Below are 71740 nucleotides of genomic sequence, written 5' to 3' on the forward strand. Positions count from 1 at the left end.
CCCATAAACATGGCAGCCAATGAATGCTTAGAACTTCACAGTGGCTTTGACTGGAAATGTTAAGGATGCTTGACAAGCAGTTGTCATTGGATGGACCAGTTTACTGCATGAATTTATGATTATCTGTCTGAATGACTCCCTCAAGTTTGGTTAAACAATGCAATCAATCCATAGATTTTGGCTGTGTGAAAGTAGGTACGCTTTGGCAAAATGGCACAATCACTGCTGTAATGACGTAAGCCTTGTCGAGTGGTTTGTCCATAGGGTGATGCAGTAATGATTTCCTTCTTTGATAGATTGCCGCCACTTGATTGAATGGTGCCTCTCGTTAACACCAGAGAAGCGACCTTCCTTGGAGCAGATTCTGGCTCATCCCTGGATCCTCACCTTCTTGGAGCCAAGCGGGCGCAAAGTGCAGCAACCCACCACCCACAAAGGTGGTACTAGCCTCCGGACAGAATAGGGGCAGCCTGTCATACAAGGAGCAAAAGCACCGTGGCTTCTCGTGCACCAAAGGACTAATCTAATCACTGTTTCTTATTCCTGCTGAGTAGCTGAGCGGGAAATTGCCGGGGGGGGCAATTTCTGAAATCCCAATGGTGTGGCAGTAATCCTGCCCAACTGACTAGACAATGGGGCTGTCACATGGCCCTTACACAAGACAACAGAGACCAAGGGGTAATGTTTTGTTTACACAAGGACTCTGCCTGGCCCTGTCCGCTGGCAAGGGGGCAGAGACTGGCACCAGGCAAGCAGTTTCAAGGCTTTTTCTTATATGATTTGTACGACTCAGGACCCCCCACCTCCTTGGGGCAGCAGGATTGACTTTATTTTTATGTAACGTGGATATATGCCTATGTCTCTGCAGGTCGCAACTTATTTATTTAGCATGATATTCCATTGGGGGAGCCTCATTTTTATGCTGATGCTAAGCGTTTACCTGCTATCATTTTGAGTGTAAAAATTTTTTTTTCCCCTCTCCGGTACAGCCCCAAACTGACTTGATAACCTCTCCCCACTTTACCCCATGTATCCATTCCTATTCAGCCATTCCAGGTCTGAAGCCAAGTTCTAGAGCTCGACTTCTCCACTATTGCCCTAATTTATATGGGGAAGGAAATAAAAAGTAAAGACCTAATCTCATTCAAAAGTGTACAAAAGTTCATCCATAAATAAGGGCAAGGTCGGGGTAGGTGGGTATTAATTGAACCTCTGAGAAAAACCTGGCTCCGATCCTCTTCTCTTCTCACAAGAACCTCAAATTTTGTTCACATTCAAGCCAAGCTTTCATTCCAAAGAAAACCTTTTCCAAAGATGCCGGCAGAATCGTGCAGTTCTAATAGTTTTTAAGAATCCTGAGTTTCTTGTTTGAAGTTCCTGATAGGATTCTTGCCTCTTCTCATAGATTTTTAATCTCGGAGACTTTGGATATGAATGTGAATGGCCCAGGTTGTTCCTCATTCCATCTCTTCAGTTTTAGGCATCCCATGTGGTAGCTTGCAAGTGCTACTGAGATTTTGGTTAATATAGGGAAAGTCTGGTGCTCTGGATGTTTTCTTAGCTTTGGCAAATATCTTTTCATCTTGATTTTTCTGGGCCTCCATTCTCCCGCCCATCCCCTTTCTTTTTTGTTTGCCTTAGAAACTGAGGGGTCAAAGGGGGACTTTTATGTTTACCCTTAATCATATTAATAAATTAGGCCAAAGTACTCTTAATATTTGAGTAAGAACTTGTGTTTTGAAAAAAGAGCAGCAATAGCCTTTTTTTTCCTAGAAAACTTTGGGTTACATGAGATTATCAGTGATTCCCCATCTTTTATATGGAGGTCAAAGCCTTTTCTTAGCCAAATCTATTTCACTATTTGTTCTGAATTCTGGTCTTTCCACTTAGTGAGAAGGGGAGGACACTGAATCCCCAAGCAGTTAACACTGACAGTAGATATTTGAGGTGAAGATTCAAGTTGAATTTTCACGCAGATTTATTAGTCATGGTCATCTAAACAGGACTCAACAAACTTTGGCCAGCATTGGTCGTCAGTCAAAAGAGTGCTTGCCACAAACTTGCTTATCCTGAATGAAGCAGGCGAGATGATGAGCCTGCATGATATCCTAATGTTGAAAATCCAAACTTACTAAAAAAAACATGAATATTTTGCTCTAGCTCTCATCTGGGAAGGTAAACAAGACTCCATTTTTAATCCGAATCTTAAAAGATATCTGGAAAACAGAGGTTCATAGTGACCTTAAAATAGACTCTCTGCTTCCGTAGATCATGGAGAGAGAACAAAAGTCTCCCCTTGATCTTTTCCTGACCATGCTAAAATATGAGCATGTGGTTCTCTGTATCTGCACAAAGCTGAGCAGTCTTAAATTTCTGTTTCTTTAACACAAATATTGTGCCTCTTAATAACTAAATGGGAGCTGGATCAGATGATAACGCAAGAAAGGGAAGGGTTGCAAAACTGGAGATCCATTCTGGGATATTGCCAGCAACAGTTTCTAAACCTGCTGCCGCTAGCAATTATTACTAAATAATATTTATACGCCAGTTCAGGTTGTTACTTTATATTTGTGGACTTGTGTGTTTTGTTACTACTGCCTCTCATGTACATTTATGCAAGCACATAAGATAGTGCCTCGCCCTTTTGGGCCCCAGTATCTACAAAGCCCGATCTGGGTTTAAATAAACTTTTATAAGAAAAAGAGTTGTTTCTCTTGTGTGCAGGTGTATTTTGGGGGAAATATCCATTGAGTGTCAGTGTGTGTAACTGACCTGGGTTTGAGATAAATAGATCTCCTCTTTGCTGATTCAGTGCTTAGTTCCAGAACTTTAATATTTGTAAAACCTTCTATCCTAAATTTAAATAAGCTTGAGAGCAAAGAATAGCTACAGAGGTCTGCTATAGCACATACTTTACATCCTTTGTATGTAAACATCCTTTGAAGAATGTTCAAAGTAGATTTAAAATATAAATGACAATGCATTTTTAAAATCTACAAAAATAGCAAAATATGCAGAGAAAATTGCTTAACTGTTAGTGAGATTACATAGTAGCTAATGGTTGGCAAGATAGATGCCCATCAAAGATCCTTAAGATAAAATTTATTTTTTGTCATTCAAAGCAGTTTGGATGGGAATATGCATTGGATCTATATAATAATAATAGTAAAGTTGGACGGGACCTTGGAGATCATCTAGTCCAACCCCCTGCCCAGGCAGGAAACCCTATACCATTTCAGACAAATGGCTGTCCAGTCTCTTCTTAAAAACCTCCAGTGTTGGAGCATTCACCGCTTCTGGAGGCAGGTTGTTCCATTGGTTAATTGTTCTAACTGTCAGGAAGTTTCTCCTTAGTTCTAGATTGCTTCTCTCCTTGATTAGTATATTGTACTAAATCTTGGCTTATCAAATAAATCAGCTGGATTTATCCAAATCTTAAGCCACAGATGCTAAATTTCCTCAGGCCCACCTGGTGGGGTTTTTTTGTTTTTTGTTTAGCAGATTGCAAGGTTTCTTTTGCCAAATTTCTTTAGTAATTTAGTTGGATGTTTGGGTCTACAAGATGTATGATGCCTTGTGAATTACCGGATTTGTTGCTATCAATTTGCCTTTTTAATTTGTGTATATTTATTTGTATACTGCCTTTATTATTTTTACAAATAACTCAAGGCAATGAACATATCCAGCACATCTTCCTCCTCCTATTTTTCCCACAACAATCCTGTGAGGTGGGTTGGGCTGACAGAATGACTGGTCCAAGGTTACCCACTGGCTCTCATGGCTAAAACAGGACTAGAACTATGGTCTCCCCCTTTGTAGCCCGGTGCCTTAACCGCTAGACCAGGGGTAGGCAACTTGGCTCTTTCATGACTCGTGGACTTCAACTCCCAGAATTCCTGAGCCAGCCATGCTGAGGGGAAAGGGAGAGGTTTCCAAGCTGAGCCATGCTCAGGAATTCTGGGAGTTGAAGTTCACGAATCATAAAAGAGCCAAGGTTGCCTACCCCTGCGCTAGACCAAACAGGCTCCTTTATCCAGTAGTCAAAATCTGACTATCAGTTTTCCCTCAATCATGCAAAATATCCATTTGTATATAGTCTGTAGGTTTGGTTTCTGCAAAACCCATTTTTAGACATGCTAATGCTATCTATGATTTATGCAGTTTCCATTAGTTTCCATATCTGCCAACGTTAAAAAGTAGCTATCTTTCTTACTTGCAGATATCTTAAAAGGTAATTAAATCTCTCAATGCATGTTCCTAACATTTATGTTCTGATCCACAAGATTGTTCACACGTCTTCAGGAAGTGTGCAGAAGGCATTTCCTTTTCATTTGTAGTAACATACCTATCTCCCAGGGTGTGAATCCAAATTTAATTGAATGCCTTATGACACAAGGGAAGCAACAGGAGAGATTGGCTACCTTGCCAAGTTGTGAGACTGATTCAACCTGTTTTTAGGAGTTCATGATTGCCCACAGATTTGTGAACCACAGGGAGTTGCCTTTAAAACTGTCCCTGAGCAACGTTTGATAGAAGCAAGGATTAGATCAAAAATCCAGACCAAAGTTGCAGATGTCACTATCTTGTTAAGAGATGGGTAAGTGGAGCGTCATTCGTGTCATGCTCTCAGCGTGAGAAGTTCTAGTTCTCCTAAGCACGTGGGTGTTGTCTGGGGCAAATAAAGCTTGAGGTTTCTCAGTCAGGTCCTGACAAGATTAAAGCAGCTCAGCATCCTATTAAAAGAGGTGTGTTCTTAATGCTGGAGTATAAATGATTCTGCTGGAACAACTGCTTTGAGAAATGCAGAAACTGTTGGAGTGAGTGTTACTCAGGTAAGTCAATGGGCTTTGGCAAATCAGGTGGGCTGTGAGTAGGTCACCAATGCCTCTTTCATTAGAGAAGCATAATATAGTAGCTGGGATAGGGCTGATTAATACAGTGGTTAATTCTATCTAACCATTTTCAAGCAAAAACAGTTTAATTTGTAGAAAAGTAAACGTCCTGGGAAAGAGAGATTGCCACAATAATTTAGTCTTTAGTATGATACTTCTCCACTGATCAAAAAATTACTGTAATGAGCTGGAGAAACGGTTGTTCAAATCACAGATCAGAGAAGGAAGCATGCTATAACCGTATGAGTCCAACTTAAATGGCAAATATAAGAATGAAATTGATAGGGACAGATGACATCTGGAATCAAAAATGGCGGCTGAAGTACTAATGATCTGAGATACACAGAGGGCATTAAATGCAAGTGAAAAAGAAAAGATCGTTATGAAAAGTCAATGGAAAACTACAGCTAAATATTAAGACAAAGATAATGTCAACCAGCATGTTTCATAAACTTACAAGCAATAGCAAAAAACGGAAAGTAGTAGATGGCTTTGTTTTGGGGGCTCAACAATAGCTCAAGATGAACAGGATTGTGAAAAGGTAAAGAGAAACATAGGCAAGACCATGAAGGATATAGACATTTCAGGTACAATCAATTGTAGACAACTGAAACCCACATACTGTGGTTTATGAGCTAGAGAAAAAAAATTACCTTGGCAAATTGAGGCCATGGAAAAAGACAACAGCGAGACAAGATCAAAAGAATTACAAGAAGTCTATGGTAGAGTTGCAAGCTGAGTACATGGACCTAATATAGAGACAGATCAAGATGGTCCATGTATTCAGGTTGAGTCAAGCCCAACTCAGTGACGCCTAATTGGTTTATCAAGATGTCTTGAACTACTACTACAACCACTTTCCATGTTGGTTTGAGTTAATGAAGGTTGAAATCCAAAGCATCTGGGAGGCACAATGTTCACTATTTGTGATTTGCATGCATTACAATAGTAATCTTGATTTATGCTTCGAAGGTAAGTCAATAGTATTCTCTTCATTTTGCAGATTTTATGAGAGAGAACTTAAGTTCATGTCTCAGACGCACCCTCTGCCACGAGAAGGATATTTGGGATTTGAATTAGGAACTTCCAGCTTGTTATAATCTTAATATATCCTACATCAGTTTGCAGTGCACACCTATTGTTGTATTTTAAAAATTTGTGTGTTCCTTTGCATGTATGAGTCTTCTTCAATTTGGTACCCTACAGATGTATTGGGATTGCAGCTCAGTATTCCAATTCAGCATGCCAGTAGTTAAGAAATCTTGGAATTGCTCAATATTTTGGCAGTTTAGGGAGTTGACTTTTTACATCCGGAATATATAGACAAGATATGACAGACAGATATGTCAGAGATCTGCAGTCAGGTGCCAGATAGAAAAAACGAACGAGATCTACAGCTTAATATCACAGATTCCTCACTACTTAATATGTTTGAGACTTACTCATTTTATTTTCCAGTGGACCATAAACAATATTTTAAATACTGTCATGGAGCTGGAGAAATATCTGGTGATGTTTAACCTTGAGAAGGCTGATAGCACAGTTCAAATGCTTGAACAGATATCATAGAGAGGAAGAAGAGATGCTCTCTACCACTCAGAGTGCAAAAATACTGGGATTTAAGTTAAAGGAACAGATATTCCACTTAGACATTAAAAAGAACTTCCCAGTGTAACAATAGTTCCCAGACAGAAATGGTATGTCTAGTCAGAGATGCTTTAATTCTGAGTAAAGATTTGAAGTTAGTGATCTAAATAACCTCTTAGGATCCTTTGATTCTATGGCAGTGGTTCTCAACCTGTGGGTCGGGACCCCATTTGGGGTCGATCGACCATTTCATGGGGGTCGCCAAGCAAGGCTGTCCGCCATTTTTTTTGTCCGCCATTTTTTTCCCCCTTTTCCGGCGGGTGCCTTACCTTCCTTGGGCTGGGCCAGCTGGTGGTCAGCCTGCTCCGTCTCTGCCACTTGCCAGCTACGCCTCAGCCGGTGCAGGGGGCGGAACCACGCATGCACGATGCTCCCGGGCAGGGAAAGTCCTCGACTTACGACCGGTTGGGTAGTCCTCGACTTACGACCGGTTTAGTCCTCGACTTACGACCGGTTGGGGTCGCGGCATTAAAAAGGTTGAGAACCACTGTTCTATGGGGTGATTTGAAGTTGTTGAATATGGGCACAAATCAGAGGACAGATGGAATATTTATTTTTATCAGTTTGATTTGGCTGGGGAATACCAGGAGTTGAAGCCCACAAGTCTTAAAGTTGCCAAGGTTGGATGTCTGTGAAGATTCTCAGTCATCCAGGTCATAGTTGTTTCAAAGGTACCTTTTTTTTCTTCAAAAGGCCCCTGGACTGTTTTTTCCTTGAGGGAGACAAAAATGTTTCGCTTCTCATCCAAGAAGCTTGATTACAGGTAGTCCTCAACTTATGACCACAACTGAGCCTAAAATTTCTAAGTGAGAAATTTGTTGAGTTTTGCCCCATTTTACGACTTTTCTTGCCACGGTTGTTAAGTGAACCATTGCAGTTGTTAAATTAGTAACATGGTTGTTAAGTGAATCTGGCTTCCCCATTGACTTTGCTGGACAGGAGGTCGCAAAAGGGGATCATGTGACTCCAAGTCACTGCAAATGTCATAAATATGAGTCAGTTGTCAAACATCTGAATGGAAATCACGTGACCATGGGGATGCTGCAACGGTCATATGTGTGAAAAATGGTCATAAGTCATTTTTTTTCAGTGCCATTATAACTTTGAACCGGTCACTAAGCAAACTGTTGTAAGTCGAGGGCTACCTGTAGTTGTGATGCTGGGGGATGGAAGGATAGGTAGTTATACAGTCCAGTTGACTTTTGAAGAAGAAAAAAAACACCTTTGCCAAGGTTGGACACCCCCGCTTTAAACTGTGCCCTGCATATAGAATTACTAAACCTAAGCTGCTAAAATCCAGATAACCACTATATGGCTGCAAAGTATTAGAGTTTTCTGTGTATCTTTGCTCCCATCTAATGCTTTTCTGGATTTTATCACTCCAGAACTGTAAGCATGACTTTCCAGAACAAGCATCATGTCATCCCTCTAGCATGATTGAGTCAGCAGCCTGGCTTTATTGAAGTCAATTAAATTGCAGTTATTAGAGTAAGGATGGCTTTTGAGATCAATAGCTGAATGACGGGTTCTGCGCATTAATCTTGTGATAATTAAGATTATTATTCGATGATCAGTTTAATACTATTAGCTTCAGTCATCATCATGCTTTTGTTGCATTTCCAGTCAAAGTGGGTAGTACCAAGACAGCCAGCCAATTTGGATAACCCAATTGGCATGCTGGAAACTCAGGTTGAGTGAGGAACCTGTTGTTCATGCAGAGAAACGGTTATATAATTGTTCATGAACTTGTTCAGATTCCAGTCTATCATATCAGAGCCAATTAGAAGTTGCCAAAAGCAAAGACTACGAGTGCAATAAACATGCTTTGAAGTGCAAGCCAATTTCATGACTACCCTCCTACTGAATTTTATGTGGATCTGCTTTGTCTGTATTTTCTATGGCCATACGGATGAATTCTGAAATCAACTCATTTGATCTGAGAGTCAATGTAGTATGATAATTATACCACTAGAGTAGCGAGTGGTTGCAATGTTGAAAGAAGGAAACACGGGTTCAAATCCACTTTTGGACTAGAAACTCCCAGGTGATTTTAGATGACTTGCTCTATCTGAGCACAATCTCCCTTGTCGTTAAATAGCTTCAATAGCATTTAAGCATTTTCTTCCAAGTCTAGCAGACATGTTGTTAACAATATTCTATCCCTTCCCTGAAATATCCTCATGTTCACTCTCACCATTTGCTACAATCTACAATCGTGCCATGGTGGGCTGCAAATGTGTGCCTGAGTGTAATAGAGGGGGGGGAGAGGATGGGAGAGACTGACTGTAATTCATCCTATTTCTCATTACCTAAAATGGCTACAACCTCCTCTTGTTCAGAGCTTACCAAGGAATTAAGAGTAACCAGTACAGGCAATTAGAAAGTTTAGCTGCTCCTGGTGATACTGTAGTGTTTTAGCTTCAGCAGATGTGAGGCACTGGAAGCTTGGATGGTGGGGAAGGAGTAGGCCCGTCTCTAGGAGCCCAAGGGCACACTGTTTACAAGTATATGACACTACAGCAGAACTCTGTGTTTCAGGCCTCCAAGCGTTGCAACACAGGGCAAACGGGTTTACATCTGTCAAGCAGATTAAATCACCTTCACCGTCTTATGAAATTAGAGGAGGACTGCTACTCCGAAGGAACCTTGTGGGCTAAAGGGGAGGGAGAGAGGACAGAGACAGCCTCTCCCAACATGATTTAACCTGATATCTCAAGAAACCTGCCAGGAATAGTACCTGGCTATCCCCCATCACTCCTGTCTCTCATTTATGTATAAACAGCCCCCAAAGGGGAATGAACGTGGCAGTTCAGGTCAAAGAAATACATGTTGGGACAGGTACAGCCCGTACAATATCTGCCGAGGGGATCCGTGGCTTTTCAGCATTCTCTTTCAATACAGGTAGTCCTCGAACTACAACTGATCAGTTTACAACCATTTGAAGTTACCACGAACCCCCAAAAGATACTTACAATCCGGTTCCAATCTTCCAATGGCCAGACTCCCTTCCCCCCCCCCCCCCACAAATCACTTGATTACGTTACAGAGACTCAGCCAACAGCCCGCAATTATGGTCATTTGTAGCATCCTGCGATCACATGACCGCGATTACAATGTTTTTGTTGAAAATCAGCATTTACTTCCAATTTTGCCCCATATAGAGAACAATGGGTTTGCTTAATGACTGCAGCATTCACTTAATGATGTATATACCCATGTAAGGTCGTAATATGGGAGATCTGCATCACAACATATAACCATAAGGGCAAGCTCCAATACGTGTCATAAGTCAAGGACTTTGTATAAACATTTGTACTTTCTGAAAGTCCACAATTTCTTAACTGTTTGCAGACTTTTCTGGGAAACTGCTGTGGATCGTAAAGATTATTTCCGTCTCAAGAGGTTAAACTGCATGCCACATTAAAGCAAACACAAAAGCAGTTGCCTCTCTCTTTGAATTAATTTCAAGATCACGGGGGTTATTAGCACCAGGGAGGCAGTGGCTTTCCATAACTCTATATACAATGCAATGTGGTTTAGCTGTTCCTGCACCTTGAAACTCCTAACCCTGTCTACTTAGCGGCAAAGAGAAAAACAATGAAGGGAAGGATAAAAATAAACACAATAAAGGGTGGATACCAGCAAACACAATTGGGCTTCATTCTTGCAGTTAAGGATGAGTACTGAGGCATTAAGCCAGGAGTGAATAAGCTTTGGACTCCAGACTGCTTGCAGCCCTGGACCTAATTTGAATGACCCTTGACCTAATTTCGAAACCCTCGGTTAACATTCAGATCAGAGTATTAGGAATGAGTGGTCTGCCACTGTTTTTTCAGCCCACATGGCAGGAAGAGAAGAAAACTAAGAAATGGGGTAGGGGGTCATCCTCTCCGCTTTTCACTTTGGTCCCATCTGTTAAATGCAAGCCCCCCCCAACAGATTTTCCCTTGAGAAAATGTTTCCTTTACCCAGAAAATGTCTCCCCATCCTTAAGCCACAGGTTCCACAAAAATAGAAATTTGGACGATGTGAAAAAGAGAGAGAGGTGATTATCCACACAGACACATACCAAATATTTTGCTTTATGTAGATTGTTTACAGCAGAACCGAGGAATTAACTTTCTGAATTCTTTCTAGCAAACAGACTGGGATAAAGCAAACTTTGGATTCCTCTGGCCTTGGAAAGAGCACTAGGAAGAAGCCTCTATGTTTTCCCAAGAGCTCAGCATGAATAGAATTGTCGTGTACGACAAGCCCAATTTTGAGGGCCTCAGCAAAGAATTCACCTGTGATGTCCCTGACCTGCATGAATTAGATTTTGGGGATTGTATCTCCTCCTTGAAGGTGAGAGGGCAGCCCTGGGTGGCCTACAAGCTCTCTAAGTTTGAAGAGGACGGCGTTGTTTTTGAGGAAGGGGATTATACTGAGATTGACAACAACAACAGGATTTCATCCTTCCGGCTAGTTCACCAAGATCTCTCTGACCCCCAAATTACACTGTATGAACATCCTAACTATGAAGGTCAAAGCAAGGTGGTGAAGGAGGAGACCAACCTCACTTACGGTTACTTTAACGACCGTGTCTCCTCCCACGTGGTGCAGAGGGGCGTCTGGCTGCTCTACAAAAATCCAAACCGTGGTGGATGGTATCACATTGCCTGGCCAGGGGAACGCATTCATGACTATAAAACCGAGATCAACTTTGATGATAGCGTATCTCATTTGCAGCCCCTGAAACCGGGCCGCCCAATCATTAACGCCAAGCTGCTGTGGGATCAAAAGAAAGTGGAAGCTGAGCAGGATGTTCTGATTGATGAGATTGTGGGAACCAACTGCACCGAATACGAACAAGCGTTCACCACCAACTCCACTCGAGAATATACTGCCACGGTATTCCAGAGCTTCCATTTCAGCAACACCACTTGCCTAAGAGTCGGCTTTGCTTTCCAGGTGACCTTGGATTGTTCCAATATATTTATAGTGGAGAAAGGGAAAAGTGAGTCCACCACCACTGCTGAGAAGGTAGAGGTCCTCCTGCCTGCCAAAATCCCTCCATGCACTGAACTTTCCATACAGGTGATCAAGAAGGAGACCACCACCTCAGTGCCGGTAGAGCTCACCATCAGTCAGAATGGCAAAGAAAAAAAGGAGAATGCTGAATACCGCTGTGTTTCAGGCCGTACCATTAGCACCAGGTATACCATGAAGCCTGTCCCAGCAGCACCAGGCACTTCCCAAACTAAGCCAAAAGACGCATGACAGGGAAGGAATACGACTATGTTAATTCTCAGACGTGGATAGATCTAAGAGAACATTTTCAAGCACAGCCTAGGCCAGGGATGAGCAAAAGAGCTTAAGTTGTTTCTGATTAAACTCTTTTCAGATTGATGGTCTTGTGGTTGCATGTACTTCCATACTGAGAAGGAAGAGAAAAACAACAGTCTGCTTTCTCCTAGATGTGGTGATGGTTTCTCTCTTTAAATAATTAGGTTACAGGGATATAATTAGGTTTAGAACTAATAGTTTAATGCGGATGACAATTTATATAGAAAAAACATGAACCCTCTCTCGAAGATATATGAACTACCTGGAAAATCGAGAATGGATGTAATAATTTTTCCTCAGTTTGAACAGTTCCTGCTATTCTTAGTATTGAACATCATAAAACAGCAGAATTAAAAGCTCTACAAAGTTATCTGTATTTATCAGTAAGGGGAGGAAGCAGTGGTTTGTTTTATTTATCTGATGAAATTGAATTTTAAAGGAATAAACAGTTCTTTATTAGCTTACATAAGCCTCCATTCAAAAACATTTTTTTTACTTTACTGGTCCAGCTTTATTTCTCATTAAAGGTATCCCTCTGATCTCAGATGTCTTACTTCACTGTGTCTAATCAGATTTTATTTGCTTATTTCAAGCGCTGTATATCTACTACATAACCATTTCTAAACTGAAGTATACATTAAACAAGCTAGTTCACAGCCACATTTAAGACACACATAAGACCCCTGGTCATAAAACCAGACAAACTGTTAAAACCTATTTGATGGCACATACCGTAATCATTCAATTGGCAGGGCCACATGCAGCCAGTCAAACCTGTAAGAACCCTTCCAAAAATTGCTGCCCAATTACATTTTGTCAGAGAACATAAAGAGGAATAATTCAATTATATGTATTTATTTCATTCAGTTTCAATTTTAATCATACTTCTTCTTGGGTAATCCCAGCCCAACCACAGGGTGCCTTTCAAAGGCCAAATGAGGCTTTATGACCTTGGGAGGTCTTCCACTGTTCCTGACAAGAACCCCAACATTGTGTGTACACATTGTGAGTACATTGTGTGATTTTGCTTGGCAGCCTAGTGAGGTCAAGTGCACACATAGGAATTCTTGCTTTTGTGGGCAACCTGATGGCCCCTTCCCTGGATAGCCTCTTGGCTTTTCTTAACTTTTATCTAGCACAGGGGGTCTTCAAACTTGGGCCTTTTACGACTTGTGGACTTCAACTCCCAGAATTCCTCAGCCAGGCACGCTGGCTGAGGAATTCTGGGAGTTGAAGTCCACAAGTCATAAAAGGGCCAGGTTTGAAGACCCCCTGGTCTAGTATCTTGCTAATGTAAAGTGTGACCTTTTTTGGATTGCCATCAATTGCATCGCACCAATTTCTATTAAACTGCAGAGCTATCATTGGAGCAGAGAAGCCTTTGCTCTTCAGAATCCTCTTCCTTGTAGCTCTTGAGTTATCCATTAAATAAGCAGGGAGGGGGGAATAGGAAATGGTGGCTCCAAATGTTTGGTTCCTCTCTGCTCTTTGGACCCGCTTTGACTCACCACTGGGTGACTCAGAGCTATTGGTCACTGATTCCCTAGACTTGTCAGAGTTGGAACCTTTTACCCAGTTAAATGTTCTGGAACAGCCCTTTGATCCCAAGAGGGTATGTAATTAAAATTTCTGTGGTGAGGTGGGCACTAGGACTTTTGTCCTAAGCCAAGCTGATGTTTACTACGTGAGGGGAAGAAGCACTAAGGTCTTCTGAATTAACTAGAAAGAATGCGCAAATATGTACCTGCAGAGAAATGGATGAAGCCACCTATATCAATTTTAATCAGAGGATGGGGATGAGGAAAATAGCATGCCAAAAGCAATGCTAATGGAAGACACTTTCTGTTCAGGTTCAGGTGCATCTGGAGAAGATAATTTTAAAAAAAGCCAAGATGGTGGGCTGAAATATGAAGTAACAGTCACTATGTTGTCTTTTTGATCCTCTCTCCAGATATCTAAATTCTTGCCCCCCAAAAAACATTATGAAGGGTTGTTTCCATCAGTGTAAACAAGAAAGTCCAGTTGCCTCATGAAAAAGCATCTTTGGGACAACTATGACCTGGATGGTTGAGAATCTCCATAGACTTCCATCTGTGTAGTCATAATTAACCTAAATTATTCTTTCATCTGATACCTGTTAGATCTGTTGAACCAACTCCTGGTCCTTACCTAGTGCAAAAACTGGCTATGCTAAGTAGGGATTTGGGGAGTTTGTAGGTAACACATCTCCAATATGTGAAAGATCACTTAGACGGTAAAACTCTTGGATGGTGGGCAGAAGGGCTGAGAAAGGAAAAGCAAAGCACTAAGTTCTGGATGGAACGGGACAACTTGCTGCAACCAAGTCGCTATGGCCAACTCTCATCCTTTCTTTAATGATTCTGTTCCACCATTTATTTGATATTAGTATAACTTTTGTCCCTCAGTGAGTTGTCCTGCAGTGAGTTGTCCAGCAGTAAATTGATCATGGCAAATTGGCCGTGGCAAGTTGGCTGTGGCGAGTTGGTCATGGTGAGTAGGCCGTGGCGAGTTGTCATAGACCCGATCTGGAAGAGGGAAGGCCAGATCTAATGGTCTACTCATCTGCTTTAATATAAGAAAGGCTAGGCCAGGGGTAGGGAACCTTGGCTCTTTTATGACTTGTGGATTTCAACTCCCAGAATTCCTGAGTCAGCTTGGCTGGTTCAGGAATTCTGGGTATTGAAGTCAACAAGTCATAAAAGAGCCAAGGTTCCCGACCCCTGGGCTAGGCAATCTGTGGCCTCAGGGTGTCATGACAGCAGTACTTGGAACAACCACTAGCTATGATTGTTGAAAGCGAATCACCTAGTTCAGTGGTGGCGAACCTATGGCACGGGTGCGAGGCGGCACTCAGAGCCCTTTCTGTGGGCATGCGTGCCGACGCCCCAGTCCTAGGCCTTCAGATGGGTTTTATAAAACCTTTTCGCTTTAGGCCTCCGCCACCGTGTGCAAAAAAAAAAAAGGTTCAATCAGTCAATTTCAACTTCTCGCGGGAAAAAAAAATCTTGCAAAGTTGGAATTTTTAGTCCCACCCAGTCTGCCGTTACCACCGCAGCCATGCCCACCCAATAGACACGCCCAGCCAATGGGTCACACCCAGCCAATGGGCCACACCCACCCGGCACCCGACGATGCATAAGTGGTTTTAGGTTGCAGTTTGGACACTCGGTCTCTAAAAGGTTCACCATCACTGACCTAGTTTACTGATATTTTAAAGTGGGAAACCCATGAAAATGATACTGCAAGCATTGAAACAGCTTATCTCTCAGTTCAACCCATCTTACAGGGATGTTCTTATGGGGAAAACAGGAGGAGGGGAGCTGTGTTGGATATGTTTGTTACCTTGAGTTGTTCGTAAAAAATAAAGGCAGGATACAAATGAATAGCATAGTTAAAAAACAAAGACCACATACAGTTAATCCTCAGTTTATGACAATAATGGAGTTTGCCCATCATGGCCATAAGTCATGACGGTTGTAAAGCAGATTTTTTACAACTGTAAAAAAAAAAAGACTTTATGACCTTTTTTGTGGTGGTCATTAAGCGAAGACAGCAGTCATAAAGTGAACCAATTCTTTGCTTTGGGCCTTTTTTTAAAAAGTTGGAAGTAAATGTCTAAGCAGCCGGTCGTAAGTTGAGGACTGCCTGTAATACAAACTAAAATGTAGCCATTCTCCACTTTGTGATCTGCAGCTTCACCCTCCCAAACAAATGATGGATACTTCTTAACCATCAAAAGATTCTCATCCTTCCCATCCTTCATGGTTTTTAGAAGATAGAGACAATTTTAATTCCTTAGCTAAGTTTTATTAGCATACATATTGGTGGAGAAGGGCCAATTTGTTATTACAGTTGTGTTTTTTTTTAAATCATCTTGATGGTTTCCTATTGTCTTGTTTATCATTCAAACCCACTATCGTTCACCTGAGATATCAAACTTACAAAAATAAATGTAAATATAGAAAAATGAATAACACAAATAGGGAACTGCGGTCCTAAAGGCTGCATCCAAGGCTGTTGCATTTTCAGTGTTCAACCTGAGGCATTTCCTCATTGATCACTTTCCAATCCGGCAATTCATGTTTTTAATAATAATAATAATAATAATAATAATAATAATAATAATAATAATAATAAGAATAAGAATAATAATAATAATAATAATAATAATAATAATAATAATAATAATAATAATAATAATAATAATAATAATAATAATAATAATAAAGTTGGAAGGGACTTTGGAGGTCATCGAGTCCAACCCCCTGCTCAGACAGGAAACCCTATACCATTTCAGACAAATGGCTGTCCAGTCTCTTCTTAAAAACTTCCAGTGTTGGAGCATTCACCGCTTCTGGAGGCAGGTTGTTCCACTGGTTAATTGTTCTAACTGTCAAGCGTGGGAAAATCAGAAGTCCAAGCAGTTCAAATGAACGTGAAGGTTTATGGCATGCTTATGTTCTCTACAAGAACCTGAATTAATAATGATAATAATAAAGTTGGAGCATTCACCACTTCTGGAGGCAGGTTGTTCCACTGGTTAATTGTTCTAACTGTCAGAAAGTTTCTCCTTAGTTCTAGGTTGCTTCTCTCCTTGATTAGTTTCCACCCGTTGCTTCTTGTCCTGCCCTCAGACGCTTTGGAGAATAGCTTGACTCCCTCTTCTTTGTGGCAGCCCCTGAGATATTGGAACACTGCTATCATGTCCCCCCTCGTCCTTCTCTTTGTTAAACTAGACATACCCAATTCCAGCAACTGTTCCTCATATGTTTTAGCCTTTAGTCCCCTAATCATCTTTGTTGCTCTTCTCTGTACTCTTTCTAGAGTCTCAGCATCTTTTTTACATGGTGGTGACCAAAACTGGATGCAGTATTCCAAGTGTGGCCTTACCAAGGCATTGTAAAGTGGTATTAATACTTCACGTGATCTTGATTCTATCCCTCTGTTAATGCAGCCCAGCACTGAGTTGGCTTTTTTGGCAGCTGCAGCACACTGCTGGCTCATATTTAAGTGATTGTCCACTAGGATTCCGAGATCCCGTGAATAAATTGATGTTGGGGGACGATGTTATGTAAGCGGCCCTTTCTAGCCATCCGTTCTGTATTTTCCAGGGAACAGGACAGAATTCCATGCAAATATTAACCAGGTGTGACTTTGCTGCAGTCAGAATTCTGCACTACCAAGGTTGCAAGCTGCTGCCATCTGCTGAAGCAACACAGGGAGAAGAATTTCACAAAAATGACAGCCTGGGGAGGGGGGAAAGGCCACTGCCCTCCTCCCCATTTGTGATCTCATGGAGATTATCTGTTTGCAAACCAATTAGGCGTGCAAAAAAAGCTTGCCAGACCTTGTGAAGAGGTCAAATCCACCCTTTACCTAATACTAAGGTTCAGTCTGAAAACCAAGCTAAGAAAATAAACAAAAAGAGGGTTAGGTGGCAGGGAGGGAGCAGAACTCTAAAAATAACTAACCCCAACCAAGAGGATGAGCCAGACATCTACCGGGGATCGTTAAATCCTTGATTAAATTGCAAGATATTGCTCTGTGTCACAAAGCTCACAGAGAGGCTGTTTGATGTTTGCATTAATAATTTAAAATCAGCAAAAAAAAAAAAAAAAAAGCAACAGCTATCACGCCACAGCAAAGCCTGCCAGCGAAGCGCCATCCAGTATTTAAACGTTGCAGATTTCAATCTTTTCCTTATTTATTTTAAATTATTCACTGTCGTTGCAGGGGTGTTTAAGATAATGGTAGCCTTGAATCAATTACATACACCAGACACGTCAAACACAAGGCCCGGGGGCCGGATGCGGCCCGCGAAGTGGTTTCATGTGGCCCGTGAAGCCATCCTGGAAACAGTGAGGGAATGGCCCCCGCTGCCTTGGCCCTGGCCCAGGCCAGCCGGGAGCCAATGTACAATTTTGTGGTGGCCATCTATGCTGAAACGCATTCAGTCTTAGCTCCACAAGGCCGTCTGGAAACAGCGAGGAACCAGCCCCTGCTGTGTCGGCCCCGCCCCCTGGGTGCATGCTGGGGAGGTGTCACCCTTTTGGAGGAATGAAGAAATGGACCATGTCTTGGCACTTGCCCCGGTCCCACCCCCTTCTGCCAGAGACCCTCAGATCTGTCCCACTCCTGCCCAGGCCCCCACAGGCACCCTTGACGCGAACGATGTAGAGCTGGCCATGCCCACCCAGTAGGCCACACCCACTCCATCCACGCCCACACAGTAGGCTGCACCCACCCTGGCCACACACACACCGCCCCCCCCCCCCAGGGCAACTGCAATGCTGATGCGGCCCTCAATGAAATTGAGTTTGACACCCCTGACATACACTGTTTGCCATTGCCTTTTTTTTTCCCAGAAAGTTTTTTTTTTCAACTTCCCAGTCTAGCTTATATCCCTGGGATTTCTTAGTGGCGTCCAGAACTAGTACCAGATCAGTACAAACCAATCTCACCAGGCTTAGGTTATCCTCCTGGGATGTTTTCCACATGTGCTCAGTCTTGGATGACCTCCTTTTTTCATATGCACATTTATGCAAAGAGTGTTTAATTCACTTTAAGCCTAGGAGAGCTATTAGGCAATTTGATGTCTTTTCATGGGAAGTAATTGCTCAGACATAACGTTCAACTCCAGGTGGTAGATGCTAGTGCTTCCCTGTCTGGCATGATGTGTATAGGATTAACTGTGTACTTCTTTTTATGCAAATGTTATGGTTTTATTTAAAAAAAACATTATTGCTTCCTTTGAAGGTGGTGTACAGTATCCTAGTTAGAGGGATGTACAACATAGGAAACCTCTATTCTTAAGTTTAGCTGCAGCATCATATTGAATGATAGCTTGTTCAAAGTTTTGTGCAAATCAGAAACTAGGAACTAGAAAAAAAAACTTCAGCAACATGAATAATCTAGAGCAGTGATGGCGAACCTTTTAGAAACCGAGTGCCCAAACCGCAACCCAAAACCCACTTATTTATCGTAAAGTGCCAGGGCCGCATCAGGATTGTGGTGCCCTCAGGGGGGTGGGTGGGCGTGGCTGTGGTGGTCACGGCAGACTGAGTGGGCATGGCCGAGGTGGGCGTGATCACCTTGATGTTGCTTGTGGGGGGGAAGCCTGTAGGGGCTGGGCAGGATTGGGGGAGATCCAAGGGGTCTCTGGTGGATGGGGTGGTGGGTAGGAGGCTCGTCCTGCGGGGTGAGGCAGGGGGTAGGAAGGGGTGCCATTGCTGCGGGGCAAGGCGAGGCAGTGGCGGCTGCTGCCTGACACCATCAGCCCCCGCACACAGAGGCCAGCGAGCACATGGGAGCATGGTCTACCACCTCTGCTTCGCCTCCTTTGTGCTGGGTGGGGCTGCCACTCCGGGCGCCAGCAGCAGCCTAATGGACCTGCGCAAGCTGGCAGTGGTGGCAGCAGGTGTGCCCACAGAGAGGGCTCTGAGTGCCGCCTCTGGCACGCATGCCATAGGTTCACCATCACTGATCTAGAGTCTAAAAACACTCAGAAACAATTGCCAACACAGAGCAATCCAATCACAGGACTGATTATCGATACCATAATCATTATAGTAGCAATAATTATATCATTAAAATATGATATTGAATATTGGGCTGAACAGCAGTTTTTGTATCCAAACTTAAATGCAATCATTTGTAGTCTTCTGCAATCCAGCAAATTTCCAGGTTTTAACTAGGTCATATTTGTTTATGAACTATTTAGGCAATGCCCATTATGGTCTGTTCAGGTCAATATGTTCTGTTCAGTCCTTTGCTTTAGGCATTCAATTATTATAATTAGCACTCTTATAAAAGGTCATAAAGATAAAACATGATTAATTTGTTATTTTAAAACCCCACCCATTAACTTCAATTAACTTCCAAAGACACTAAAGAAAAATCAAATTGCATACCATAACAAGGCCCAACTGCAGTAGCAATACTGGAAGCAAACAGAAGCCCCTATACTAATGTTTTAGAATTCAGTGAAAATAATAGAAGTGATAAATAGCTTTTGCTTTTTAAGACTGATTATCAACAGTAAAGGATACATACCAGATACTTACCAGAGACTAGTGATGGTAAAGTAGAAATGAAAGGCATAGAAAAGATACTCAAATGCCAGGATGTGTCAATACCTACAAAGATCAGAATGATGTAGGGCAGTGGTTCTCAACCTTTTTAATGCCGTGACCCCAACCAGTCGTAAGTCGAGGACTAAACCGGTCGTACGTCGAGGACTAAACCGGTCGTAAGTCGAGGACTAAACTGGCCGTAAGTCGAGGACTACCCAACCGGTCGTAAGTCAAGGACTTTCCCTGCCCAGGAGCGCCACGCATGCGTGGTTCCGCCCCCTGCGCCGGCCGAGGCGTAGCTGGCAAGCGGCAGAGACGGAGCAGGCCGACCACCAGCTGGCCCAGCCCAAGGGAGGTAAGGCACCCGCCGGAAAAGGGAAAAAAAATGGCCGACAAAAAAAAAAAGGCGGACAAAAAAAATGGCGGACAGCCTTGCTTGGCGACCCCCGTGAAATGGTCGATGGACCCCAAATGGGGTCCCAACCCACAGGTTGAGAACCACTGATGTAGGGGGTCTTCAAACTTGGCTCTTTTATGACTTGTGGACTTCAACTCCCAGAATTCCTCAGCCAGCATGTCTGGCTGAGGAATTCTGGGAGTTGAAGTCCATAAGTCATAACAAGGTCAAGTTTGAAGATCCCTGATGTAGGCAATAGTTTCCCATATAACATTCCATGGGCTGGGTTCAACATGGACTGGACAAAGTGGAAAGAAAAAGAATGAGAGAATATCCATCACCAAGGTGGATGGACTCAATTACAGCAGTGACAAGCACACTCTCAGAAGGGCTGAAGGACCAAGTTTGAGACAGATCATCCGGGAGAAATGCTATCATGTGATTGCCAAGAGTTGACAACAACTTGATGACACATGATTAAATAATACTTCCTGATCAGCTCTATATCATGCCTTGGTGTTTTTAAATCAGTGTCTCTCAATTCCGGCACAACTAAGTGTGAAACCTTAGCATTGCCAATGTTAAGAAACATTAAAAGAATCTGTCCCCATCAAAAACAACTTCATCAGATATGTAGTTCTCCTTCAGAAAAATGTAGATTTTCAATTTGCCTCTTTTGCCTCAAAAGCTATTTTGCTGATAAAGAGTTTCTCAAAATATCCTGGGTTTAAATCAGATATTAGGCAATGAGAGATAAACACAGTTGGCTTTGAATGCCTTTGCAGAAAAAGGTACCAGAATATATAGATATGTATTTATATATGTCAGTGTTCGTGCAAGATGAATTATAAAATTACTCCAGTAGGCCTCTGTGCAAATAACCTAACCTGAATTACTTGTTAATTGGACAATTTGTTTTGCTTTCTGAGCATCTAATTCATTAGCCATATCTCTGAACTACTAAATGGGGTGAACTGTCTATATGACAGCTAACTGTGAGATGTGCAGTATTTGCAATATTGATTGACACAGATGGGACCTCCTGTCAATGCATATACATGTGGATGTATATCGTAAGTGTTCCATAGTTGTTCTTATTACAATCTATATATTTTGGAGTATAATAGTACAGGCAGTCCTTTATTTACAATAGTTCAAAGTTACAACTTATCAAATTTGTAGATGACTCTAAGCTGGCAGAAATAGCCAACACCCCAGAAGTCAAGCTCAGGATCTCAAAAGATCTTGACAGATTTGAACAATGGGCCATATCCAACAACATGAAATTTAATGTGGAGAAAAGCAAGGTTTTACACCTAGGCAGGAAAAACCAAAGGTACAAGTATAGATTAGGCGAAACTTGGCTCAAAAATAGTAACTATGAGAGGGACCTTGAAGTCCTAATAAGCGGACAGTCACTTAAACATGAGCCAGCAGTGTGCGGCAGCAGCCAAAAAAAGCTAACACAATTCTTGGTTATATAAACAGAAGCATAGAATTAAAATCACATGAAGTAGTAGTACTACTTTATAAATCCTTAATAAGAAGACCATACATGGAACACTGCATCCAGTTTTGGTCACCACATTACAAAAAAGATGTTGAGACTTATGGAAAAAGTGCAAAGAAGAGCAACTAAGATGATTAAGGGCCTGGAGACAAAAAATATATGAAGAACGGTTGCAGGGATTGGGTATGGCCAGTCTAGAGCAGGGCTTTTCAACCTTTTCACCCATTATACCACTTTTAGGATATGAGAACATCCGAGTACCACTAGTCGCCTAGCAAGGTGTCAAAAACTTGATGACCCCCCCAAAAGGAAAAAAGCGATAAAGTACAGGTAGTCCTCGACTTACAACAGTTTGCTTAGTGACTGTTCGAAGTTACAATGGCACTGAAAAAAGTGCCCCCCAAGCCACAGCCAAGCAAGACACCTGCCTGCCCCCCCCCACGGCGCTCTTCCTCTTGTCTGAGGTTTTCATTGTTGTGAGCATTTCTGTTGAGGATTGGCAACGGGGATGGGGTGGGGGGTGTTTGGTTTTTATTCCCCCCATCTGCTGGGTGGTTGCAGCAGGTTTTGGTCACTTCACATGACCCTGGGACACTGTGACCGTCATAAATATGAATCAGTTGCCAAGCATCTGAACGTAAATCACAAGACCCTGGAGATGCTGCAACATTCCAGCTGATTGGCGCTTCTTCTGGGCTCAGCTGCTTTCCAGCTGGAGCCTGGCGCTGATCCTGGCACTTCCACTGAGCCTTGACAGCCCCGAAGAAGCGCCGATCAGCTGGAAAGCGGCACTGATCCTGGCGCTTCCGCTGAGCCCTGACAGCCCTGCAGCTCCAGCCATCTCTCACTCAGGCTTGTGCAGTGCTGCCACTGGTTCACTCATTTCCCTTCCCCTGCTACCACTTTTCTAGGATGGTCGCGTACCACCTGCCAGGTGCCAATGTACCACAGGTGGTACCCGTACCACTGGTTGAAAAACCCTGGTCTAGAGAAAAGAAGGACTGGGGTGACATGATAGCAGAATTCCAGTATTTGAGAGGCTGCCACAACATATTTTCCAAAGTACCAGAAGGCAAGACAAGAAACAATGGATGGAAACTAATCAAGGAGAAAAGCAATTTGGAATTAAGGAGAAATTTCCTAATAGTGAAGACAAATAACCAGTGAAACAGCTTGCCTTCAGAAGTTGTAGGTGCTCCATCACTGGAGGTTTTTAAGAAACATGTTTGAAATGGTATAGGGCAGGGGTGTCAAACTGCTGGCCCGCGGGCTGGTTTCATCATACTGAAGCCGCGCCCACCCCATTGCCGGCAATGGCAAAACCGGCCCGATACAATGCGCAATGTCACATGACGTCGCGAGTTTGACACTCCTGGTATAGGGTCTCCTGCTTGAGCAGGGGGTTGGACTCCAAGGTTCCTTCCAGCTCTATTCTGATTGACTGAAAAAAGTCACTTATGAGTTATGACCATTTTTTATATTTACAATATTTGCAGGATCTCCATAGTCACGTAATCAAAATTCAGCCGCTTGGCAACTGACTCATATTTATGATGATTACAGTGCCTTGGGGCCATATGATCAGCTTCTGCGACCTTCTTACCAGCAAAGTATATGGTGAAACCAGACTCACTTAACAACCTTGTTATTAAGTTAACAACTGCAGTGATTCGCTTAACAACTGTGGCAAGAAAGGTCGTAAAATGGGGCAAAACTAGCTTAACAAATGTTTCACTTAGCAACAGAAATTTTGGATTCAATTGTGGTCGTAAGTTGTGGACCACCTGTACTGCACCACATATTTCAGTAGAATTAGGCTTATTCATCACTTACTCCAAGATTACTCAGAATTTTATATAATAGCTTAGCTGTGTATCCTTCTTGATCCGAAAATTGCAAAATTAATCACATCTTAATTTAAATGCTTTATCTGATTTCACAAAGTTTAGTAAATGTTTTATTGTTTCTATACTTCCTATAGTACATAATACAGGTAGTCCTCAACTTATGACCATAATTGGGATCAGACTTCTCATTGCTAGGCAAAGCGGCTCTTAAGTGAGTCACATCCAATTTTATGACCTATTTGCTATAGTTGTTAAGTGAATTACTGCAGTTGTTAAGTGAATCAAGGGGTGACTAAGCAAATTCTGCTTCCCCCATTGATTTTGTCAGAAGCCCAGCTGGGAAGGTTGTAAATGGCAATTATGGGATCCCAGGCTGCTGCAATCATTGTAAATATGTACCAATTGTCAAGTGCCTGAATTTTGACCATGTGACTGTGGGGATGCTGCAATTGTCATAAGTATGAGGACTGGTCATCACTTTTTCAGTGCCATTATAACTCCAAATAGACACTGAACAAAGAGTTGTAAGTTAAGGACTATCTATAATGCATGATTGGCCCACATTATTTTCTCTTTGGTTTATGATTTAACTGTGAACTCTCGCTGGCCTATTTGGAAGAAAGCCTCATTGCATTCAACATTTACTTCCAGGAAAGTATGCGGGTTACAGCACTCTTTCTTCATCATGTCTTTTTTGACAACCCACTTAAGTTTTGTGGCCCCACCCGGATTAGTGTTTTGACCTTGCAACAAAATTAGCTTTACTGAATCATTGGTGAGCTGCATTCAGCCTAGAAGCTTACAAATTAAATCCTAAGAAAAACAATTTTACTAGTGGAGCTTATATACTATATTTTGATAAGAATATATGTATACTTCACATCCTGCTTACAAAGGTGATCTATAAGGATTTTTTTGTATAAACAGCCCAAATCTCCTGCCATTCCTTTTCTTTTTCCCAAACAAAAAGTTAAACCAAGCCTTGTACTTTTCCAGGAGATCCTTCAGGTCAAAATAGGGCAGTTCATAAATGGAAAAACTTTCTGAATAGTGTGTGTTGGATCACACTATTATGTCTATGGAGATTCTCTTGTCATCCAAGTCATGGTTATCCCAAAGGTGCTTTTTCCCAAGGAAACTGGACTTTCTTTTTTCTCTTTGAAGACGTTTCACTTCTCATCTAAGAAGCTTCTTCAGCTCTGACTGGATGGTGGGAAATGGAAGGATTTATATTCCTTCCAGACAGCTGGTCATTTGCCTTCTTTTAGAGCAGGGGTCTTTAAACTTGGCCGTTTTATGACTTGTGGACTTCAACTCCCAGAATTCCTCAGCCAGGCACGCTATATATCTTCTCTGATGCAACCTGCTGCAACTCTAGTCCAAGGGTAGGCAACCTTGGCTCTTTTATGACTCGTGGACTTCAACTCCCAGAATTCCTGAGCCAGCATGGCTGGCTCAGGAATTCTGGGAGTTGAAGTCCACGAGTCATAAAAGAGCCAAGGTTGCCTACCCCTGCTCTAGTCCTACCTCCTGTCAGGTTTGCTTCTTTCCGATTTGTCGGAGAATCCGGGAAGGCGTGCATCTATGAAAGTGTTTCTCATTGGTCAGGAGGAGGATCGCAGATTCTGATTGGTTTTTCATTTTATCGCTGCGCTCACTCGCGTGGATGGCTAGCGCGGAGAAGCCCGTGCCCTATTGCGGGCGGAAGTAGGCGTGATGGCCGGGGCAGACGGCAGCATGGCGGCTGATGAATCGGACCCGCTGCGGCTCTTCGTTAGCATCGGGCTAACCGAGAGCAAGGCTCGCGAGACTCTTCGGAACGAGGCGCTCACCGCGTTGCTCCGCGAGGCAGTCGTACAGGTCTCAGTAGTTGCCCTCTTTTCGTCTGTAGCCCCTTTACGGTTTCCCCATCTTGCCACGTTTTCTGCACCCCTTCCGGTAGTGACCCTGCCCTTTAAGAAGAAATTAAAAGGGCGAAAGCTTTCTTCGTCCTTTTATTTCCAACTTATGTTTCCCTCCCCCCAAAAAAGCTGTTTCTGCTCATCAGAAAACCACTTTTTCTTTAAAACGAGTGAAACTCTGTCCCGTGTTCTCAACCACTTTTGTGTTATTAATTCACTTCCAAGTATTTGCCTCTTTCTTACGCAGCGTTTCAATTGATCCTAACGAGCAATTCATAGTTGGGTTTATGTAATGTATTAAGCTAGCTGATGGCTTGTTTGTGGGACTAATGTATTGGTAATTTTATTTGTTTTATATAACCACCCTTCTCGCATAAGTGACACCGGCTGGTTTACAATAGAATATTTTAAAAACAATAACTTGTATAATATACAATTAAAAAAACCAGCAACTTAATATGGGAATCTAGCCAACTGTGGTTTATACGATGAGTGAGCAAAATATAGCTTAGCGTAAATATAGCTGCATATTGTGTGAACACAGCTACTGGGCAGCAAGGACAGATTTAATCCAAACTGCTAAAATAAAAAGATGTGTTGATTTTAAGCAAAATGTATTGCATTGACTTTTAGGAGACTTTAAAAGGAGTATATAGTTCCCAGATATGGCTTCTGCTTTTACGTTATGTAATTTTAGAGAGACGTTTGTCAAATTTGAATCAGTAGTTTATTTCAATGGGCTTTATACCCATGCATAGGTTTGTATGAACAGCAGTTCTTGGAAATCTGTGCCTCACTTTTCCTAATATATTTTGCTGTCCATTTCTATCTGGTTATGTGTAGATTCTGCTCAGTTTATTTATTCTTTCAGTGAATGCTGAAACTAGTTATACCTGTAATTTAAACAATCCTAAAATCTGTCAGTGGGCTGGATTAGACTTAGTCATGTTGAGATCAATGGAACAGGTTAATCATGCTGCCTTAAACCTAAAATTATTCAAATGGGCCATTTATAAATATAATTAAGTTCCCAATCTATGTCCAACACTTGCCATATGTTGAGTAAGGAATTGGTTTTTTGGTCCTACCGTCATTCTAGGAATGCCAGTGGTTAATGGGGGTGATTCTTAGGGTGCTACAATAAAAGATGCTCAGATATAAGATCTTCTGGAATCTTCATAGAGATAGATCAGTGCCTCTTGTAGGCTGCTTGCAAATTTAGTTTGAGTCCTGTCTTCTGTTCTATTATAAATACAAATAGTAAAGATTTAAAAGAATATATATTTTTTTTGCTGTTAGGTAAAGCTTCAGTTTGTGATAATGTCTGAAAGAATGCTAACAATGTGTCTGATTCATATTGAAGATGTTCCCCGAATAGCCATTTCAGTGCCAACATTAGCTGAGTTTAAACATATCAAAGTAATGTGGTCCAGGTTTCAGCACTGCTATCATAAAAAGTCTATAGAAATGTCTCTGGGATATTAAAGCTCATATCTTAGTGCATTATCTCCCAAACCATTTTTCTGCACTGGAATTTCCTTCCTTTATGTACCTCTCTAGAAGTGAAAGTGTAACAGTACAGAGTCTGCCTGAATATAAACAGCAAATGAAAAAGAAACCAGGCTATTGTTTTTCAATATATGTTTTGCTTTTTTTTTTTTTGAAGAGGATGAAGTCATTGGGTGGGACAGATTTAACACGTATTATTCTATTGTTAAAAAAGAGGCCATTATACATTATAATTCCTCCAAATCATGTGATTAGCCCAGCTTAATAATAGACAAATTTAAAAGTTGTTTTATAGATCTAAAGAATAAAAACTGAATTGACTGAGGTTCTTGTAGACACAAAAATAATAATAATAATCAGTTTAACTATTGTGCCGTTATTTACATTCATACATGCAAATACAACAGCTAAAATGAACTACAAGTACTACTCAACTTACCACCAATTACTTAGCAACTATTCAAAGTTCCAATGGACCTTCCCCCAAAGATACTTACGACTGGTTTTGAAGTTCTGACAGCAGTCTTGTCTCCTCCCTCCTGACCCCCCCGCCATGGTCACATAGTGACATATTGGGCACTCAACAGCCTGCATTTATGGCCATTTGTAGCCTCCCATGGTCACATGACTGATTTACAACGTTTTGCCGAAAACTGGCATTTACTTCTGGTTTTCTGCAAAATGCCGCATAGATCTTAGCGTTTGCTTTACAACCACCCCAAAACAGGTTGTAAAATTGACCCACTTTATGACCATCACAACTTACAACTATAATGGGCGGACTCCCTTATGGTTGTAAGTCGAGGATTACCTGTATAGATGCTAATCATTAGACTGTTGGATTGGAACAATTCTGTAATGTTCGTTGTCTAGTTGGAAAGATCAGAGTGGAAAATCTGTCTGGATTTACCTGGTAGCAACATGTCTTTCTGTTGTGTGAGAGAGAAGCTAGAAAAAGAGAAAATTGAGAAAAGCTCAATTTTTAAGAGACTTATCGCCTCTTCCTAATATATATTCTTGCTGTTATCCTGACTTTCAGTTTCCCCCTTTGACTCCTCTTACTCTTTAGGCACAAGGAATTCTGGGTCCAGTGATTGACAAGACAGTCGGCACCCTGTTGTACAATGTGGCTTCCCGGCTTAAGGACCCAAAGCGCCTTGGTGACCTTGTTGACTACATTGCTACCAAAAAGATCATCACAGATCTGCAGCTCAATGGTACTTGAGAATTTCACAGGCTTTGGAGCCAAGAGTCCCTCTGTTTTTTATGATCACTGATGATTGGATCTGGCCCCAAAGGCCTTATTGCATGTCCTCTTACACCACGATGGACTGGATGAAATCTGTGATCAGAGCTTGAGAAAGAGGAAGCTTTTCCCCTACAGGAACCTTCCTGCTCAAGGCTGTCTCCATGTCAAGAGAGGCATCTTGGGTGGGTGGAGTATACCAAGGTTGACAATTACTCCTTGCCATTTTAAATTCTTAAACATTATATGGGATGTATGAGTTGGCAATGATAATGAAAGAGCATTTGTTGAGCAAGAACGTTTGGCCCATGCCTTTGACAAGAATAACATATTTCAGAGACCACAGAAGGAAACAGCATATAAAGAATCACCCAGATAAAAATTACAGGAGGGCCCAAGTGTTGTGAGTTTTCATGGCAAGTGGTTAGAGAGCACTCCACAGTTCAGCCCCATCAGTTCAGTTCAGCTTTATCTTGAAATCTGGAACATGCCATGGGTTCTGCTCTGAAAGCCTTACAGGAGCCTGGCCTATTTGTTTTTGAAATTTCCCTCTGTCATCACTCTGATTTATTTTTATCTTCCCATTCTTCACAGTGTATCAAATGGTGTTCAGTGTTTCTCACCTTTGGCAGTTTGAAGATGTGTTGAACTTCCAGAAATCTCTAGCCAGCATAGCTGGCTAAGGAATTCTGGGAGTTGAAGTTCACACATAGCAACAACAACAACAACAACAACAACAACAACAACAACAACAACAACAACAACAACAATAATAATAATAATAATAATAATAATAATAATAATAATAATAATAATAAAAAGTTGGGAGGTACCTTGGAAGTCATCTAATCCAACCCCCTGCCCAGGCAGGAAACCCTATATCATTTCAGACAAATGGCTATCCAATCTCTTCTGAAAGACTTCCAGTATTACAGCATTCACAGCTTCTGAAGGCAGGTTGTTCCACTGATTAATTGTTCTAACTGTCAGGAAGTTTCTCCTTAGTTCTAGATTGCTTCTCTCTTTGGTTAGTTTCCATCCATTGCTTCTTGTCCTGCCTTCAGGTGCTTTGGAGAATGGCTTGACTCCCTCTTCTTTGTGGCAGCCCCTGATATATTGGAACAATGCTATCATGTCCCCCCTCATCCTTCTCTTCATTAAACTAGACATACCCAATTCCAGCAACCGTTCCTTTTATGTTTTAGCCTCCAGTCCCCTAATCATCTTTATTGCTCTTCTCTGTACTCTTTCTAGAGTCTCAACATCTTTTTTACATCGTGGTGACCAAATTGGATGCAGTATTCCAAGTGTGGCATTACCAAGGCATTGATTCTATCCCTCTGTTAATGCAGCCTAGCACTGTGTTGGCTTTTTTTTGGCAGCTGCACCACATTGCTGGCTCATATTTAAATGATTGTCCACTAGGACTCCGAGATCCCTCTCACAGTTGCTACTATTGAGCAAGGTACCTCCTAAACTATACCTGTGCATTTGGTTTTTCTTGCCTAAATGTAGAACCTTACTTTTTTCACCATCTTCATACTGCCAAGAGTGAGAAATACTGGTGTAGATTAAGCCTCCTCCAATTGGTGAAGGAGCTAGAATGTAAGGGAATGACAATTCCAGGCTCACCAACTATATTTATTATAGCTGAATGAAGATTTGAATCGAAATCATCCAGATCCTGGTCAAACAGGCTACCCACTGCCGCATACCGCCCTTTCTAACCCATTTGTATTTTTATACCTGCAGCTGCTCTGGAATACCTTAAAAGTCACCCTGTGGATCCCATTAATACAGCAGACTTTGACAGAGAGTGTGGCGTTGGCGTGGTCATCACACCAGAACAGATTGAAGAGGCAGTAAGTTTCAGCCCCATATGGAAGCCAAAAGTAAAACCATCTCCAGGTGAATTATTCCTAACAAGGCCATTCCTAACAAACCCTGTATGCCATATGCTCCTGACGTAGTAAGAGACAAATAAGCCAAGGCTCCTGGCTTAAGGTACAGATAGTCCTCGATTTACAACCATTCATTTAGTGGCTGTTCAGAATTACAGTGGCACTGAAAAAAGTGACTTACATCCTGTCCTTGCACATATGGCTGTCACAGCATCCCCATGGGCACACGATCAAAATGTGGACACTTGGCATCTGGCATATATTTACAACAGCATCCCAGGGTCACATGATCTTCATTTGCAACCTTCCCAGCTGGCTTTTGATGAGCAAAGTCAGCGAGGGAAGCCAGCTTCACTTAAGGACTGTGTGATTCACTTAACAACTGCCTTGTTTAGTAACGGAAATTCTGATCCCAATTCTACTTGTTAGTTGAGGACTACCTGTAATGATAAACAGATCATGGGTGGACACTAGAAAAAGCAGCTTAATAGGCATGCTGTTTTCATGCTATGCTAGAATTCTGGCTTGCAAGTAATATTGTAAATAGATCCATTTAATATTTCCTTTTCAATGGCCTTGAAAGGGAGATGATCACTGCCTCCTGTAGTCGGCAACGACTAGCGGAGTAAAATCCACAGTGAGTCCTTTGCGTAGAACACCTAGCCATTTTAGCTCCTTAAAAATGACCACATTACATATGATGGTTGTCTATGTACAGTTCCCTACGTAGCTCATGGCTTCGTGTTGCCATCTTTTAAATTGATGACAATGAATATGCAATACCATTAGGGAATTTTATAGAACAAAGAATGGTGAATTTTGTCTCTTTCTCTTTTACAGACACAGTTTTGCACCCATCTGCTAAAAATCTTGCATTTCTCTAGATAAGAGTGCTTAGCAGCTTATATTCATCCTTGTCTGGAAGTCATTTCGAATCCTTCCTTCCTTTTGTTAAATCAGAACTTTTTCTTCCTCTCTTTATGTCTAGGTGGAAGCTGCCATCTGCAAACACAGAACTTGGCTCCTTTCAGAGCGTTATCATTTTAATACGGGGGTTCTGATGGGTGAGTGGAATGTGGCATGTTCCAAGGAGTTCACATTCATTGCAGCGGTGGGATCTCTCCTTAATGTTGGAGGCACTATTCTTGTCCCTGTCATGTGCCCTTTTCAAACTCGGCTCTTTTCTCCTTGTTTCCTGCCTCTGAAAATGTCACCAGCAAATTCAGTGGAGGAATAAATGTGAATACATGAGCATAACAAGAGCTCTGACTTCTCCAGTGTTCTGTTTCATACAGTAAAGTGGAATGGAGAAAGTAAATCAGTTTTCCTGGGAGCTTTTGCCTATAATCCATACAACTTTAAAAAATGTAAATGCTTTTTAAAAAACCAGATACACACCAATGTTTGCACAATTATATCATTCTTGCATGAAATGAGATGTACTTCAGATGAAGGGGTATAAGGGATGTTTGGAGTTCATAGTGTTTTGAAATTGGTAAGACTTGTGCTTGAAACCATCTGTTCCAACCATTTGAGCTTGAAATTGATGTGTTTTGAATTTGAAACAGTTATTTCAAGGTCAAAGGAGTTGCTTCAAGGCCAGAGCACTGTTGGGATGATCTTCAACTGAAGAGGGGGTTTCAGAGTCAAAATATTTTGCTACTCCTGATCCTGACTCACTGAAATCAAGACTCACTGAAATCTTGAAAACCTTGTGAGATTTTCGTTTGTTTTTAAATAAAAACGGGTACCCAGTACCTGAAAAATCTGATGAAGCAATAAGGTAGTCCTCGACTTACAACCACAATTGAACCCATTGTTTCTGTTGCTAAATGAGACATTTGTTTTGCCCCATTTTATGACGTTTCTTGCCACAATTGTTAAGTGAACCACTGCAGTTGCTAAGTAGCACAGTTGTAAAGTGAATCTGGCTTCCCCATTGATTTTGTTTGTCAGAAGGTCACAAAAGGTGATCACATTACCCCAGGACACACTGCAACCATCATAAATACTAGTCAGTTGCCAAACGTCTGAATTTTGATCACATAACCGTGGGGATGCTGCAATGGTTGTAAGTGTGAAAAACGGTCAGAAGTCACTTTTTTCAGTGCCATTGTAACTGTGAATGGTCACGAAATGAAGTGTTGTAGGTCGAGAACTATCTGTAATTCTTTTGTGCTGCTTTTTCCAAGAAATTAGTGGCACACTGTCTCCAGTGATGGAGGTAGTATAAATTCACACATTTCAGGCACTCGTGTCAGAGCTTGTCCCACATCATATCCTTACCTACCCCATCATAGTAAGAGTCCCAGATAGCTGTCTGTCTTAAGTACCAGTTTTGAAAATAAAAAAAAAGGCCTCGGCAGCCCTTATGTACTTTTATTCTCTTGCAGGTGAGGCACGGAGCAAGTTGAAATGGGCAGATGGCAAAATAATTAAAAATGAAGTGGACCTACAGGTATATAGTTGGGCCTACCATTTTGGATCGTGTACTTGAACGTGTCACATGGAAAAATATACATACGAGAATTGACGAAAAATGAAGGATATGCATTTAAACTATTATAATTTTTTCCCAAATGGGAGCTGCTCTTACAGATCATTTTGATTGCCCTTTCCGGGAACCTTTTCCTTTGATGACCTGGGATAGATGCTAAAAGGCCGCTGTGCTATTAGTCATGTCTGCGATTTGAGCCACAGCATCATCCTTTAGCATGAATTCAACTTTAGAAAGATAGTTGCAATATTATCCTGAATCTTGTAGTATCTACAGGCTACTAAGGTAGCTAGGACATTTGTTGTGTAATTTTGGCTTGATACCAACAGGGATGGATACCTTATAATGGGACAAAGGTTTCAGTTCGGCCAAGTGGACTGTTTTTTGTTTTGGGAGCAGATTTTAGTGATGGAACTGGGAATGTTTCACCTGCCAAAGGCCCACCACTATTATTCCCATCCTTTTAACTCCATCCCCCATAAAGCAAGGAAAAGCCAAAAGGATTCTGTTGAAATTTGGACACTTCGCTACTACATTTTTGGCAATACCGTTTCACTGTGTTTTTCAGGAGGTTGGTGGATTTTAAGGATGGGAGTAATCACAGGGAGTCTGCGTTCCACCTTTGTTTTTCAAATTGAAAGTGCCTCTCTAAAATTTGGTCACATTGTCCCCAGATTTCCACAGTGTAATCTCTGACTGCATATTGCCTGCCTCTTGTGTAAGAAGAACCCTACCTTGAGGCCACTGAAAATAGGGGTTTTGTCTGTTGGCTGAAGGAATGAAGTTAAATTTGATATAAGCCATCCAGTTCCTTTCCCCGTTTTAAACATTATTTTTGTCTTTCTCCTGCAGGTTCTAAACTTATTAGGCCCAAAGACAGAAGCTGACCTGGAAAAGAAATCCAAGGTAGTTTAGCTGGCTGTTTCCTGCCCCCCAGCACACATTTATTGGCGAGCTCACATTTATTGTGATCCACGAACATTTGTCATCTTGGGATGAGGGGTTGGAGAGGGGGACAATTTGCCACAGATGGTCACAGAGCTTTTTAGATGGTCGTTCCTAAGGAGGCAGGAACAGTTACTAGAGAGGGATGGTATGATGCTCTCTGACCCTGCTCTTTATTGAGGTACATTTATTATTTAGGTATTAATAAATATACCTAATAAAAATATTATTAATTTATCATTTAGGTCACCCAATCCAAAGACTCCAGGCAGCATACAGAGTCAGAACTGCGTTAAAAATTATGTAAAACCACATAGGCAAATATAGCACATGGGAGAAAAAAATATCCATAAATACCAGTCATCCATCCTTCACCAATTGAGATCACAAATTACCCTGGCCTTTGGGCATATTTGAAAAGCCGGGCTTTTAGAGCTTTTCCAAAGGTTAGTAAGGTTCTGGGGCCAGGCGATCCTGTGCTGGCATATGCATAAATGCCTTGGGATGATCATCCCCCTTAATTAAAGTGCTTAGGGATGGATCTAAAGCAGGGGTAGTCAACCTTGGCTCTTTTATGACTTGTGGACTTCAACTCCCAGAATTCCTGAGCCAGCAGGAATTCTGGGAGTTGAAGTCCACGAGTTGAAGTCCACGAGTCATAAAAGAGCCAAGGTTGACTACCCCTGAAAGGGCCAGTGAAACTTCTCTCTGGCAAAGCTAAATGCTTAAAAAGCCTATTTGTTGCTGGAGCCTGTCAGAATGCCCTCCTCCCCTTAGCTGGAAATGTAGCTGTCTTTCCTTTCCCCTGTTTGTTTCCTGCCAGGAGGCAGGAAAGTTTTCCCAGCATCCTCTCCTTATTCCAGGAGAAAACTTTAGCTGCTAGATTTCTGCCTGTGGTGGTCCTGTTAGGAACTTGTCTTCTGTTAATTATTGAGGCCAGATTGGATGACACCCAGTGGTTATTTCTTTTTTTTTTTTCATTGAAAACTTTTTATTAATTTTTCAACTAACCCCCCCCCCCAAAGTCTTAATACAAATATGGTATACATTAATGAAAAAATCATATTAAATACAGACATAAAAATTTCAGAGCAGCTCGGCAGCCCCCCCCCTGCGTCCACCCTCTCTTTCACCCTTCCTACCTACTTCCCTCCTCCCCTCCTATCCTCCTACCTACACCTCTCTCCTCTTTTTCAACCACCCCACACATCCCACCTCCTTCCTTTCCTCATCCTTCGAATGCAGTTTGGGGGTACTGGCTGAGCACCTCCTTTTCATAAAACTTTACATTATTTCTCTACAACATTTTAATACACCAACTTTTACATATCTCTACCCTCCTTCATCCCCCCTCCCCCCCCCAGACTTCCCAGAACTGAATACAGGGTTAAACACATATCATCCCAAGTCTAAATATTACTACCCAAATATAAAGCAATCAAGTATAAACATACTTTAACTCTAAAAACAAATAAACAAATATCCACTTAACATAACCATAAAATATATACAATAACTATATAATGAATAATAATATAATTACATAAATTATAATAAATAAATAAAAATAATATAAAGTCTATCAAAGGCTATATAATATTTATTCACCTCATACTTTCTCTGAATATAATCTATCCCATCTTCTCCAAACCAAAATAAATTTTTCTTGAGATTGATCTTTCAAGTATGCGGAAATCTTAGCCATTTCTGCAAAGTACGACACCTTCATTCTCCAATCATCCATAGTAGGTAATGCATTCTTCTTCCAGTTTTGAGCAACTAATAACCTTGCTGCCGTTATACAATGCAACATCAAAATCATTTCTTTAGAATTTAAATCTTCCATAATACCCAAAAGAAATAATTGCGGTGACCCAGTGGTTATTTCTTGTTTGTCTTCTCAGGCCCCGAAGGCCCGTAATACTGAGCCAGAAAAGGGGAAATCAGTGGTGGTGGAAAATGGTAAGGCCTTTGTTGACTGGCTGCTTTGCTTTGTACGCATCTGGCTATCGACTGCAATTAAGTTCTGGAATGCCCCGTATCCATGGTGGACCCTCTCTGGCCCTTGTAGCCACAGGACTTCGCAACCTTTCAACGTCCACCTGCCCTGTCAGTAAAGGACATAGAGAATTAGCAGGGTAGACATTAACAGTGCTTGCTTTTCTTTTTTTTTTTTAATTCTGCCTTGGAAAATTATTTTTGCCAGTTAAGAAATCTTCAGCTTCTGCTAAGGTCAGGTCTGCCCTCTAGTGCAGTCTTGGAGAACAAGGGTCTCCCAATTAACCATTGAGAATCTCTTCCAATTTGGAGTTCTCCGCAACTATCTGGTACTCAGCCTTCCAAAATTCCCAGGCATCCGGGAACACAACTGGTGGGGAATTCTGAGACTTTTCATCCAACATCTGTGGAGGAAACTGAGCCACAGCCAATATCTGAGGCTGTGCAGCTGTGCACAACACAAGATTATTTGTGTCTTCTGTAATGTTGAGGGAGCTGTAGGTAACTTACTCAAAGATTTCCTTAGGAAAAGCTGCCACTCATGGTTATGTACATTTTTGGTATGCAAGAGGTTCTAGATTCAGCCTTTTTTCCTATTTCTAGGAAGATTAGGAAGGGGTGCAGTCTGAAAGCCTGCAGAATTGCTTCCACTTTGAACAGTACCAGCTAGTTAGATTATTGCCATAGCTTTTATAGCTTCCCATGCAGTGAGATCCATTCTATTTGAGCCTGAAGAAGATTCACCTTTTATTAACAACTAGCTGTACCCGGCCACACGTTGCTGTGGCTCAGTCTGGTTAAATGGAAAAGAAAGAAAAGAGAAAGCGCACGTTTGTAATATGTTTAATTTCACAATGCTAGCGTGTGTTGCTTTTACGTCCAACAGATGGCGCTGTTTTTCAAAAACATGTTTTTACCTGTCACAGGTGTGACATCTATATAATAGTAGGCATAAGGTATATAAAAACACGCGCGTATTCAAATGCAAAGTTGTGTCAAAATTTCAAAGCAATCGGTGAAGAGCTTTCGGAGATTTAAGATTTTGAACAAACGAACATTTACATTTTTATATAGATTTAATGCCTTGTATGTCTTCTAAATTCCAATGTAAAACATTAGTACATAATACGTGGCTTACTGTTGATCTACTGTTGGTTGCATTGTAACTGTTGGCCATTTTGGCAGAGGCTGCCTAGCGTTTGGGTTCCTGCAAATTGAGACTATATCCAGATTATGACTTTCATGTCTCCCATTCCTACCAGAAGTTACATCTTTAGTTCTGGCAGCTTCTTCCTGTGATGAATGTTTCGCAATATTTAATATGGCTTCTTCTTCTGTTACTCCTATTCATACTAACTGTATTTCATAGTGGTAGACGGCCCTTCATATTACAAGTAAAACACGAGTAAGAAGAAGTCCTGATTCAGGCTAGATATAGAAAAAAATAGAAAGGCAACCAGGAAAGAAGGCCACTATTAAAGGTAGTGGACGGGGGAGAATAACTATAATGATAGTGGCTGTTATAGATGGGAATGCTTCGGAATGCCTGATACTTAACTCTCTGGCTTTTATGCCAGAGTTGCTTTGGGTAATGAGATGTGCGGCATATAAATTTAATAAATAAATAAACAATATCCAAACCATTGCTCTTTAGGGGAACCACACCAAGAGACAAAATCACTCCTGGAGCAGCTGAGAGGGGAAGCACTCAAATTCCACAAGCCAGGTAAGCTGCCTTGGAGTTCTTGCAATCTACTTTTTGGATAAATTACAGATCAGAGAAACTCTGATGGCTTAAATGTTAGCATTCAGCACACATGATAGGCAACCAGAAGGTCACAGTCAGCTTCCAGCATTTCAGTTGTGGCTCACAAGAATTGTTTGCCAACAAAGTGCATGTTCGGTCCCATTTACACGGAGTTGGGAGATTTAAATTCACAGTGCTGATGCCTTAAAGCAGTGATGGCAAACCTTTTAGAGACTGAGTGCCCAAAAACCGCCCTGGCCCACCCCCACTCCATTCTGCCCTGCCCCCTGCCCCACCTCTGCTCCGTCCCCTGCCCCGCCTGCCCACAGGGCCACCCACCACCTCCACAGCCCGCCGCAGATTGCCCAGGGCGGCCCTGCAGTGCCATGTTGGCCATGCCCCAATGCATTATCTGCACACGACGGGGCGCGAGGGTGGAGTCTTGTCCCGGCTGCCATGTGCTTGGTAGCGTTGCTCCGTGCGGGCCATGCCCGGGGACAACTCTCCGGGGGGGCTGCTGGGGAGGAGGGGGGCGGGGGGAGGCGGGGCTGGGGCGAGGGCTCTGAGTGCCGCTTCTGGCATGTGTGCCATAGGTTCGCCACCACTGCCTTAAAGGCATTAATACTCCCCCTTAAAATCATCCAAACCCTGATGACACCAAGCCCCTTTTCCCTGTTTGGGGACCAATTTAACGACTAGGGCTTACGGCACTATTGCTACTGCATACTCATTAACATACACCCCTTTGAAATAAGATTTTTTTTTAAAGAGCTCTGCCTGTACATTTTGATGATGTCATAAGTTGGGCATAAAACCACTCGGCCGTAGGATGGAAAAGATTGCTCAACCGTCAGATATTGATGCTATTTTGTATGCTGAGTTCACTCCTGCTGCTACTAAATGGCCTCTTGTAACACAGGGCTCCATCTGACAGGATGCGGATAAATCTGACTTAAGAAACCCTGATGTAGTGGGTTGTGAGAATAACCTTGGGAGACAGGAGGAAAAGCCACAGACTAGACAACACTCTGATAGGAGGAATCTGATTCCAGAGGAGGGATGGGGTGGGGAAAGTCTCAAAAGGTTATAATAATAATAATAAAGTTGGAAGGGACCTTGGAAGTCATCTAGTTCAACCCCCTGCTCAGGCAGGAAACCCTATATCATTTCAGACAAATGGCTGTCCAGTTATCTGAAAGTAAAGGCAATACAATAAAAGTAGTATTGGTATTTATGGTTTTGGTTTCCTGCCTGGACTATCTTGAAGAGTTGGCCTCTAGTCACTGTCAAGCCCTTGATTATAGCAGTCAGCCAAACATTTGAGTGGATTAAATATGGACATTGGATAGGTAGTTTAGTAGAAAATTGTCCCAGCTGTATTTATTTGGGCACAGTTGCATTTATTGCAAAGAAATCCTGCGTTCACTGACCATGTTTTACTTTTCTGAGTCGAGGTGTGTTCTCTGCCTTTCCAGGTGAGAACTATAAAACTGAAGGCTACATCATCACACCTAACACCATGGATCTGTTGAAGAAGCATTTAGAGATCACAGGTGGACAGGTGAGTGATGGGCAGACCGAGATCCTCTAAACTGGAGAGGCCGATTTCGTGCAGTCACTGACCTGCGTAACTTAAACTCACAGTCTAAAAATGAAAGCTTAAAAAAGGAGCTGAAAGTTTTAACCTTTGTTAAGTCTAAGTGCTAAAAAGTAAAACCATATTAAAATGTCAATTAAACAGCTCCATTGCAGATAATGAATTATATATTAATAAACCGTATTTAAAGGAAGAGTCCTGGATTTAAGATGAATCCCATTCCCATAAGATAATTAGACAGAAAAAAACTAAAAGGAATAAGCATACTGTACTTCTCAAATTGAGCTTTTGGGAGAAAGGGGGGGGGGACAACACCTTTCCATTTGTCAGCATGGAGGGAAAGCAACTGGATTGATTGTCAGCTTTGGAGGGGAAAAATGCTTGTGAAACAGTGTTCCTTCAAATATTATGGCTCCAAATTAATGAAGATTCCCCAACTAAGTCAGTTTGGGATCGTGGTTAAGACATCAGGTGGGAAACTGAGTTCTAGTCCCAGCTTAGGCACAAAGCCAACTGGGAAACCTTGAGCCAATCATTCACTCTCAGCCCTAAGAAGAGGACAAGTGCAAACCACTTCCAAAAAAACCTTGCCAAGAAAACTTTAGGGAGTTGTCCAGGAAGGTGCCAGGAATAAAAAAAAACAACTGGTTAGAAGGAGTGCACAAAAACCTACGCACACATTTAAAATAAATTGGGAAGAGCTGTAAAGTGTAGTGCCAATAATTTATTAAAGTGGGATTCATGTTCACTGAACCCTCTAGAACATATGTAACTGATGAATATGATTTTTCTGTTATGCTGTCACCTGTAGAACGAATCAGTATAAGGTGCTTGGAACAGTTCAGTTGTACTGCATTACTGGTGATCTTTAGCCTAAAGAGATGCTGTAGTTATAAATAAATTTGGCATGGTGAGCAGGCATGGGATCTGTTGAAGAGAATCTTTGTTGACATGATCTAAATGTGTTTGCCTAGGTCCGTACACGATTCCCTCCTGAACCCAATGGCATTCTGCACATCGGTCATGCCAAAGCCATCAATTTCAATTTTGGCTATGCCAAGGTGAGATACTTGAACCTCATTGCACACTCTGATTTGGTGGTGGGTTTGAATATTATTATTGTTGTTGTTGTTGTTGTTGTTGTCCAGCTTCTATGCTTCAAACCTGTTTTCTTCCTAAAACATAATATTTTCTCAAGATATACATCTCGAGTGGCTCCGATCAGTAGTGCTTTATATGTCAGTGCTGATTAATGGATGCTTCTGTTAAATGTCTATGGAGCTTCTCAGTCATCCAGGTCATAGTTGTCACAAAGATGGTTTATCAAAAGGCAACTGGACTTTCTTGTTTTTCTTTGAAGACGTTTCACTTCTCTTTCTAGCAGCTTCTTCAGCTCACTGGATGGTGGGGAATGGAAGGATTTAAATTTATATTCCACCATTTCTCTATCCAGTTTTGGTCACCACGATGTAAAAAAGATGTTGAGGCTCTAGAAAGAGTACAGAGAAGAGCAACAAAGATGATTAGGGGACTGGAGGCTAAAACATATAAGGAAAGGCTGCTGGAATTGGGTATGTCTAGTTTAATGAAGAGAAGGACGAGGGGGGACATGATAGCAGTGTTCCAATATCTCAGGGGCTGCCACAAAGAAGAGGGAGTCAAGCTATTCTCCAAAGCGCCTGAAGGCAGGACAAGAAGCAACGGATGGAAACTAATCAAGGAGAGAAGCAACCTAGGACTAAGGAGAAACTTCCTGACAGTTAGAACAATTAACCAGTGGAACAACCTGCCTCCAGAAGTGGTGAATGCTCCAACACTGAAAGTCTTTAAGAAGAGACTGGACAGCCATTTGTCCGAAATGGTATAGGGTTACCTGCCTGAGCAGGGGGTTGGACTAGATGACCTCCAAGGTCAATAATAATAATAATAATAATAATAATAATAATAATAATAATAATTATTATTATTATTATTATTATTATTATTATTATTATTATTATTATTATTATTATTATTATTATTTATGTTTTTTGCTACTTTGACCCCATATTTTATGGCAATTTTATTGTTTGGTGATTTTTATTGAAGTATTGTTTTTCTGATGGTGCTCTAATCTTGCTGTCATTTGGGAAGAAAAACAAGTTTTTTTGATGAACCAGGGGACTGGTTGACTGTGCTGTTTAATTCCTACACTCCCCCAACCAGGCAAACGGTGGAATTTGCTTCCTGCGTTACGATGACACAAACCCCGAAAAAGAAGAGGAGAAGTATTTTACGGGCATCCTAGACATAGTGGAGTGGCTAGGTATGGAAACTCAGGGCAAGGGAGGTAGAGATGCTCAGCGGGAGGAAAGGATGTGTTTACTGGATCGGCCTAAGGTTGAAATGGCAAGGAAACCTCTTGGCTTTTCCACAGGCTGAGGAAAGCTGCCATGTTTTACACCAGAGATGGAGAGCTATGGCCCTTTTGTGACTTTTGGACTTCAGCTCCCAGAATTCCTGAGCCAGCATGGCTGGCTCAGGAATTCTGGGAGTTGAAGTCCACAATTATAAAAAGGCCATAATTCCCCACCCCTATTTTACACCAGGCCTTCCGGCTTATGTGCAGCAATTGGGTGACTCCTTTTGTGCTGGTGGCCTTTTCATGGGAGTCCTTTGTGGGGGCGGGGTGTAGCAATTTCTTGAAAAGCCTTGAATTTGCCTTTTTCTATGACAACGGGACTGATCAAATACGGCCTTATCACATTTTGGTATTGTTTTCCCTTAGGATACACTCCGTATGCAGTGACACATGCCTCTGACTACTTTGATGAGTTGTACGCCTTGGCAGTGGACCTCATTAAAAGGTGAGGAGGCCCAAGTAGCATCAGAAATGCTGCAAAAGTGTCCATTCAACTTGTCCGTGTGCACCCCCAAAGTGTCCTCTGTTCTAATCTTCCTTTTTTTACCGTGGGGATTAGAAAAGTCTGACTGTAATGCACGGTCGTTCCTTCCTGCCCAGATCATACTCCTTGTCTCTGTAGTTGATATCTTTTTTTTTTTTCCTTTCCCAGAGGCCATGCTTATATTTGTCACCAGAAAGTGGAAGAAATCAAAGGACACAGTCCACCCCTTTCTCCATGGCGAGACCGGCCAATTGAAGAGTCCCTCCTTCTTTTTGAGGTAGGGTGTGTGCATCCACTAAGATGGCCTGTCCGTCAAGAAAAAGCATGGGAATGTCCAGGGCTTCTCAGAATGGGCCTATGATGGTTCAACATTGTTTGCAGGAATTAGGGCTGCGTTATCAGCTTCTTTGTTATTCATGTTTTATAACCTCGTATTTCTGACCCTCCTGTTTATATATTATCCTGCCTTTATTATTTGTTTTATAAATAACTCAAAGATGGCAAATATACCTATTACTTCCTCCTATTTTCCCCACAACAGCAACTCCTCTGGTTAGGTGAGTTGTGCTGAGAGGGAAGGACTGGCCAAAAATCACTCAGCCGGCTTCCATGCCTAAGGCGGGACTAAGTCTCCTGGCGATTGGCCCAAAGTCACCCAGTCAACTTTCATGCCTAAAGCAGGATTAGAATCACCAGACCAAACTAACTCTTAGTTGGGGAATCTTCACAATTTGGAGCTACAATATTTGAAGGAACACTGCTTCACAACTATTTTTCACAACCATTATGCTGTACTGTCTGATGAAGACTCAGAAAAAATTGAGCCAGTTTTTTTCAGAAATCATTTTGAAATGCATTTTTCTGGGATTTTTGTTGTTGTTGTTATTCTGTCTCTCACTGTTAAAATAAACCTACCATTAAAATTATAGACTGATCATTTCTTTGTTAGTGGGCAAACACACAAAATCAGCAGGGAATCAAATAATTTTTTCCCTCACTGTACATCACGTTCATTAGACATCTGTCTAGTGTGCGTCTTCTAGGGAAGAAGGAATGGCTTTAGTAAAAACTCGCAATACTGCTCTATAGAAGGTTTTCCTATCTGAGTGATTTGAAACTCTGGCATGTATTTACGTTTCCTCAGGACATGCGCAAAGGAAAGTTTGGAGAGGGAGAGGCTACGTTGCGCATGAAGATGGTGATGGAGGATGGAAAAATGGATCCTGTTGCTTATCGCATTAAATATACACCACACCACCGCAGTGGTGACAAATGGTATGTGGAGTTAGATGTCTAGTGTGATCATTGTTGGGACTGGGATTGGGTAGTGTGGAAGTTTTCTTTCTGACTAGTGAAGTAAGGCAGTTGTCCTTGTTCTCACTGGGTTGGGTGTGCTCCAGTGCTTAATCCTGGGCTGTGGCTTCAGAGGTATTAAGCCTTTGATGTTATTGCTGGAGTCTGGAATTTGTGGAACAAGTTGCCCCCCCCCCCCAATGTCTTTGGGGCTTCTCGGATAGGAGCCTAGCCTCCCACCACCATCTTCAGGATAAGTGCAATTTTTGAACATAAACAATTAAAATTGCAGGAAAGAAAGTATATGAAAGCATTTTAAGGGACAGTACAAGAAGTCCTCAACCTACGACCACAATTGAGCTAAAGTTTTCTTTTGCTAAGTGAGATAGTTGTTAAGTGGGTTTTGCCCCATTTTACAACCTTTCTTGCCACAATTAAGTGGCAAGTTAAGTGAATCGCTGCAGTTGTTAAATTAGTAACACGGTTGTTAAGTGGATCTGGCTTCCCCAATGACTTTGCTTGTCAGAAGGTCGCAAAAGGTGATGACATGAACACTGCAACTGTCATAAATACGAGCCAGTTGCCAAGCATCCAAATTTTGATCCTGTGATTGTGGGGATGCTGCAAAGGTTGTAAGTGTGAAAAATGGTCATAAATCACTTTTTCGTTGTAACTTCGAACAGTCACTAAACGAATTATTGTAAGTCAGTGACCAACCATGCTAAAAAAAAGTATTCCTAGGAGGATATGATGACTGCGGAAGCCACTGAGAGTTTTGGAAGTGAGCTTTTGGTTTTCTCTGGCATCACAGGTGCATTTATCCCACCTATGACTATACACACTGCCTCTGTGATTCACTGGAGAACATCTCTCACTCACTCTGCACCAAAGAATTTCAGGCCAGGTAAGACTGTGTTTTTTGGAAGGATCCCTTATCTCAAGGGTTGTTGTTAGTTGCAAAGTTATGTCCAACCCATCGCGACCCCATGGACAATGTTCCTCCAGGCCTTCCTGTCCTCTACCATCTTCTGGAGTCCATTTAAGCTCATGCCTACTGCTTCAGTGACTCCGTCCAGCCACCTCATTCTCTGTCGTCCCCTTCTTCTATTGCCCTCAATCTTTCCCAGCATTAGGCTCTTCTCCAGTGAGTCCTTCCTTCTCATTAGGTGGCCAAAGTATTTGAGTTTCAACTTCAAGAGCTGGCCTTCTAAAGAGCAGTCAGGGTTGATCTCCTTTAGGACTGACCGGTTTGATCGCCTTGCAGTCCAGGGGACTCACAGGAGTCTTCTCCAGCACCATAGTTCAAAGGCCTCAATTCTTTGGCGCTCAGCCTTTCTTACGGTCCAGCTTTCACAGCCATACATTGCAACTGGGAAAACCATGGCCTTGACTATACGTACTTTTGTTGGCAGGGTGATGTCTCTGCTTTTTAGTATGCTGTCTAAATTTGCCATAGCTTTCCTCCCCAGGAGCGTCTTTTAATTTCTTGGCTGCAGTCCCCATCTGTGGTGATCTTGGAGACCAGGAAGATAAAATCTGTCACTTACCTCCATTTCTTCCCCATCTATTTGGCAGGAATTGAGAGGGCCGGATGCCATGATCTTGGTTTTCTCAAGGGTTAGGGAATCTAATTCCTTTCAAATATTGTTCATCTGCTATCAGATAGCAGCATGGCTCATGCTGAAGGACAAAGAGAATTGTGCTTCCCCCGTCACTTCTCTTCTTTCCCGCCTTTTCCTATAGATACAAGTACTGCCAAAGATTTAGGAGGTTTCCATCTTATGCCTATAGATTCTTTGAGTTCCCTGAACATAAGCAGAATTTACCATTTAATGTTCCTTATCTGGAGAATTCTATTTCTTAGCTTTAATGAGCCTTAAACAATTGTCTAGGTCTCAACTTCCCTCGTTTGAGTTTTTGCTCCTGGGCCCTTCAAAAGAAAACACATACAGACAACCCTCAGGTTAAGAGTGAGTTCCAGTCCTAACTCTCTTTAACTCAGATTTGTATGTAAGTTGGAACTTGTACACACCAATGCAGTGCCAATTACTAACAAAGGTGGACAATGTTCTCCTTCCTTGAGCCAACAAATTACTCAATGTTTCCGTGAACTACTGAAAAGAGGCTGCATATTAAATATGCATGGCTTCAGCAGTTCATGCAAACATGGTGTAGCTTCGGCAGTTCATTGGCTCAAGAAAGGACAAAGCCATCCATCATTTTTAATGACAGGCACCCTGTTTGTAAATAGGGATTGTCTGTGAGTTTATGTTCTTAACCTGTACCATAGGAGTCCTCAACCTTGGCCACTTTAAGACTTGTGGACTTCAACTCCCAGAATTCCTCAGCCAGCAAAGCTGGCTGAGGAATTCTGGGAGTTGAAGTCCACAAGTCTTAAAGTAGCCAAGGTTGAGGACTCCTGCCATAGAAGCCCAAACAAAATTCACAGAACTGAATTGCTCACATTCACCTGAGAAAGGAATCAATCCTACTTCTTGAATGTGACCTCATACACATCATTTTCCTCTTTCCTGACAGACGTTCTTCCTATTTCTGGCTCTGCAATGCCTTGGATGTCTACTGCCCGGTGCAGTGGGAATATGGACGCCTCAATCTCGTTTACACGGTGGTCTCGAAGCGTAAAATCATCCGCCTGGTTGAGGCAGGGGCTGTCAGGTAAGGGGGCAGGTTTGATCCTGGGGGGGGTGTGTGTGGTGGAGTGGGCAGAATTCAGCAGAATTAAGAAGGTCCAGTTGTTAACATTCATTGCTGATGTTGCCATTCCAGGGACTGGGATGATCCAAGACTTTTTACTTTGACTGCTCTTCGGCGCCGAGGTTTTCCACCAGAGGCTATCAACAACTTCTGTGCAAAGGTAAAGATTCCATGTTCAGCCAGTAGTCTGTCAGATGTCTGTCTGTGGGCTAGGATATTAATACAGAGAGAGACCCTGATCTGTATCCTTATAGTTCAGGGGTAGGCAACCTTGGCTCTTTTATGACTCGTGGACTTCAACTCCCAGAATTCCTGAGGCAGCATGGCTCAGCTTGGAAACCTCTCCCTTTTCCCTCAGCATGGCTGGCTCAGGAATTCTGGGAGTTGAAGTCCACGAGTCATAAAAGAGCCAAGGTTGCCTACCCCTGTTATAGTTCAATTGCACATTTGCTTCATGAGCTTCATTCATTTGCCTCATGATTTAATGGACCTCATTTCAACCTGGATTGTCTATCACTAACTGCTTGATTGAGTTCTTGAAAGCCCACAATTATGTCATCAGTGATGGTATTTAGCATACTTGTCTTTTGTAGGCCCCTTCGTTAATTGCCTTCTAGGGACCCAGTTGTACTGAGATACAGTGTGAACAGCAAGATGCATTGAAAATATTCCTACTTTTAGATGTCCTAAAAGTGGATAGCATTGAAAGAGAGAGAGCGGTCTGTAGTCTGATTTCTAGATTCTTCTGTAAGTATCTGGTCTGAATTGAAGAGAAAATTCTTCTGACGATAGAACTGTACGCCTTTTCTGGTTGTCCTGCTTGGAGAAGAAAAGAAGGAAGTGATGTCCATGCCCACTGTAAACTATGACCACATCCCCACCTTATGACCGTCAACAAATTCTTTCTACTGGTATAGATAGCCTTTTCTAACTAGTGCCTACCAGATCTTCTAGATTATAGTTCCTTCTATTATGGCCAGCATGGTCAATGATATTAGGTTAGGGACAATTGCCCAAGGCAGTGTGATCCTAGAAAGGGGGGGAGGGAGGGAGAGAAAACCTGTTTTAGAACTTGGAACTGATTGATACAATTGAAAGTTACTAAGCAGCCACAAGGACCTTCCTTTCCTTTCCTTTCCTTTCCCTTCCTTCCTTCCTTCCTTCCTTCCTTCCTTCCTTCCTTCCTTCCTTCTCTTCCTTCCTTCCTTCTCTTCCTTCCTCCTTTCCTTTCCTTTCCTTTCCTTTCCTTTCCTTTCCTTCCTTCCTTCCTTCCTTCCTTCCTTCCTTCCTTCCTTCCTTCTCTTCCTTCCTTCCTCCTTTCCTTTCCTTTCCTTTCCTTTCCTTCCTTCCTTCCTTCCTTCTCTTCCTTCCTTCCTTCTCTTCCTTCCTTCCTCCTTTCCTTTCCTTTCCTTTCATTCCTTCCTTCCTTTTCCTCCTTCCTTCCTTCTTTCCTCCCACTTCAGTCAGCCTCAGTCATAGATTTTGACTCTCCAGACACTAAATCACATACTCGGGAACTTCCAGCAGACAGATATGATGCAGACAGATTAGTTGCTTTATTGCAGAGACAATAAAAGCCACGGCAAGAACGTGTTGCAAATGTAGCCCCTAGAAAACCACCTCCGAGCTGCTTGTTGGTACCTTTCCTGATGCTTTCTTTGGCCGACTCTGCATCCCCAACAGGTGGGTGTAACGGTTGCCCAGTGCACCACGGAGCCCCATATGCTGGAAGCCTGTGTACGGGAAGTGCTGAATGAACAGGCGCCTCGTGCCATGGCTGTCCTGGAACCACTACGGGTGACCATCACTAATTTTCCAGCACCACACAAAGTAAGCCGGTGATCTTTTGGGGTGGGATGGGGTGGACAAAGAAAAGATGAGCTGTCTATCCTGGAACCTACCCCAGTGCTTCTGTCTTCCTTCTAGACCTTAAGCATCCTTGCGCCCAATTTCCCTGCTGATGAGACCAAAGGCTTCCATGAAGTCCCATTCCAGCCAACCCTCTATATTGAACAAAGTGACTTCCGAGAGGTGAGCCCAATAGAAAGACACCACAAGACTTATGGAAGAGGAGGATGCTTGTGTTTAACGTAGAATTGGGAATGGGGAGCTCCTGCAAAACTGAAGGCATCTTCACCAGCTTAGCACCTATTGCAGTGATGGCGAACCTTTTAGAGACCGAGTGCCCAAAAACTGCCCCCACCCCGTCCCCCGCCCTGCCTGCCTGCAGGGCCATTCACCGCCTCCAGGGCCCGCCGCAGATCGCCCAGGCAGCCCACCAGCGCCATGGTGGCCATGCCCTCTGCCCGCGCCCCGCAGCATCATCTGCGTACGACGGGGCGTGAGGGCAGAGTCTTGTCCAAGCTGCCTGTCTGCCATGTCCTTGGCTGCGCTGCTCCGTGTGGGCCACACTCGGGGGCGACTCTCCTCCAGGGGGACTGCTGGTGAGGAGGGAGTCACGGGGGAAGGCGAGGCTGGGGCAACGGCACGTGTGCCCACAGAGAGGGCTCCGAGTGCCGCCTCTGGCACGCGTGCCATAGGTTCGCCACCACTGACCTATTGGCTAGAAGTTGGATTGGATCAATGGCTTAGTTTGGTCCTTCCCACTTCCATATCTTACCCACTCCTACTTTAGGAATGGCTCTTGACATGCCATCTGAAAGTTAAAAAAATAAAAAAAAGCAATGTGCTAGTATTTTAAGTAATCGTCATTCACAGCTTATCCATAGCCTCTGAAGCCCTCTTCATGCAGGCATTGTTTGGAGCTCCTAACGACACAAAGGAGAGGGGACTCCACTTAAATGCTTCATCGGGATGCTCTCAGTTTACAAACCTTGACCTGTTTAAGCAGCAAAGTCTCCGAAGAATTTCAACTGGTATTCGGCTGAATAAAAGTAGTGCTTCCCATGTAACTGCAGACACAATTTTATAAGAGGACCATGAGTGGAATTTCATTCTCATCTCAAAAGTCTGAAATGGGGTGTCAAGAGGGGGATGTCTGGAGAGTGCAGGGGACAGTAGCAGCACTCATAGTCCCTCCTGCATTCTGAAGAATGTCTAAAAAGCCATTTACAGTAGTGGCCAAAATTGTGGAAACCTTTTGGGAAAAATGTACAGTAGAAATGCCACCTTTGGTTAGGTTTCCACCAATTTTTCTTCTAATTTCTTTATAACTGTAGCCTTGTTCACTTAATAATACTATTTTACATCGCTTTCTGGGCGACCAGTCAACTCTTTGCACCATTACTTTAATTTTATTACGTTTTACAAGCTCACTAAATGAAAGAACACCAAAAAACCCAACCAACTTGATAGCGATCACATAACACACTGACAAATGTCCTCCTCTCAGCTTCAACACATGACATCAATCACTGAATCCTACTGTGATCTGATTGGCTCATTGCCAAAACAAGATGACACCTGATTGGCTCTCTAAACACTCATGCTCATTGGCTACAATCAGATGAAGGAAAGCTACCTGATATTAACCTAGGCAAGTCGGGATTCCTTTTTCTGGTTATTTGGCTATAACTTTTCATAGAATACAGTACAGATAATTGAACAAACTTTGTTGCATTACATTCTTGATTAAATTGTCTTTCCATTGATATATAATTTTATGACACTACTCAAAAAAAGTGGTGTTATTAGCCATCAAACCTCAAAAATATACTTTTCCCAAAAGGTTTCCACAATTTTGGCCAGTACTGTATCTGCTGTGTGCAGTCCCCTTTGCTATTTCTTGCTTGATATTGTATGTAGTTTGCGCAGTATCTGGATGAGAGCCATGCCTGCACTGCAGATTAATTTATTTCTCCTTGATGAAATATTGGCTCTTATGATTTGCAGTGTACTTTGTTCTGGCCCTGGCAGTTTCTGTTTTCAGATATTTGAAAGAAAGATTGTATTTATGGTGCCAGAACAGCAAGATTCGTAGAATGATGATGATGATGATGATGATGATGATGATGATGATGATGATGTTGTTGTTGTTGTTGTTGTAAGGGACCTTGGAGGTTGGAAAAGGCCTTGTTGGGTTGTTTCCTTCTTCACACAAGAATTTCAGACTTAGAGCATCTTCAACAGAGGGTTCTCCTGCCTAATTTAAGCCTCCTAGGAAATCAGTTCTATTGTCTAATAATTGCTCTGACTCAACTTATTCTCACATTTATTTATTTAGTGAAAGTATGCATATAACCACAACAAAAAAGCCTGCTGAATGTGACCCAAATATAACTCCTTTGGGCTTCCTTCTCTCAAAGTCATGCTGGATTGTTAATGAGCTGAAGGATAGGTTGGGGTCCTGCAGCCTCTTATTTTAAAAGGCTTGGGATTCCATTGCCCATTTTATAGATGTGACTTTATTATAAGAACATATTTAAAAAGTGATGTCTCCCATTTCTCACTCCCTTCCCTTTTAGGTTTCTTTCTCTGGAGATTTTTTTCCAATCTTTCTAACTTCCACTTGAAAAGAAAAATCATGATATAAATTTATCTGTCTCCCTTTGAAACTGAAGGCAACTGCATGCTGTATTAGCTGGAATACAGACTTATATAAGTTCTTGATCACTGCCAAGGGAATAGCCAGCTATTCTGCCATCCTATTAATCATATTCACTTCCGTCAGATGCTATCAGAAATCAATAACTTTTCTGGATTTGCAGGATGGGGCAAATCCTCAGCTGAGACAATATTTGCCTTTTCAAAGCATTGGAAATGCTGGTGGTTAAACAGGTTAAACCAGGGGTAGGCGACCTTGGCTCTTTTATGACTCGTGGACTTCAACTCCCAGAATTCCTGAGCCAGCATGGCTCAGCTTGGAAACCTCTCCCTTTCCCCTCAGCATGGCTGGCTTAGGAATTCTGGGAGTTGAAGTCCACGAGTCATAAAAGAGCCAAGGTTGCCTACCCCTGGGTTAAACCATCCGTTATCTTCTGGGTAACTGAAGTGAGCTGGGAGGCTTTCTTCTGGCCCAGGCATCTTCATTGGTTCCCTGCTGATGTTAATATTTCTTCTCTGACAGGTTCCAGATAAAGGCTACAAGCGCTTAGCACTGGGTCAGCCAGTGGGTTTGAGGCACTCTGGCTATGTCATTGCTGTTCAGAATATCATTAAGGTGAGTAGAGGTCACAGCATCTTCTAAGAGGCCACTGGTTCCATTTCTATAGACTAGGACAGAGCGGTCAAATCTATTCTGGCCTGAAGGCCATTAATGGATCAGAGGGCACATATCCACGTGAATTGCATAAACCAACCCTGGTTGTCTGTCAAATGTGTGGTTTGTCTGGATGCTTAGATGCTTTTTAGAGGTCGTTCTTGACTTATGACTGGTCATTTAATGACTGTTCAAAGTTATGAAGGACCCCCTCCCCAAAAAGTACTTACGACCTTATTCCCGTCCCCATCCTAATGGCCACATGACTATATTTCAGGTGCTAATAACCAGCCTGCATTTAACGGCCATTTGCAGCATCACATGATCACAATTTACAATGTTTTTGCTGAAAACCAGATTTACTTCCAGTTTTTGGCAAAAATACCTCCTAATGAATAATGAATTCGCTTAATGGCTGTGGTGTTTGCTTAATGACCACAGGTTAACTTAACAGCCATGGTGGTTTGCTTAATGACCTCCACAAAAAAGGTTGTCAAATTGAGTCGATCATGTTATGATCTACTTTATGACTGTCACAAGTTATGACCATCATGGGCAGGCTCCATTATGATCGTAAATCCAGGATTATCTTGATTTTATGATGATTTTTACGGTAGTCCTGAGGTAAATCACCATAGTATTTTCTGAATCGTGCAGTTGTTGAGCAAATCCACTTCCCCAATAGGTGACTTCTGCCAGAAATTGGCAAAAAAGATTGTAAATGATGATCATGTGATGTCAGGACCCTGCAACCAATTGTAAATGTGATCTGGTTGTCAAGTGATCCTATTACAGTCATGTGATTACAGGGGTGATATGACAGTCATAAATGTGAGGTTCATGCCTTAAGTCACTTTTTCCCATCCGTAGTAACTTTGAACCATTGTTAAAATGAAGGGTTATAAGTTGAGGATTACTATTTTGCCAAATAGTAAATTAAAGAGGATAGCAAGGGGGATGCCGAACAATAGAGGTATGGCTATATAAAGTCAAAAAATGTAACTTCTGAATCAGAGTAAAAACAGGCAGAGTGTAGGTAGCAAAGGCATTCAGGAAGAAGAGAGATTGTGGAGCCTGAGATGGAAACAAGAATATCACAACTTCCATGTTTATGCCCAGGACACCAGTGGACATGTAAAAGAGCTAGAAGTGACTTGCACGAAGTCAGAGGCAGCAGAGAAGCCCAAGGCCTTTATCCACTGGGTATCAGATCCTCTTGTGTGTGAAGTCCGCCAGTATGAGCAGCTGTGAGTATTGTTAAATTGTTCTCATTTGTGAGGGTGATGTAATATTAAACTCAGCCTCTTCCTTACGATATGGAAATTCTATCTGAATTTTACCCTTGAAGATTCTAATAGAAGGAATCACACAGGAATTAACTTTTCTTTGTCTCCATTCAGGTCTTCTTCCTTTTTCCCAAATTAACTACATATATCCCCGATTGTTCCCCAGAAGCTTAGGATAGTCACACACAAATCACTTAGAAGTCTCTTCTTTTATTTTTTAAAAAAATATTTTATTTTTATTTATTTGCATATTGCCCTTATTATTTTTACAAATAAGGTCAGATATAGATGAATTAGGAGATTGAAAAGTATCATTTAGTTTATGAGTGAATTTAAGATTATTATTAGTAGTTTAATAGGGTTGAATATTATTTTGAATTTTATGGTTTAATTATATTATTTTGGTTGTTAATTAGGTATATTATTATTTTGGTTGTTAACTGGTTAATACTTATTTTGAAAGGGAGTTAAAGTATGTTATGGATTTAACTGTTAGTATAGTTAGGTAATGTTATTTAGATTATGTTATTGTTTATTTGTACCCTGTAATCAGCTCTGGGAAGTGGGGAGGGAGGGGGGATATATATTGTAAAAAAATTTTTTTAAACTTTTAATAATAATAATAAAAAAATAAGGTGGCAAAAATATCCAACACATTTTCCTTCTCCTTTTTCCCCCACAACAACAACAACCCTGTGAGGTGGGTTGGGCTCAGAAAGAGTGACTGGCCCAAAGTCACCCAGCTGGCTTTCATGGCTAAGGCAGGACTTGAACTCACGGTGTCCTACTTTCTAGCCTGGTGCCTTCACCACTAAATCAAACTGGCTCTCATCCTAATAGCGATCTAACTTTTTGATTTGCAGGTTCCTGCATAAGAATCCTGAAGACTCCACAGAAGTGCCAGGAGGGTTCCTGAGTGATATCAGTCCTGTGAGTTCTGGTCCAAGAAGGCTTGTTAACACATAGGATTTGGGTGGGCAGACTTAAGATAAAGCTAGACAGCTGTTCCTCAGTGTGAGGAAGAGAGTAAGCTGCAATTAAGAAAGTGTGTTTTTTGTCAAAAAGTAGAACATTGCAACAGTTAAAAAACAAGGGACTCTACGTTTGTAATAAAACAAGATTCAGGTGTAAAAGTAGAGACAAAAAGAGTTGATAAAAAATATTACTAAAAAAATGTGCAGAGAATGCATGCTCAATCAGAAGAGAAGAAAAATGCAATTTGAATCTTACTGGGTGCCAGCAACCATTATAGGAATATACAGTAGAGTTTGGAAATATTTATGAATTGGAGTGTGCTGCTGATCAAAATGAGTCTGCTTGCTCCTACACCCATCCTAATTTAAAGTGAATTTCTTGAGAAGTCAAACATACCAATATTAGTGAAGACATACCAGAATATCGAAATAAAGAATATGGATATAAAGAGTTAAGACTTTAGAGCAGACATGTCAAACACAAGGCCCGGGGGCCGGATGCGGCCCACAAAGTAGTTTCATGCGGCCCGCGAAGCCATCCTGGAAACAGTGAGGGAATGGCCCCCGCTGCCATGGCCCTGGCCCAGGCCGGCCGAGAGCCAATGTACAATTTTGTGATAGCCATCTATGCTGAAACGCATTCAGTCTTAGCTCCACAAAGCCGTCTGGAAACAGCGAGGAACCAGCCCCTGCCACGTTGGCCCCACCCCCTGGGTGCAAGCTGGGGAAGTGTCACTCTTTGTGGGGAATGAAGAAATGGACCATGCCTTGGCGCTTGCCTTGGTCCCACCCCCTTCTGCCAGAGACCCTCAGATCTGTCCCACTCCTGCCCAGGCCCCCACAGGCACCCTTGAGGTGAACGATGTAGAGCTGGCCATGCCCATCCAGTAGGCCACACCCACTCCATCCACACCTACCCAGTAGGCCGCACCCATCCTGGCCACACACCCCCAGGGCAACCCCAATGCTGATGCGGCCCTCAATGAAATTGAGTTTGACACCCCTGCTTTAGAGAAGTTGCAGATTTTTAACGTGTTGGGATGAAGAGCTTTAAGTAAATCTGCCAATGAAGAAAAAGAAATTATTGTAACTTCAGCTTTGTCTTCCTTTTTTCTTCCACTCCAGGACTCCCTTCATGTGATTGAAGAGGCTCTGGTGGATCGATCTGTATATGGAGCCAAGCCATTCACCAAATTCCAATTTGAGCGGCTGGGGTACTTTTCAGTAGATCCTGACAGCACAAATGCAAAGGTGGGTTCCACAAAGTTGCAAGAACTGGAGGGAGACTTTCTTATAAAGCAGAGGTTGGCAACTTTCTTCTGTGTAGAAACCAGAAGCCATGCTGCCACTGCCATTTGGCCTGGGCCTAATAGCTCGCTCCCACCAGCACCAGACAGGGGACTTGTTCCACCCACACTGAAGCAGCCAGGGAACCTATCTCTCCCTCATTCTTGTGGGCCAGTTGATTACAGCAGGGCTTTTCAACCTTTTCACCCATTGTACCATTTTTAGGATATGGCAATATCCGAGTACCACCAGTCGCCTAGCAAGGTGTCAAAAACTTGATGACCAAAAGAAAAAAAAGAAAAAAGTGATAAAGTACAGGTAGTCCTCGACTTACAACAGTTTGCTTAGTGACTGTTTGAAGTTACAATAGCACTGAAAAAAGTGCCAAGCCACAGCCAAGCAAGACACCTGCCTGCCTGCCCGGCGGCGCTCTTCCTCCTGTCCGAGGCTTTCATTGTTGTGAGCATTTCTGTTGAGGATTGGCAGTGCGGGTGGGGTAGGGGGGTGTTTGGTTTTTATCCCCCCCCCCCGTCTGCTGGGTGGTTGCAGCAGGTTTTGGTCACTTCACATGACCCTGGGACACTGTGACCGTCATAAATATGAATCAGTTGCCAAGCATCTGAATGTAAATCACAAGACCCTGGAGATGCTGCAACATTCCAGCTGACCGGTGCTTCTTCTGGGCTCAGCAGAAGCGCNTTTCCCCCCCCCCCCCGTCTGCTGGGTGGTTGCAGCAGGTTTTGGTCACTTCACATGACCCTGGGACACTGTGACCGTCATAAATATGAATCAGTTGCCAAGCATCTGAATGTAAATCACAAGACCCTGGAGATGCTGCAACATTCCAGCTGATCGGTGCTTCTTCTGGGCTTAGCAGAAGTGCCAGGATCAGCACCGAGCTCCAGCTGGAGCCTGGCGCTGATCCTGGCACTTCCACTGAGCCCTGACAGCCCCGAAGAAGTGCCAATCCTGGCGCTTCCGCTGAGCCCTGACAGCCCTGCAGCTCCAGCCATCTCTCGCTCAGGCTTGTGCGGTGCTGCCACTGGTTCAGCTCATTCCCCTCCCCCGCTACCACTTTTCTAGGATGCCTGCGTACCACCTGCCAGGTGCCAATGTACCACAGGTGGTACCGGTACCACTGGTTGAAAAGCCCTGGATTACAGTATGTTTCTTTTGGGGACCATGGTCCAGATTGTTATGGGTTATAGGCCACTTCTGGCTCATAGGCTGTAGGTTGCTGACCCCGTTACAAAGTTTTAGGAGCAGGAAGGAAGGGTCATTCTCTAAAATGGACATAAAGTTGGAGGAGAGGATACTAATGTCCTTTGTTTCTTTTGCAGCTGGTGTTCAATCGGACAGTGACCTTAAAGGAGGATCCAGGGAAAGCATGATGATGTGTCCCTAATAATTTCTCAACACAGACAAAATTGCTTGGAGGTTATTTCTTCCTCTTTCTCTGGAGGGGGAAGAGGGCATACAGCCCAAGCACAGTTTTCTACTGTAATGCTACTGTTGCCTTAATACACATCCTGAATACACAATGGAGCACATCGATAATCATCATAATAAAAATGAGCTTGGAGAAATTCTGTGTTGATGATGATGGAATGGGAGATTGTGGGTAAAAAAGAAGGACAATGGGATAGCAGTCAAGGTTGTTCAGACATCCTTTGATGTTCCCCTTTGCATGGTCAACTTTTGCATGGCAGAAATCAAAAAAGAGCATTTATGCTACATGTGTGGCAAAAAAGGAGCTTGTTCTTATTTTCAGGTAAGAAGGAAACACCCACCTCTTCTCGCAAAACCACCAGCCAGATTTAACACTGAGCTTGATTAAGCCCATTCTCACATTTTCTATAATACATTTACATGTATTTACATGTGTTTTTTAATATATTTTATTGATTTTTTGCAATAACGATCTTTAGTGCTTAGCAAACAGTGTGTTGTCTGGGTTCATATATTTGAAAAAATAATAATAATTTCTATAATTCCATGATCAATATATTAATTAATAGTATGTTTCCTTGATCTTCCCTTCTTCCAATGTTATTCTTCTTTGTCAACATTAGATTAATATAATATTTTCAATACATACAATATACAGTAAACATTTTTTGTGTTTGTATACAGATAACAATAACATCCATATATAGCATCTTTTCTAATTAACTTATGTTTCAATTGTATTTGTAAAAGTCATCTTGTTAGGTCACCATGTGTTCTATTTTCAGAGTTCTTATTTAAACTTAATTTTCCCTCAGTATTCAAACTATTGTTATCATAGTTTTCTCAAAATTAATTACCTAAATATCCAAACTTTCCATTTACATACCCCATCCCAATATTTTCATATTTCATATATTATAAAGACACCATACTATTTATATATCCTATAACATCCACATATAACATCTTTTTTGAGTGGTTTATATTTCAACTATATTTATAAAAGTCATCTTATTGAGTCACTATATGTCCTGTTTTCAAAATTCTTATTTAAGCTTACTTTCCCCTCGGTATTCAAATCATTCTTCTCAGTCATAATTCTCTCAAATTTAATTACCTTTAAATGTCTAAACTTTCCATTCACATACATCATCCCAGTATTTTGACATTTTATATATTATAAAAAATACTATACTAGTTATATCTCTTATCCCTCTTACTATAGGGCCCCTTTATATCCAAAATTATCCTTTTAATCATATTCAAACAAATGTTTAATCATGTAGTACTACATCTGGTAGGTCAGATCTTTTAAGTCTAACTCTAGTCTTCTTCTTTTACCAAATAGCTTTCCAAGTTAGTATGTTCCGCTTGCCAGGAAGTTCCTGTATTTTTGTAGGTGTTATTGGGAGTGTGAAGGACAGGTTGAGTAAGGTATACATTTTTTGTTTCCCAGACTCTGATTTTCCTGGCAGCTCTATAATCCATTTTGTTATATCTTCTTTCTTATCCTCGAATTTGTTTTGACGTCCTGTCGGATAATATATCTTTTCAATTTTCATTGTGGTAATAAGATATTGTAGATTTTTTTCTGTTTGTGTTAAGTTATAGTTCTCTTCATTTGTAGCTTCCCTGTTTAAGTCACTTCTAGTTTGTGCTCTGTTATCTGATTTGTTTGTTCATTATCGTTGTTTTTTGAGAGTTTTTTAATTGTAAGTTCAGATTGAAGATGTGTTTATTTATGTCATCAAAGTTATTTTTTATCTTATCGTGGTTTGAAAACAGTGTCCTTTGAATCTGTCGTAGCATTGTGTACATTTCCTCCTGAAAGTCTTGGAGTATTACTCCTGCAAATCTCTGATGTTCCAGGCTAGATCTTTCAGAAGGGAATATTTGGTGTGGTTTTCTGTCCCTTTTAGATAAATATGCAATATCCATTTCATCTCCCCCGTCCAAATAATATTTCACCAATACCATAGTCTCTGTAATTAGCCTTATCGAGCCAGCCAATCTCAAAATCCAAACCACCAAATCTTATATAGTTCTTATCTTTATATATGATTTTTGTAATCCAATGCGTTTCTAGTTATCAAGGTATCTGTGAAAGTATTTTATAACAATTCTTCTATTCAGGGGTCAGTTATCAACCAGTCAGAGTTGCAATTCAGAGTATTTAGCCACCTTGAAGCCTTCTAGTATGTTCCTCCTAGAAGATTAGCCAAGAATCAAAAAATTTCTTTTTCTGAAAACAATTCTTGAGCTTAGACAACAGCTGAAGTTTTCTTTTTCTGCAGACACTTTTTTTAGCTAATATATTGCCCAGTATATTTTTTTTCTTTGTTCTCAAGCTGTTTTCTATTTGGCTGAAAGTTATTAAAGTTCAAGGGAGCAGATTAATCTTTGTTTCTGGGCATTTTGCCAATTTCTGAGTCAGAGTTGCTGTTGTTCTATGCTCTGATTCTCCACTAAATGTCAGTAGTTATTTCCAACTTTTTCAAATAATAAAATTGTTGTTTTATTTTTTTATAAATTCATTGAAACTCTTTAGGGTGTAAAATCTTAATGGTTTTCTTAATTTTCAGATTTATCCAGACTATAGTGTTATTAGTTTCATTTCAGTATATTTCTTTCTCCCTTAGAAGTTAATTCACTATTGTTCTGGTTCGTGCTTTTGGACTTTGTCTGCTTGTAGCTTGGGCTAGACACTGATGTGCAGCTAGCCTTTCTTCTGTCGGGTTGGAAGGCTTCCCCCGGATCGAGCGGATCAACCACCATCATTCCGCGATCTTTGGGGTGCCCCTCCTTCTTTGTCGCCTCTCCAGGGCAACTTTTGATCCATTTAGGGTCCCCTGGCAGGGTGAAATCAGCACTGGGGTGCGGAGCCCCGCAATCTCTCAGCCAGATCACTACAGGGCAGAACTGGAAGTCCTCATTTACATGTTTTTTTTATTAAAAATAGTTTTCATATAGTATGATGTAATATATTATCCTCTTTCTTTCGATACTCTACCTTCTCTCTCTCTTTCTCAGCGTACAGGACCAGCTACTTAAATTTAAGAATTAGAAACTCTGGCAATATTGGAAATTATATAATTAAAATAATTAAAAATCCATTTTTAAAAAGAATTTTTAGAAACAGCCATAAACAACAGCAACCATTCATCCATTTCTTTCCTCAATGTCTTTTTAAAATTTTTAATGCAATTTGACTTCCTTCAGTCTGGCTTTCATTGTCAGGATTTTACTAGGATTCCTCTGTGCAAAATTACTACTACTACTAATCCTTTCATCCTGGGGTCCCTGGTTCACACGATGATGTTACCTAGTTGGGTCATGGAACGCCTGCAGGTGAACAATCAAGATCCCTATCTACTTTCTTACTTTGGATTACCACTCCGTGTCAGTCCCTGTTTAGATTTACTACAAACATAATTCCCTTTTGGGGGAAAAAAACAGTCTCTTGTCCTCCCTCCATTAACATCCTACAATTTTTTTGTCAAGCATCTCTTCTTCCTCTTCCAATGTCATAACCCAAAAAAACAAAAACATTCTTGCTGTTCTTAGCTTCCTGAGCTTTTTTTCTGCTTTGGCATACTTACTGTCCATATTAGCTATTTGCTGCTAGGTTGCTTGCCCCGTCTTCCATTTCCTATATACAGATAGTCCTCGACTTACAACAGTTCATTTAGTGACCGTTCTATGTTACAACGGCACCAAAAAAAGTGACTTTTAACCATTTCTCACAGTTGCGACCTTTGCAGCATCCCCATGATCATAGGATCAGAATTCAGACGCTTGGCAACTGGTTCGTATTTATGACCGTTGCTGTGTCCCAAGGTCATTTTGCGACCTTCTGACAAGCAAAGTCAATGGAGAAGCCAGATTCACTTACCAACCGGGTTACTAACTTATCAATTGCAGCGATTCACTTAACAACTGAAGCAAGAAAGGTTATCGAAAGGGGCAAAACTCACTTAACAAATGTCTCACTTAATAACAGAAATTTGGGGCTCAGTTGTGATTGTTAAGTGAAGGACTATCTGTATTTGTTCTAATTCAGCTGACCAGCTCTTGGGAAAAAAGAGCACTTAATACAATAGGTCAGAATTCTGTAGTTCACACTTAATGATTGTTGCAGCATCCCCACAGTCACATGACCAAACGTTGGTTTGTATTCATGATGGTTGCAGGGTCCCCTGCTCCCGGGTTGTCATATGGAACCTTCCTAGGGACTCCCGACAAGCAGAGTCAATGGGGGGAGTCAGTTTTGCTTAACAATCACACGTTTCAGTTAACTAGTGATTTGCTTAACAATAGTGGGAAAAGGTCATAAAATGGGGCACAACTCATTTAGCAAAGAAACTCTTGCTTAGCAAAGACATTTTTGGGCTCAATTGTGGTCATAATTCTACCTGTATTATCAGCTTAACGATAAAGCCTGTCCCCAAATTAATGGATAACCTTCCCAATAGCCTCATAGTCTCAAATAGATGTTAAAGAGGAGTGACACTATGGGGGGGGGGGGTGTCAAGGGCTTCTGAGTGGGACCTCTCCCCTCCTATCGGCATTGAACCAACTGCACAGAAAGGAGAATGGTCACAATACTGTGCCTACCCACCCATTCATAACAACCTATAGTATAGCCAATTCAGAGTGATACCCCAATCAGTGACAATGAAAACCACCAAAGCATCTAGGAGAGCCAGAGCAATTGCACCACCCGCTTCCTGGCTCTAACAAAGATCATTGTTGTGTGTGATTTACTTCAATAAAATAATTAAAAAAGAAAACAACCAAAAAACGTGGCAGTTTCCAGTAGTGTAAAAAATATTAAGAGGGAATATTAGAGAGGGGGGAGGGAATTATTATATACTGTATCTACCAAGGCTACTTCTATGTACATCATATGAACAAAGCCAGGATCCCCAGAGGCCAAGGAGATCAGCTAATGAAATGAGGACGGTGGGAAGTAAGGAAGGTGGGGTGTATGGTCATGTGGACAAAACAAAAAGCTCTGCAATGTGCAAGCAACAATAGTAGTCATATATCCCACCCGAATGCCACATTACAAGCATAACCGATGTTCGGGTGCCCCAAGTTTCACTCTCCTTTCGTCTTCCTTTTGTGTATTCAAGCAGATGCGATCAGGTGCGCGGCTCCCCCTGGGAAACACCGAGTAACCTTTTTCTCCAAGCAGAGAAGGGTGGAGGTGGGGGAATGAGCAACAACACCCGGCGGCCCATCTGCACGTCTGAGCGGCTGTTCTTCGAGGCTGGATCGCTGCCAGGGTCTGTCCTTCCGCAGCTAACCTTTACCCTTTCGCGAAGCGGCGGTGCTTGCTTTTTCCCTTGACTTGCTTTTTGCTCGTTTGCACTCCCCCCCCACCCTCCTGCTCTGCTCCCAGCAATGCTCCAGCCCGGGTCACTGCACCTTTAACGCCTTGCACATTTTCTGCTGTGTACAAACACCAAAGTCTAGACGGAAAGTTAGTAACTCTGGGCCCTATTTAAGGTGGACTGGATAAGGGTTGCTAGCCAGCAGTGTGGAAGTGCCGGGCTGCCTTGGCACCAAACGGTACTGGCCAAGTAGACTCCGAATCCAAGCAAAATCTCCCTCGGGGCCCCAATGGTGCTGTGGTCAGAGGATTGAAGCAGAGTCTCTGGGTGGTGCAACCTGCGAAGCCTCACCTGTTAAGGATGACTGGGCCACCTTAAGGAGCAGTTGTTGGTACTGTGAAGTGGGAGGTTGTTAGCGAGCACATGGGGATTTTAAAGCAGCCTGGTGTTGCCTTTAGCTAGGCTGGTCTCTTGGGGGCAAGAGACGCGGGACCCCTTCCTTGACCAGTTTCCTCACTTGCAGAAAGTTTGTTGCTCTTGTTGTATACAATGAGCATCTGCTGGCATCCCTCCACTTTTGTCCTGAAGAAATCTGGTGGGTCAGGATAGTGAAACATCTTAAGAATTCTTGCCAGCGACATCAGCCTGTGCCAGCATCATCTCATACTGTGTTTGAATGTGTGCTGCAGAGCAGGTACCCATTCTTTTTAAAAACCACTTTCTCTTTAAGAGCAGAATCTGCAGTTTGCGGAGAACTTTATTGTGTCTTCTTATAACAGCACTGAGAGGATATCCTTAGCGAAGTAAGGAAAAGTTCTGAATGTAGTTTTCTAAGCAAGCATGAAAAGTAATTCTGAGTATTTGCATTCCTCCAAAATACCTTATTATCCATCTCCCTTTAATGTTCTGTCCCACAGGCTACTATATTAATCCCAAGGGAAAAAAAGGAGGGGGTTTGCGTTCACTGGCTAAACAATTGTTGTTTTTAAATGGAAAGGTCACCCTTTGGTCAAGCTTCTCAATTTCTCAGTGCTGATATCAGGTCTCTTTTCTGTGGTCAATCAGCTGGATTTTGCTTAGAGAAGACACTTCCAGATAGACAGCAATTATGTATCTGAACCACAGCTTTTGGGGCTAAGACATAGATGTATTTTTTAATAAGGTTGCTTTCCTGCATTTGATAGCTTGAGTCTTTTGGGGATTACTAATGATTTGATTTTCTGCAGAATACAGTCTCTAAGCCTTGATAAAATTGGGCCTGCCTGTTTCCAACAGTTGGTAAATAGCCTCCATTGCTGCCCAAATTTCTCAGATTAAAAAGAAAATGTTACAATTTAGCAGCACTAATGACTCAATTAGGCTCACATGAGAGAGACCATGAGCTAAGTTTGTTTTTCTTTGCAAGAAAAAAGGGAGAGGAAATGCTTAGAAATTCTGTGCTAATTTCTTTGTGATGTAGAATTTATTTTGCTACCTTGCAAATTTCCCTATTCCCCTGTATTAAATAAGGCTTTTAGTCAGAAATGGTACTATGCTAAGATTGTACCCACCCCCCTTTCCAGATATTTTATAAATTGTATTGTGTATTTAACATGAGCTGTATCTTACATCTGGATGCTTTTTATTTGCATGCATTTCAAATGAGCAAGCAGGCTTCCTCTACTAATAATAATATTGGAAAAAGTGAGGAACATTTTAAATTGTATGTAAACAAAGATGAACACACACTCTTTTAATATATTAATTGGTATATTTTGTTGAGCTTGGGGACAGGCTATGTTAAACATCCACTTATGAGAAGTGCAATATTATTAAGATTCCCAGAAAAGATTGTAAAATAAAAGTTTTCCTTTTTTGGTACAGGTACCCTTTCATTTCTGAGTCAGTTGCAATGTGGCCGAGTGAGACAGCCATTATAAGATGCTTCTCTATGTTGCTCCAATTAGTAATTAATGGACTTTCTCAGAGAACTATATTTCTAAACCTTTTGACAAGTCTGTTCCTTTTTTTGCCTACCAGAAAGTTTTTGCTCCCTCTCTACTCCCAGTGAGTTTCATGCACTTATCAATGACATCCATTTATTCTGTCTGTCTCACCTTTGGGTTATCAGATTTTAGCATTAGTAGGCAAAAAAAGGGAATAAGAACTTTTGACAATGTGTAACTATTTTGATTTATTTTCAATTTTCCCAAGCAGAACTTCTCTTTGAACTCCTGTAGAATGTTATTTTCTTAGTGTTGCTGAAATCCATTATCTTCACTGTAATACTTCAGAACTTCAGTGAAAATGGCTGACTGGAAGGTAATTTGTCCAGAGTGGGAACAGCAGACTCTAATTTCTTACTATTTCCTTCACTCCAAATTGGAATTCATCTTAAGAGGACAGGAAGAAAGCATCACTCTGCTCTGCAATTGCATTACAAATATTAATATGCACATAGTATCTTGCTCATGGATTACAAATTGTGGAGCTTTTCTTGGATGGCAAATGAGTAGAAATATTCAAGTATTGAGTATGACACAGATAAAATTATGAGCTCTGTTAGCCTTTAGTAGAGGTGTTAGAACTTAACTTCAGAAGTTGCAGGTTGCTGGAACAGGATGCTGAGGCTGAGTGCTTTTTCATGAGAAATAAATCCAATTCAACTATTAGATTGTGATAGGCTATCTTACAGTGTTTATCCCCTCCATAGGGGAACAGTTATTATTCTTTCTAGGATTCTTCTAATCACCCGACCTTAAACATATTATAGAACTTTTATTATTAATTTTCATGGCGGCAAGTGTGCATTTGAGAGTTTTGCAGAAACTTTTTGCAAAATTCCAAGTATTACAATTTTATGTTCCATGGACTGTTCCTCTCTCCTCCCCAAATTTAGTTTTCGAGGCGCTTTAAATTCTCTTTGCCCGAGGCTATCACTTATAATAAGGGTGGAGTTTCTTGTGCGAGGGGTAGTATTTTATTTTTAGGAGTGTTCACAATATATACGAGAAAATATTCTTATAATATAGAGAGTAATCACTGGGTGAAGAGGACGCCTACCTAGGGCAGAATAGACTGACCATATCGGGAAGTGAAATACACGCAAGCCTAGGCCTTACGAAGAGGGAGGAGGAAACGAGAGGAACCAACGTGTATCTGTAAGAGAGGTACTACAACAACCTTCCCGCAAGCTCTTTTTGTTCTTCAAACTAATCCCTGCCGCTCCTCGGAGCGCGTCCCTCGCCCCCTCCCACCGCAGGCTCTCGTCCACTTTAAGGCAAGGGGCGTGGCTCGGCTTGTAGGTCTCGCGCGGCTTGGAGGCGGTGCTGTCGCGAGCTTCAAGCCGGGCGCCGATTGGTTGCGGCGGGTTGAATGTAAGATGGCGCCCAGGGAGCTGTGAGGGGAAAAAAAGACGCGGGGCCTGAGGTGGTGACGGCGCGAGGCGACAGAGGGGCCGGGGTGAGGCGGAGCTGAACTCAGTTGGGGGTGGCCGAGCCTTCTTTACGGGAGCGGGAGGCGCGGTATTCCGGAGGGAAACGCAACATTTGGATTGGTGAAAGGCGGAGAGGGGGGGGGGACGAGGGAGGACGGGAGGAGGTGGCGGCGGTAGCGGCATAGGAGGAGGAGGGGGGGGAGGGGGAAGCGGGCACGGGAGCGCGCTCCCGCGAGCCCGGCCCCGGCTGTTGTGTGGCGCCGCTAGCGCGTGCCCGCCTGGAGATTGGCGGCTGGCAGGGCGGGATCCGCTTGAGGCCTGCGCCGTTTCCCCGGGCAGGGCCCCGCCTCGAGTTCCCAAGCCTTCCTCCGCGCCCCCGCCCACTGGCACCCAAGGTGGGGAGGGCCTTCTCGCCGCCTGTGACCCTCTGGGGAAGCCGTGGAGAGTTACCGACGCGCGAGTGGGCGCGAATTTCTCTCGCCCGGGCGCCGACGCCGGAGCAGCGGCAGGAAGAGGCGAAGTTCCAGGATGAGGCCGGTAGGCCCTGGTGCTGCAGAACCCCGGGGAGGCGGGGGTGAGCCTCGTGGTGCCGTGCCGGCTGCTGCCAATTTCCTTGCCCGCCGGTCATCGCGCAGAGTGCGTCTCTCCACCCTTGGCCTGGAGGCTGCAGTAAGGAAGGCGAGGCGGACCAAGGCGGGGCCCCTGAGGTCCGGGCCTTGTTCAAGGACCAATAGTATTTGTCAGGAACTTTAAAGTGCTGTATTAAATATTATACAATGAGCTATTTGTGTTACGGAAAGCTTCAAATAAGCAAGTGGGATTCTCAACATCTAATTAACTTTTCTCTCGGTCCAAAAACATTTGCTCCAGGTTTCAAAATATTATTGTCTCGTTTAATTAGCTATAGCCTACTAGTTGCAGTATTTTCAGTAACTTAATTTGGGCCTGGAGAGGATATATAAAGTCGCTGAGAGTGAAGACCAACTTTATGAGGGCACTATTTTGTTTATTATGTGCAACGATAATAGACACGTGAAAGAACCTGCTGAAGGTTTTTGCTTGTTTCAGTCTGTATCTTTGGCATTCCCCCCTCCTGTGTAACTTTGAAGAGGAAATAGATGTGTTGGTGCTCAATTTTATAAAGGGCCAACTTAATTGAAGTTTTATCCTGTCAGCCCTTTGATTAGATTCAGAGGGTAAGATATATATGGTGCACAATGCACTATAGTACACAAACACTGTGCCAGCTTGCCTTACACCTTGTTTCACAAAATGCCTTGGCAAATGAATTAGATAAGGAGTTGGCTCAGATGGACCTGCGACCTGTTTTAGTTATCTAATTAGATTACTATAAGAGCAGTACTGTAGAAAGTACTATGGTATATTATTGTTGGCTTATTCAAAGCTCCGGAAATCTTGCAATTTAATATATAATTGTGTAAAGCAATATAGCCATATAGTATTTTATATTGTTGAAGTAAAGTCAGATTGCATAGGTTTCTCAAGCTTTGAGAACTCATCCAGATACTGAGTGGACCTATTTATTTCTACAGAATGATTTTACTATATTTTACTACATTTCCTCGCAAAGACCATGACTTTGGATATATTTAGTTCATTTTATTACAGTAGAAATTTTATACTCATTCAGAAACTTCATGCTGGAGAAAAATGAGACTATCTGGAACCCTGCCTATTTAACGTATCTTATAACATAACTATGTATTTTTTAATATTACAAATGTAGGTATATTTTTCTTTGTTCTGTCTTCTCCATTTTGTAATGAGTCATACAGAGTTTAGGACATGAATATCAGAAATATGTACAGTGTGCTATCTGGTTAGTCTACATTGCCCATATACTTCATACTTTTCTGATTGAACTGATTGCTAATCTACTTTTTCTATCCATCCTAATGTTATCTATCTAGTTCCTCAGCCAGCTATGCTGACTGGGGAATTCTGGAGTTCACGTCTACAAGTCTTAAAGTTGCCAAGTTTGGAGACCCCTGAACAGAGCTCCTGATATGTTGGGGTTTTGATTTTTATCTCTTATCAGTTAGAAATGCTGATAAATGTAACATACCTAGATACAATAGTACCAGAAATGTAACATGATATATCTAGATACAATAGTATCAGATTGGGATAGGATGCCTTCAGTTTCTATTATCTGGAGGCTGTAATGGATAAAAGATCAATGGAAGATTTGAAGAAGATAAAATTGCTTAGGTTAGGTAATCTTGAATTATCATATTATTTCTAAAAAATTGTCATAGCAGACTTCTACCTAGCCATATATTTTATAATTTGCCTTGGGGGCATGTGGAGATTTGAAACATACTGTGAATAAAATACTAAGACATACATAATTGTAAGTGGGATTCCAGTATGTAAGAGTAGAATTAGCATCATGACACAACTTTATCCATATTATTTTAAGACAGTCTCAATTTGCTGTGGGTATCTGGGTAAATCCTATTAAACTTTTATTCAAATTTATATGGCCACCTATCTAACAAAAAGTGACTCTGGGTAGCATACAATAACTATTCATATTCATAATTATTTCAATTCAATATAGCTTTCTTCTAAAGTTAAATTTTTATTTGGAAGAACCATCATACAATTGTCAAAATATATTTAAAAATTATTAGTTGGTTTATTTTAGTTAGGGTTGCCAACTCTTCCCTTTGACACACAATTTTTTTTCTAAGCAGAAGTGTAGACCGTACACTTAATCTTCATTTCTCTTGGGAAATTGTGCTTACTGGGTCAGCAGCTAGGGGAATAGAGTCATTAGTTTTGACTTGCAAGAGATAGCTTTATAAACTGTAACTGTTTTTGGAAAAGGTTTTGTTTTTTAAATTAAACATTTTAATTTTAATATGTGCAGCTAAAATATAGAACAGGTATTTCATTTACTGCTTTATAAAGTAAATCAGATATATGAATTACCTATAAAGTAACATTTTAATCTGATGATTCATTAATTCCCTTACTATTCAAATTCTTAAGCTAAAATGAAAAAGATGACATTATTTAAAAAGTTGAACTGTGCTTAATATGACTCACAGTTTCTATACATAGGAGGTATAGCAATATACAGTAATTCCTCAATAAATTTAAAAATGGTACTGTATGAGAAACAAATCAAACAATGTAATAGATTTTTAATGTATGTAATAGGAATAGGCTGTAATAGCAGATTACTAAATTTAATATAATGCAGATGTATATGAGTACATGTTTCATTATCACGTCTGAAAACTAATTGTTGTAACCTTTTTATCCTTTTTATTACCTGGTTATTGTCAAAGTCAGAAAAAATGTAATATTATATGCCTTAGAATTTTCAGAAAAGGCTTTATTTACTATAACTTTATTTTGATTAACAGTGGCCAAGCAACTTCTTGCATATAATTGCAATTTTAAGACCTGGATATAATCCACATTGAAGAATATACTGTAGTTTAAACAGTGTAGGTTAATTAACTTGCATTAATTTAATTTTCTGCAGTTCTACTAGTCATAATGAGGAAGATGAAACTAGATAGAACAGTGAAGTCCTACTCGTCCCCTAAAGGAGCTTTTCTGGGTGCTCCCTTTCCTGTTCTTTCAAAGGATTAAATGGTGTGTTCGTGTATATTTTAATAGAAGCTTAAATATCAGAAAATTGAATTCTTGAACAGAAGTCACAAATGGTTGTTGAATATTTTTAATTGTGTGGTTAGTATGTATGTTTGATTAGTCCTGTTCCCTGGGGTGAGGCAGACCCTCATTCTTCTTGGGGTCTTCTGGCTCTGTCAACTAGCATGGAAATCCAGTTGTGGTTTGTGACCCCTGGGGGTGGTTTATTTATTTGTTCAATTTCTATGGTTACCCATCACAGTCAATGACTTTGGCTAGTTTACAATTCAGAAAATATATTATGATTAAAACATTTTAAAACAAAAACAGTAAAACCAGTGAAAAACATTAAAAATATCCAATTCAACACACATAAGAGCAAGATATTTGGGCATTTAACAGTATAGACAGGAAACGGGCCTTTGGCACATTTAGTGCTCCAGGCTCAGGAACATAGCCAGGTTTTTAGGACCTTACAAAAGGCTGGCAGGGTTGGGACAGTTCTGATCTCCAAAGGCAGGATGTTCCATAGAGAGGGCCAGTGCAGAAAAAGCTCACCTCCTGGTCCCTGTCAGCCAACATTCCTTGTCTGATGGGACCTGCAGCACACCCATTTTGTTTGACTGGTTGGACGGGTAGAGACTCTTGGAAAAAGGCGATCCCTCAGGTACCCCAATCCCAAGCCAATTTGGGCTTTGTAGGTAACCACCAGCACTTTGAATTGCACCCCAAAACATATCAGTAACCAATGCAGTGCAGGTTGGTAGGTTGAGGGTGTTCCATTCATCCTTTTAAGTTTAACTGTCTACATTTGTATGAATGTTTTTTATTTGTTAACCACTGAGTCATTTAGTGTGATGGGTGATGTATAAATTTGAATAATAAATAAAAGTCAATGATACACTCTGAAATTCCCATAAATAAAATCCCTTGATTTAAGTAATGCTTTACAGTTTTTTTGTTTTCTGAATCAGAATGGCATTGACAGTCAAGAACATTTATCTTTTTGAATTTGGAGTAATTAAAATATGAAGGAAATGTAGCAAGTCCTTTTACATCGATTTACCATTGTTTCCAAGGCATTTAATGCTGAGGTACTATTTTGCTATAGTTAATTACTTGTACTGTGCAATTTTTTTGAAGTTTAAAGAGGCTTCTTCAAATAGTTGAATTTTTTTTAATTGCTTGATTTGACTTGCTTTAGTTTTATTCATCCAGTTTTGAAAAGAGGCAATAGAGTGATGACAGTTTTTAGGTTATGGTTAACTACACATATTAATTATTTTATTAATTATTTCAATATATTTCTTGGTTGTTATAGTGAATAGCTGTATGGGGCTGCTGATCTGAAGAAAGATTCAACTGGTTTATAAAGACAACAAGAGATATGAAGCCAGCGGTCTAGAGTTTAAACTCAGAATTAATAAATGACTCCCTTTTTCTTCTAAGGAACCCTGAGGACTTTGCAATATGAATAATTCTTTGGAGAACACAATTTCCTTTGAAGAATACATCCGTGTGAAAGCACGAACGATCCCCCAACATAGGATGAAGGAATTCCTGGACTCCCTGGCCTCCAAGGGCCCTGAAGCCCTACAGGAATTTCAGCAGACAGCTGCTACCACAACCATGGTATATCAACAAGGAGGCAACTGCATTTATACAGACAGCACGGAAGTGGCTGGATCTTTGCTTGAACTTGCCTGTCCTGTTACAACTAGTGTCCAGCAACAGACCCAACAAGAGCAACAAATACAAGTGCAACAACCCCAACAAGTGCAGGTAATGTTAACATTGCATGTCTGTGGAGATTCTCAATCATCCAGGTCATGGTGGTCCCAGAGATGCATCTCTGGACTTTCTTGGTTTTTTCCTTAACATTTCACTTCTCATTTAAGATGCTTCTTCAGAGAGGGAGAGAAATATGGAAATATAAAGCATTGTTTTGTGACGGTTTTTAAATTGTAAGATTCCAGTTGCATTATGTATAGGACACATGAGTAAGTTGGAGAACATTCTGTTTGCTAGTGATAAGAATTGTAATTCGAAAATATGTTCTTCTACCCAGATAGTGTTAGAACTGCTTTCATTTAACTTGCTTCAAAGGACATTTACAATAGAAATAGAAATCACAGAATATGTAGGTGCCCTTGACATTTACTTAAAACCAACAATACCTAGGCATAGCACTGCTTGTATTCTTCCTACAGTACTACAGAGAATTCTGATTATAGTTGTGCTGCCTTTTTTGGATACTACTGAAGTACCAGAAAAGTAGCTACTGTGTAGCATTGATAATAGTAATGTAAGGTTTTTTTTGCTGTACAATACTGTATAATACAGTACAAAGAAAAAAGTAGTAAAGATTGTATTTGCAGGCAGTGGCAAACTGGATATAAGGATGGTCCATATAGGTTGATTATTGCCAGCTGACTTTTATTGTCAATGGCCATAGATCAGGGGTCCCCAACCCCTGGGCTGTGGCTCACTACTGGGCAGTGGCCTATTTGAAATTAGGCCACATGAGTGGCTGGCATGCGTGTGCGCGTACAACTTAACTTGCATGAGCGGTGGGCCTGCGGGCGACTTGCATGCATTGCCCCAGCCTGCCACTCGTGTAAGTCAAGTTGCCCACTTACGTGGCACAGGTCTCCTCTCCCCCCCCCTCAGCCAGGCCACCAAACTGCAAAGGTTGGGGACTGCTGCCATAGATTGCACATCTAGCAGTTTAATTTGTGATTTATTTCACATTCATGTAAATGAAGACTGTTGGCTTGTTTTTCTAAGGAAGTTACAGTCCTCAACCATACTTCTTTTTTGCTTATCACTGTCTTATTAATATAAGTCAAAGTATTTTGATTTAGCGATGCCTATGGATGCGGCTTAGGCACCAAATACAGCTCCCTTCAGATATCCTGTCTTAAGTTTGCAGTTGAGTGTTATGGATAAAATTGAGTGACCTCACTTTGAGGTTTCCTTTTATTCAGATGAAAGAGCTTTAATAAAGCTAGAAATAAATTTCTTTTGATTAACAAGTTGAGATTCCTAAGACATCTGTAGGTTGCTGAAAGACTTGTATGTTAATAAGTCATGGTACCACTGAGGACTAGCCTCAACTCTATAAGGTAAACATTGGATTTCTACATGAAAATAAAATTTAAATGTGCAAGTAAGAATTTGCAAATCCTAATGTTTAAAATGAAGTATTCATAATTGAATACTAAATGTCTATATTCTATTAGAATTCATAGTTCATATAA

General features: G+C 41.6%; 4 protein-coding genes across 4 annotated transcripts in view; all 4 read left to right on the top strand.

Moving 5' to 3' along the window:
- Positions 1-463, top strand: part of LOC107292765 (serine/threonine-protein kinase pim-1-like) — a 13396-nt gene extending 12933 nt beyond the window's left edge. Inside the window, exon 6 of the mRNA XM_029285213.1 lies at positions 297-463. Within this exon, the coding sequence (XP_029141046.1) occupies positions 297-463 (167 nt within the window). The remainder of the gene's footprint in view (positions 1-296) is intronic.
- A 10251-nt stretch (positions 464-10714) lies between these two features.
- On the top strand, positions 10715-12315 carry LOC107292769 (epidermal differentiation-specific protein-like). Its single transcript, XM_015821888.1, has one exon. It carries the CDS (start codon positions 10746-10748, stop codon positions 11796-11798), a length of 1053 nt encoding a protein of 350 aa, XP_015677374.1. The 5' UTR covers positions 10715-10745; the 3' UTR covers positions 11799-12315.
- A 13079-nt stretch (positions 12316-25394) lies between these two features.
- Positions 25395-56102, top strand: QARS (glutaminyl-tRNA synthetase). The gene is made up of 24 exons (XM_015821893.1): positions 25395-25571; positions 28191-28338; positions 30120-30229; positions 31257-31332; positions 32662-32726; positions 33618-33671; positions 35615-35672; positions 37363-37434; positions 38931-39016; positions 40027-40113; positions 41258-41357; positions 41820-41898; positions 42106-42214; positions 43082-43212; positions 44042-44134; positions 45769-45906; positions 46018-46105; positions 47629-47775; positions 47872-47976; positions 50972-51064; positions 52223-52350; positions 53253-53319; positions 54489-54614; positions 55991-56102. The coding sequence occupies exons 1-24, from the start codon at positions 25428-25430 to the stop codon at positions 56039-56041; spliced, it is 2355 nt and encodes a 784-aa protein (XP_015677379.1). The 5' UTR covers positions 25395-25427; the 3' UTR covers positions 56042-56102.
- Positions 56103-64816: 8714 nt separating this feature from the next.
- The window catches only part of QRICH1 (glutamine rich 1), a 27340-nt gene continuing 20416 nt past the window's right edge, over positions 64817-71740 (top strand). The window contains exons 1-2 of the mRNA XM_015821895.1: positions 64817-64876; positions 69930-70262. Of these exons, the coding sequence (XP_015677381.1) occupies positions 69951-70262 (312 nt within the window). The 5' untranslated portion in view covers positions 64817-64876; positions 69930-69950. The remainder of the gene's footprint in view (positions 64877-69929; positions 70263-71740) is intronic.

The sequence above is a fragment of the Protobothrops mucrosquamatus genome, unplaced genomic scaffold, assembly GCF_001527695.2.
Source record: "Protobothrops mucrosquamatus isolate PMUCROS unplaced genomic scaffold, P.Mucros_1.0 scaffold1418, whole genome shotgun sequence".
Classification (NCBI taxonomy): Eukaryota; Metazoa; Chordata; class Lepidosauria; order Squamata; family Viperidae; genus Protobothrops; species Protobothrops mucrosquamatus.

Bases quoted from the DNA above. Each gene is read 5' to 3' on its own strand.
- LOC107292769 (XM_015821888.1), top strand. From the start codon at position 10,746: ATGTTTTCCCAAGAGCTCAGCATGAATAGAATTGTCGTGTACGACAAG.
- QARS (XM_015821893.1), top strand. From the start codon at position 25,428: ATGGCCGGGGCAGACGGCAGCATGGCGGCTGATGAATCGGACCCGCTG. The intron at 25,572-28,190 runs GTCTCAGTAGTT...CTTACTCTTTAG, and splicing joins TCCGCGAGGCAGTCGTACAG to GCACAAGGAATTCTGGGTCC. The intron at 41,899-42,105 runs GTGAGGAGGCCC...TTCCTTTCCCAG, and splicing joins GCAGTGGACCTCATTAAAAG to AGGCCATGCTTATATTTGTC.